At 40.2% G+C, this 72,089-nt stretch overlaps 2 protein-coding genes across 3 annotated transcripts; both read right to left on the bottom strand.

The window, feature by feature from the left end:
- Positions 1–8,983: 8,983 nt before the first annotated feature.
- On the bottom strand, positions 8,984–38,050 carry LOC138027616 (protein PALS1-like). 2 transcript variants are annotated; one of them, XM_068875168.1, is made up of 24 exons: positions 37,701–38,050; positions 37,484–37,554; positions 37,319–37,394; positions 33,441–33,538; positions 31,309–31,342; positions 30,259–30,375; positions 25,546–25,677; positions 24,778–24,904; positions 23,415–23,524; positions 23,222–23,279; positions 22,202–22,612; positions 21,361–21,494; positions 20,757–20,849; positions 19,963–20,043; positions 18,598–18,856; positions 17,636–17,925; positions 17,277–17,344; positions 16,230–16,282; positions 16,044–16,112; positions 15,171–15,257; positions 14,481–14,561; positions 13,868–14,070; positions 13,177–13,311; positions 8,984–11,698 (listed from the first exon to the last, which is right to left on the bottom strand). In XM_068875168.1, the coding sequence occupies exons 1-24, from the start codon at positions 37,821–37,823 to the stop codon at positions 11,504–11,506; spliced, it is 3,105 nt and encodes a 1,034-aa protein (XP_068731269.1). In that variant the 5' UTR covers positions 37,824–38,050; the 3' UTR covers positions 8,984–11,503. The 2 variants fall into 2 exon arrangements, with proteins under 2 accessions (XP_068731269.1, XP_068731270.1); XM_068875169.1 differs by lacking the exons at positions 30,259–30,375; positions 31,309–31,342; positions 33,441–33,538; ... (1 more) ...; positions 37,484–37,554; positions 37,701–38,050 and adding an exon at positions 27,005–27,143 and having other exon boundaries at positions 10,753–11,698.
- A 1,217-nt stretch (positions 38,051–39,267) lies between these two features.
- On the bottom strand, positions 39,268–47,730 carry LOC138027618 (radial spoke head protein 9 homolog). The gene is made up of 6 exons (XM_068875170.1): positions 47,417–47,730; positions 45,605–45,773; positions 42,542–42,671; positions 40,831–40,919; positions 40,691–40,751; positions 39,268–39,621 (listed from the first exon to the last, which is right to left on the bottom strand). Exons 1-6 carry the CDS (start codon positions 47,641–47,643, stop codon positions 39,461–39,463), a joined length of 837 nt encoding a protein of 278 aa, XP_068731271.1. The 5' UTR covers positions 47,644–47,730; the 3' UTR covers positions 39,268–39,460.
- Between the last annotated feature and the right edge of the window lie 24,359 nt (positions 47,731–72,089).

The following is a 72,089-nucleotide window of genomic DNA, read 5'->3' on the forward strand; positions in this document are numbered from 1 at the left end:
TAAAACTCGTCAAACATCCTACACAGTTCTTGGCTTAAACATCAATGATTTTCGCTGAGTTTGGATGGGAATTACGATCGAAAAGAGCTACCGAGCAATTAACGAACCTGAACTATAAATTTAAATGTGGATTAAATCTGAAGCCACGAACAAGGGATATTTGTGTATTTGGTGTGGCAAGCGAATTTTATCTGATTTTATTTTTATGGTCGCGGCTGAATTTATAACAGCTGGTAGCGTGCAAAATGAGTTGTCTTCAAGATGTGTGAAACTCAAAGACGGCCAACGGTTTTCAGGAAACACGAGAGGGCCGGACACATAAATTTGGCAGAGCATCATGGAAACGCGTTGTCAACCAAGGACCCGAGGATGTAGAAAAGTCAGTAATATTTTAAGGGAGTATATGTTTTATGAATATTAAGGCAGGCAATTAGTGCATTCACCGCCAGAAGTGTCTGTCATAAATTATTAAGACGAGCAAAATTTAAATATGGAACATTTGACGATGAAATTTGAATAGCACAAGAAAAAGAAAAGTCGTCTGAAGTGTCTGCCCTTTAAATTTAATTTTATTGAGTAAATAAGTTACGTTCAGAGAGCTCAATATAGTTTAGAAGAACTTGTAAATATAATATGTACATAATTCATTACACAACTTAACGGAAGGTAGCCAGTGTGCATCTGTAGAAACGGGCCATTTTTATTTTGTGGGGTTGGTTTGTGCAATTTCTAAGGATTTTTATTTCGACATCAGTAGTTCCAAGATGTTTTCCCAACACAACCCTCAACAAGATACTTGTAAAATATTTATAAAATATATTTCACGAGAAAGAGGTAATTGATGGAAAATTTCCCAGGTGCTTTGTAATGCGCGAAGTTTCCTGTTTACGTTAAGTAATCTGAAGTTCTTTTTCTCAGATATTCATTCCCATTGCAAGTGGTCCGTTTCTTAGTAGGCTTACTGGTAAAGCTCAAAAGGAGAAAATAAATAACCGATTGAAAACGTTTAACTTCTTTTCCACTTGAGCGAGCCTGAAACAGCTGAACGGGAGAATGGTTGGAAAAAATTGTGAAAAACATTAATGATTGTCCTTAGGTAAACTTCCATTGCTCTTCAGGTAAAACGGTGGTTACCAAGAACAGAACAGAATAGAAAAGAACACAGATTATCTAAATTGTATCCAGATTCTGAGTTTTCACCACCTCCCGAGTGATTTTCACGTGCTGACCTTTCGTCAACCAGGCGGACATTCGTGACATTCGTGACATCAGCGTGTCGTGTTTTTTCGAAAGTAGCCCGTTCCAGGCTCCCAGATAGTCGGGAAAACGAAAACAACTGGGGCTTGGGTCGAGGCTAGGCGAAGCACTCGTTTTTCACATGAAGTTGTTTTTGTTTTCTCGATTATCTGGGAGCCTGAAACAGGCTATTTCGAAAACGATGAAATGGCTAAAAAAGCTTATGCATGCCTGTGGTGGTTATTTAAAAATGTGACGGTCCTTCTTTTCGCGATGTAGTAAGTAAAAATAAAAAATTACACGTGCACCTTCATGTCCCAGGGGAAATTGCACACAATGATTACGCAAAATTTTGGGGAGTAAAAGAGGTGTATTATGGTATTTGCGCAAGAGGGGAATAGCAGTTTAAGGGGAATAAGCTAATATTAGACTACGAGATATTTAAAAAGCGTCAAGTCCCAACAATTTTTTCAACTATTTTAGGCTGTCTGCTTCAAGAGGGTGTCAATGGGGTTAACCGACTAGCCACAAAGGTCTAAAAAATATTACTGACTACCGACAAAACGAGGAAAAAATTACCGACTAGCGACAAAAAAATTAACTGGAATTTACCAACAACCGACAAAGGTCGAAAATTTTAACCGACAACCGACAAAGTAATGAAATTTCAACCGACAACCGACATGTGGACCCCCCCAATCAGACCCTTCTTCAACCACCGATCTCAGCAGCTTTTTTCATCGTTGCACCCTTTTTCTTGGCTTACTTCAGTGATACCGAGTTTACCGTACACCTCAAAAGTTTATGAAAGTAGTTGAGGCTTCAGTTTCTTTTCCTTTGCGTTCGCTTCCCGTACAACGCAAAACGAAAAGGGACCTCTGCTAGCAGGGAAAGCTTCAGTTTGCTCGCTTCGGAGTTTTTGTCCTGTATCAGGATCCTGTACCGATCCCAAGCCTTCCCTTACGGAAGATCAGGATGCAATGGTACCCTTTCTTCCTAATACCGAACTATCGTTCCGCGCTCGCGTCTAGAACTATATTTAACAATTATTCGCCGAAGGCGAAGTAATTATCGGTGAATATTCATCGAGACGAAGTCGAGGTGAATATTCACTGATAATCACTGCGCCTGAGGCGAATAATTGTTTTAGTATAAATACATAGGTGATTATTTCAAAAAGGAGAAAAAAAAAACATTTCAACGCGAAATCATCTTCACTTACAGTGGCAAAACAACTACTGGCAGCCATTTTGTCCGTCGAGGTGATTATCGGCTGATAATCCGAGATAGCGAGCCAATGAGAGCGCGCGATTTTGTATAATCACCTGTGTGTTTATACTAGACTTGGAATAACATACACCTGTAGGCAGTACGATGTGGTACGATTCAAACTTCTTCGACTTCAGATGTTTATTTTCGGCATCATCATAAACCTTTCATTGACCGATTTCAAGCTGAGAGAACATTTACATACGCATGAATCGTTTTTGCAGTCTTATGTCAAGATCTTCTGCTCGACATAATCAACTTATTAACATAATTTTCAGACCATCTAACTTTGATAATGCACCAAATTAAATTAAGATTAGTGCATTTGAAGAAATAACAAAAAGCGAGCACAGGAAAACTTGTTAGGCAACAACGCCTCTTGAGAATTCGTGGCGGTAAAGATGGGAATAGTAAATCGCTGCAAAATTCGGGCAGACTTTAGAAGGAGATAATTTGGATTCGTCACATGCCAAGAGTCAAATCGCACTGAAATCGCCGCTTAATTGACTCAGTTTAATGCATTTTCCCATTGTTTTCAATATGTTATTATTTTCAACAGTGGCTTCCTGTTGAAGTATAGACCACAATTAGGATCCTATTGTTCCAACTGGGTGACCACGAGAAAAGCAATTAGTTCAATAACAATAGAAGAAGTGCATTCAATGAAATTATTCTCTCGGCACTGGGCCTACTTTTAATGTCACACTGCAGTCGATCAACTGTTTTTAAGACAGTCCGGAGTTCTGGCATTTTTGTAGATTTATTAAAGTTTCAACCTCGGATTTTGCATTTCTAGCGTTCTGTTCCCAATGGATGGAAGTTAATGTTGGTTGCCATAGCACCAACAATAGAGAGGAGTGTTACCAAGGCGGAATAAAACTATCGATCCATTCCCGCTTGTCAGAGAGTTTTTTCTAACATCTCTTGTAGGCTCCATTTTTTCCACCGCTCACTTGAGTTCGGGCATCTTTCCAGAGGAAGATTCCCAAAACAATCGAGCCCAGACTTCAAACTCACTTGCAAATAAAGCGGCGTGGTTCCATTGCATTAAAACTTAATGTAAGACGGTCTTTGATTGGCTGATGAGTTCACAACACTGGCGATTTCTACCACCAACACGCACAAAGAAGCCGGTAAAATAATGGCAAATGCGATACACAGTGAGATAAAGCTTTTGGAATTCAAAAGCTATCTCTTCGACTGTAAAAACCTGACGAAAACACCAAGAAACGGCGGTGATTCCCAAGTTTTTTTTTGTCAACGATGGAACCTACTAATTTTTCGTGGTTCATCGAGGGAAAGATAGCTGCTCTTGGATTTCCTTCAACGCGTGCTGATGTTGAATTTTTGTGCAAAATTGGCGTAAAACAACTGATTTCTCTGACGGAAACTCCACCGTGTATGTATGGAATGAAATTAGTCCAAGCTCATATTCCTATAGTCGACATGACAGCGCCTTCAATTGCTCAAGCAAATGAGTTCCTTAGTGTTGTCGAATTGGCTCATCTGAAGGGAGAGGTAATAGGCTAACCAGTTGTGTATATTACTCAAGTCTTAGCTTAATGTATATTATAATTTAGATCTTTTTTCCCCCAATGGACTTATCATTGGCTTTCCTGAGGGTTTACCAAGAGATCAAGTTACCTCTAGGGTTACCCATGGAACAAATCACTAGCATTAATTGCTTAGTTTTGGGAACTACATTGTAGGGTAAGGCAACCCCAGATATGCACCCAACGATTTGTGATTGTTCAGGATTAGTCAATGGCAAATCATTTTCAATGTTATAATTGTGGGTGAACGTGTGGCTGAGCGAATTTGGTAGAGTTTGCTATGATTTTCATTCTTTTTGTAACATTTATTTACATGTAAAACGAAATGATACTCCAGCTGATGATGTATTACATGAATGAAACAAACAGGAATCAAACTAAAACTGAGCGATTACATTTCTGTCTGACATTTTTTAACTTGATGCATACTAATGCATTTCTCAGGCGAACCTGATGGAAGTAATTAACACTATTTTTCTCTTACGTATCACTTTTCATTAGCTGTATGTTTGTTCTTCAAAAAACACCATTTACAAAGACTAAGATATGTGGAGTAAAAAAAGAAACATTTGATTGCACAAGATTTTAATGAATTGGTAGCAAAAATGTGTGTTCATTTTGGAACACACATTCAGTGCAGAAAACCTGTGGTACAGTATCATGGACACTATTCCAAAATTACCTTGAGCGGAAAAAAAGTGTTATGTGATGGCAGTAAATGAAGGTATTGTGTCCTCTTAATGATAAATGTCCCCATTAATTAATTAACCCTCTTGACGCCTGAACCGGCCAAATCTGGCCAGACTTAATATGTTACTCTGTCTAATGCCAGACTATTTTACTCGTCACTGGGGAACCCAAAGGAGTCAATGGGTTAATCATTTGCTGAAAAACTATGTCTCGATTATTAATTAATTTAATTAATCAATTTATTTAATTAATTAACCCTTTGACACCTGAACCGGCCAAAACTGGCCAGACTTAGTATTTTACTCTGTCTAACGCCAGACTATTTATCTCGTCAATGGGTGAACCCGCAGGGGAAAGGGGATTTGGTGTGTATTTTAGGCCCTGTACCTAATCTACTAGTAGGTTTTTGTTTGATCATGTAAACAAATTGGCAGGGTGTCCTGGACGTGGATTCCTGGGAAAGGTAATGATGTGTGCACGTGCATATTTGTCATCAAGAATCAATAATTTTGTGTAGCATAAGGGTTAAAAGAATAAGCTTTGACCAAGCCAGAAAACAGTTTTATTAAACGTCATTGTAACAAAATTAATTACTTTTGATCACTTAAATCAGGCCCCAACCAATGCATATTGGAAGTTGTTCTCTGCACAAACAAAGCAAAAAAATTTAGTGTAACATTTTAATCATGTAGTGTTGGCCTTTCCAAACATAAATGCTCAAAAACAACGTAAGCAACTGAACTTTCCCACACTTTTCCGTTTTCAAAAGTTTCCTTTTGATTATGATATATGATGATAATGATGATGATGATTATTATTGCAAGCACTGAAGTGGGAAATGTTGTCCTCAAAGTTCAGTGACAATAAGTCTCCTTAAATTTTGAATACTTTTCAAAGAATTATTGCCGTCTGCAATAACACTCTTTTCTGCAGTCCAAATTTCAGCACCAAAGTCCTTTAATCTATCAGTTAACTTTTTTATATATTTGTTCCTAATGTTCCTATCACTATGGGTACAACCTTCACATGAATGTTCCACAGTTTCTTCAACTCACTGCCTTCTTCACTCCCTCGCTCCCTATTATTGTTTGTTCCTATTATTTTACAGTTATTGTTACTACTATTTATACTATTATATTTTCATTCACTTTTAGTCAGTAGCAGTACATTGCCAATTTGGTTTTGGCAGAGTTGGGACAATGTTAGCCTGTTACCTTGTGAAAACAACCCACTGCAGTGCAGCAGAGGCCATCAGCATAGTAAGGAGAAAGAGACCTGGATCTATAGAGACAAGACAACAAGAAAAGCTTGTGCAGGAGTTCAGCTTGTCACTAGGTTAATTTTAAGCAAATATCCTGGAATTAAGGACGCTGCCTACCATTGTTATTGCACATACGTTCTACGCATCTCGAGATTCTCAGGTTTCCTATGGGTGGTGCTTTTTGCATGGTTTAAAACTATGTGGAGAACTTAGCAAGTAGAAAATTGGGGTAACCACTCATTTTTCAGTGATAATAAAGTTTCAATTTGGAAAAGAATGCCATACATTGCTTTGGAAGAATATGTGGTTACCCCCAGTTTTCTTTTTGGATTTCAATAACACTTGTTAAGATCTGCTTTCCCGCATATACTGTAAACCCGGCAAAAATATCTTTGAATTAGTAGGCACCATCCTTAATAAGGACATTTTTTCAACAAAGTCAGTGGTCCTTACTTTTTCATGAACATTACAGTGAATTGCCATGTTGCTCTTTTCATCACTGGGCCTACCTCCGAACAACTTGAACAGTTTTCGCCACGCTTCTGCCCTGATGTTGATTGACTTTCCCTTGACATTCTCACTTTTTGTCACTTGCCACAGATGTTTGTGGATCTCACCCATAGATGCCTGAAAATCTCAAACTTCTACTTTCCATCAAGTATGAATTATCAAAACCAGTTATAATTATCGATGCTAAAATGAACGGTTGAATGACTAATAAATTCTTTTAGAAACATTGAAAGAGTGTAATAGAGAAACCAAGATGTCACGCTAACAGCAAACTGAAGCATTGCGTGACCGTTCACGAGCCTTTGACGTGTTATCTCATTCTCCAATCAGTCCGAAATCCAAAGTATTTGTGTAGAAAACTGTTAGTAAACGAACAGATCTGTGGATTTTTCCCATTCGTTATATATCCCAGTCATTTTCGAATTCATTTATATGTCACCATTCTTCAGGAAGACTTGATTGTTTGTATCGGTCGACTGTAATGTTTGTGCTTTCTGTTGCATTGAGTTCAAATGCTTTTGACGAAATGTTCGTTGAATTGGTCCTGTTAGGAGATTCATTTACTCTTCTTGTAGCGGAGAGGAATATTCCCACAATTAAAAGCACATTTACGATTATCAACGCAAAGCACACCCTTGCTTTTCTTGTGGACAGACAAGTCAACAGATGCGATGACGATTGGTTTGAGTCAGGAGTGGTTCGCATCGTAATTTATCCAACAGTTTCTTTGTTCAGGTCAAGGTGTTCTTCATTCTCTTCTTAGCAGCTTCTCAGGTATTTGTGGTCGGCCAAACACCACCGTCATTGATAAAAGTGAAAGTAAAAACTCTTCACCACGTCACGATCACCTCAAACGTGACGCGCAGGCACTCAGTCACAACGTTTACCCTATACCCTCAATCAGACAATAAACAACTTTTCACTGGTAAATAGGATACTGGCTGCTGCACAGGGTGGAGTTCCTCGCAGTAAGTATGTAGAATGTGTCGATATGATGTGATACCGGGTTGAAAAAGTACAAAATTAAACAAGAACCCGAAGGCTGCAGCGTTGCCAGTGTAGAATGATTCCCCTCAGCAAAATCCCGCCAGCACGTGCTTTCAACTCTGATGTTGCCAAGGCAACTGTCAAACCTTCGGTGGACCGTGAAAACGTTAATTTGCTGCTATTCTTTCGAACCGCAGCAAATAGCAACGTTTGGTCGTGCACAAACTTCACGCGGGTGAACAGCACTGATTTATAAAGGTGACATTTGTTGAGTTTTCAGTTGTATAGTTCCGTACAGGTGAAACTGCCACAACGTTTAACGTTATTTCATGGAAGTAAGTCAAGTGACTGAGTTGACTGTTCCCTGCTTTCTTTTTGCGTTCGCTGACAGGGCCGACAAGTGCGGGAAAAGAGTCCTGCCATGGGTGGGGTGGAAACTCACTTTGATCCAACGGCCATCCACAACTTCAAACCGCATGCTTATGATAGCTGGGTGTTACAGCGTTTTGTGTTACCCCGTGTTATCTCTTCCCCGGAACAGTGGGCACTTGTGCTGTGTGTTCCCCCTTTCCTACCCATAGAACATGTCAGTGCTACAGTAATGTTTTTTTACAGGTCACAGGCCATTCATTACCAATACAAAAAGTATCCTTAACATGCAAAACAGCCAACCTTAAGCCTAATTAGGCCTAAACAAAAGTTTTTAGCCCAAAGGTTAGATTTTATGAATGTTTGGGATACTTTTGCGTCGATCAACTCGAAACTTCAACACCCCCCACCCTCCCGGGCAACTTTTGAAGATTGGATCATTCAAATTACCGCCCCCTCGGGCCAAAATGGTGTTCGAATGCCCTACCCTATCGTTGGATTTGAAGGATTTGCCTGTCATACCTTATTAAAGAACAATCGTCGTCGGCTCCTGCCGTCTTTAATAAAGACCTTTTGAAGCCCTTTTTTGTAAGCCAATTGCTCACAAATGCTACATCTCTTTCTTTAAACTTTTCCATCTCGTCCAAACACGTGTTTTATAGCTGTTAGCGACTTCGGCGCCCGAAAAAAAAAAACAATTACTTGAACCCTGGCACTTCCGGTTCAATTTTCCTCACCCCACGCAGGCAAAGGTCAAAATCCCCACTCCTCGTGCACAGAAGATTGTCAAATGCCGGTGGTTTGAGTGTATCAATTTGCGGCCTTGCCACAGCAGTCACAAATGGATTTATTTTTAGATACACTTTGCGCGCGAAACAAACAAAGGGCCGCCAATTTTAAACAATCAGAAGAACCATGTCACGCGTGACTGCTTCTGCCTTGTTTTTCAGGGACATGGCAACTGATTTTCGCGGGAACGGGTAATCTATAAATAGACTCATTTATGACTGCGCTGGGGAGCCCACACTTGCTATAAGAACACTCTTATCTAATTCACTCTTGTTGCAAGCCTCTTTCCCAAAACAAGACACTGGAATCAAAAGCGAAATTACGTTGAAATTATCCTTTATTTGATCCCATAAAATAAAATGCCTACAGAATAGGGACTTAAGTGATGTTTGACGAGTTGACGATTGCCAATTAGTAGATTTTACAATTTGCCACATACTGGCGACACTTGGTGACCAATGTGCATTCCACTGCGCTCACACCACAACGCGTCCAGCACTTTTACAATAAATGCATAAATTAACAGTGCCTGCTTTGAGCGTCTTCATTTCCTTACAACAGCAGTTCCACCGCATTCTTCGTCAGCGGAAAGCACAAGGGAAGAAAATGTCGCCCATTTTTCTCAAAGTTACAGACACTGTAAGTCAGATGAATTCCAAAAGTTAAAAATAACCTGTGATAAAACGTCATTGACAGAATTAAATATTTTAAGGCCCAAGAAGAATATAAAAATATCTGCTTCCAATTATTAACAGCTTTCTAAAAATTTACATTGAGAGATTATTTTTTGTTGCTTACTAAATCTTTTCCAAGTGTTTTTCTGTTCTTTTTCTTTACTTGTGCGCAATTCCTACACCTTACTTTTATGTCTGTTTTATTTTCATAACTAATTTTTAATGAGCAAATTTTAGCGAAATGGTGAGACGTTGGCGATTAGCACAAAACTTAATCTTTAAAAAGATAGACTAGTCCCATCTACACTTTCTTAGAAAACCTCACATTACATAATTGTACTATTTACATAACCACTCTGTAAATGTCATGTAACGTATACAAAATGAGTTTGTATGTTTAAAAAATTACACAGAATTATAAGACTATCACGGTTAATATTTTTGATATCAAGAAACAACATCAATCATGCTGAACAAAGCTTAAATTGTGATTGGGTAACAGGGTCTTTGAATTTTTAACCAATCACAACCAAAGAAGCTGTTTCTGTTAGCCATAAATCACTTTCCTTGCATTGCAGATAGGTTTTAAATTTCCCGCGCCAGAATCAGTGACTAGTGACTGATCTTTTTTCCTGTAATTTCTTGGGAAGATTTTCATTGGCTTATTCCACTTCGCAAGCGCATTAAATGCAAAACTCCCCCTTAAACAGGTTGGAACTAAGAGTACAGAAATCCAGCAAAAGTATAGCGTTGTTTAAGGTATCAAAGGTCTAACTAGGTCGAGAAGACCAATAATAATCATAAATCGACTAAAATATGTGGTTCAATCAGATAAACCAATACCTTTTTCTATGTGAAAAAGCAAACCACTTAAAACAAAATTATATTCTGAGCGTAGTCCAGAGTTGAGTTGCTCGACCAGTGGGCTAACCAGTGGTGGAGTAACATAAACCCCGAAGAGTTGCATGGTTGTCGTGATACTTAACACTGAGTAAAGGCCTGGCCAAACGCTCGCAACATTTCAACGCAACATCTTGCAACATTGTTGCTTGATGTTGCGACATGCGTTGAACGGGGTGGATAAACGCACGCAACATTTCCATCATTTTCAACGCAACATGTCAATGTTCATGTGCCCCAGGCCCCTGAAGATAAAGAAGTGGACCTAACGCAAATGCCTTAGCGCACTAATGTTGCGTGAACGTGACCAAACGAGTACAACATCACGCAACATCCAAAATGTTGCACGGAAAATTTGACCGTTTTAAAATTTGATCCAACATCATCCAACCCGTTGCAACATATCGCAACAGGGTGGCCAACAATGTTGCAAGATATTGCGTTGAAATGTTGCGAGCGTTTGTCCAGGCCTTAACACCGAGCAGGCCTGAGGAAAGACAACCGTCAGCTTATGTTAATGATCAAAATAATAAATTTAATCTTACAGTTACATCAGCTTGTGACAATTTACGTTGTTAAGAAACCTATAATTCTTGCGAAGTGAATATGTCCATTTTAACAGAATATTGATTCATTTAATACTCTTTGTAACCAATGAATTTACAAAGAGGAAACAAAGATGGCACAAAAATCCAAGCCATCGGGATATTTCCATTTTAACTTCAATTTGAAATCAAATTAAACCCTTTTCACCCAATAGCTCAGGTTAATTTTGATCTGTAAGTTGCAAAGATCTCACAAAAGGTAGTCTACTTGACTATAAATTTGGTAGAAATCAGCTCAGAACGAGTAAGTTGGTTTCACGATACTCCGGTAAAAGAATATTTACATCGGGAATGGATTATTTTTAAATTCCGTTGAGGTAATTATTAAACATTTGTTAAAAAAATATTACTGTAACTTGTCCAAATATACGCAGATTCAGTTGTAATAAGGCTCATCCTCGACCTGCTTGTCTTTTCTTGAGTAAACATGTCGCTCGACTAAAAATACTTTTGTTAATAACTTTATATATGGTTTGATGAATCACGTCATGTCGGAACCACCGTAACCTCCTTTCTAACATTTCTCTTCTAACGCGTCCTTGTGTGAAAGAAATACCATCCGCTGCTTTGCCTGTTCTTGATTGTGTTTTGCGGCTGTTTCGTGCGAAATTTACGTCATATCACGCATGTACTCTCCATTTCCGCAATCGTTGTTGCGAGCTACAAAATGGCTCGGCTCTCTTGTACCCAGAAAGCTGGAACCCACTGAGCTTCGACATCAAGTTTCTCGATGGTTTGTCTTAGTTCATCGAACGTTCTCTCCAAATCCGTGTTCACGATCTTTTTATCAAAATAATGCCCGTAATTTTCCTCCATTTCTTGCGCTTTTTCGACCATTTCGTGGAGTTCGGCGTTCTGCAAATATGATCAGGAGGTTAAAAACTGTTATTAAATTCTCAACCTCGGATAATGCATTTCGCGTGCTCTGATTGGTTCACTCAATCTCGGTTATCAGCTCATATACCTTGGTTTGACCTTATATGGTAAATGATTGCGTTCAGCGTTGCTAAACTAAAATATTTTCGTCGGAATACCAAATTTCTCTTTGAATAAAGCCACAAAGGAGAAAAAGAACTTTTTTTGTGGAAAGTTTGGATCAATTCCGACGTTTAGAAGTACGCGAAAAGGCAAGAAATGTTTTTGTGATGAGCCTGCGTCTGTCTGACAACAAGGTATTACACAACATCGCATCAATTCTCATCAAGTTTTTTTCGATTTCGCACGGATTTGCTCGCTTTTTCCGCTCGTATTTCGTACTTCTAAATTTGTGGAGTTTAAGGAATTTAATAAAACAATTATTCCATTCGCGCTTGTTAGATATGAGAGTGGTTATAGCCAACTCGGTGCTACGCGCCTCGTTGGCTATTTACCAGGCTGATTTAGCAACAGAACGGGAACGTCATTGGCGACGGCGCGCGCAGAAAAAGCACCAATGAGAATTCAGAATAGAGTAGACTCCACTCTTTTCTTCTCTATTCTAAATTCTCATTGGTAGTTTTGCTGCGCGCGACGTCGCCACTGACGTTCCCGTTCTGTTGCTAAATCAGCCTACCATCTCATATCCAAAGCGCGCTCATGGAATAATTGTTAACGATTCTTTGATTGCAACTGACGTCATAGCGGCCATGTTGGTGGAAAGAATAATAGGGAAAAGTCTTTGGAAGACCTTACACAGCAATGACCAGAACCAGATTGCTGGCCAGCAGTTTTCGTTAAAACAATGGTTTGCTGGGGGTGCCCAGTCTCGCGGGCTCAGAAAACCTGGTTGTGGTCATTGTTATTTAAGGGTTTTCAAAGTCTTTTGGGAATTTGACTATTATAATGCAAACCTTGAACTACATTTTGCTATTGTTTTGGCACCAACATGACCGTCTTATCACGTGAGGGGAATCAAAGAATTGGCGAGTTGCTTGGCTCAGGCGAAAGGATAACTGGAAAATCTGAACCCGCGGCAGGATTCGAGCCTACAAGCTCCGTAACTCTGGTCGGATGCTCTACACATTGATCTACAAGAGTTCCTGGGGGGGAGGGGGGGGGCCGGGGGAGTTGCTGGGTCGTTTATCAAGGTCCCGAATGGACAACATGTCCCACTAGTCTGCGGGCTCTACAGTCCAGCCTATCATCTTTCCCGCGGGTGGTTTACTTGCTTACCGGCGAGAATTGAGCAATCAAATTCGACGCGATCGTACTTAAAGCACAAAACGGGTCTTTGTTCTAAATGACTGCGCTCTTTATATCTCAACAATTTAATGATCAATTTATTAAAGTGTCAACTATCTTGCGTATATATGCACTTTCGCCGATAAAACACTTTTTCGCCAAATAACACTTACATTCATTTGGGCATCTGGTTTAGGGTTAAAAGGATCCACTTTTCCTCTTCTAAGCTGGATAATTCTATCATAAGGAGGGGGTTGTATAAAAACCACGTAAGGTTTGACATCCGACGCCATGAGTATTTTTAGGGCCTGATAAAATAAAAACAAAGTTTATCAGTCGACGAGTCTGTAACTCAATTATCTGGCAATTAAATTAGCAGGTCAATGAGTCAGTCAGTCACTCATGCAGCCTGTTAGTCAGAGAGCCAGCCAGTTAGTCAATCAATGAATCAGTGAGTCAGTCAGACGGTCGGTTAATCAATCACTCAATCAATCACTCAATCAATCACTCAATCATCGGTATGACGGTCGGTGAGTACAGTTGTCCGTCAGCCTGTCGGTCATTGCGCCAGCCAGGAAGCTGGTCAGTGCGCCGGTGAGCGAGTCTGCCTGTTGGTCATCCAGTGAGTAAATGAGTGAGTGAGTCAGTGCGCGAGCGACCGAGTGAGTGAGTGAGTGAGTGAGTGAGTAGTCCGTCAGTCAGTCAGTGCCCCAGCCAGAAAGCTAGTCAGTCAATCAGCCAGCCAGTCAGTCAGGTACTCCGTCCTACAGTCAGTCAATCAGTCAGCCAGTGGGTAGAAATTTCTTGTGGGTGAACTTCGAACCAGTTAACATCTATATGGAAGCTGATTAGAAACTCGCATACCTCGCAATTAAGATTTAAAATACAATATTTTCCAGAGTTGGCCACTCTTCTGATTGAGTCCAGAGCTGTTCCATAACAATAACCATGGATTTCGCCGTGTTCCACGAACTTATTGGACACTATATCCAGGTCAAATGCGGATTGCGGCACAAAATAGTAATCTCGTCCGTGTACCTCTTCCGGTCTTTTCGGTCTACTGGTATCTGGGGAAAAGACAGCGCTTGATATTAAGACAGAATTAATGTGACATCAATGTGCTGATACATAATTATGAGCCTGTTAAATGAACTAGAATGATGGGGAACTTCTTGTCATTGTTACTAGTTGCACTTTTTCATTTTTAATTGTCGCAATCCTTCTTGGGGGATCTTTAAATCGACGAAGTCTATCTTCCACCTTCTCTAAGACGAGTTAATTGATTGATGCACTTTTTATCTGTGGCAGACGGGCGAGCAGAAACAGATGATTGACGTAGTTTAAGCTAGTCATACAGAAGAGTAAAATAGCTACAACCACAGAAAATTGAACGGAAGTTTTAGCCAACGAACAAAAAAGAGAAATTTTACGTTTTACTTAATGAGCAACAGTTCCTTTTATGACGAACGCTACTTACGAGGTACTACCCCAGCATATCGTTCTTGAGAAAAGAGAATCAGCCTTTGTCTTAGTTCTTTGCGACCAACTCTATCAGGACCTGGAAGAAAAGACGTAAAGTTTTGTTCCAGTAGCCATTGTTGGCATGGAAAATCGACCTGCTGCCCGTGGGAAGCACTTTCTTCTTTGGACGAAATCAAATTGTTGGGCAAGATGATGACCCGCTTTGACCAAAGAGACAGGATAGCCACGTTTTTCGAAAAAACTGGTACATCTCCTCTGATTTGCTGGAAACGCGGGCCATCATCGTGCCCAACAATTTGAACGACAGTCAGCACTACAAAGGCCACAAAAGGATAAGAATGACAGAATTCCATTCAACCTCACTTTCCATCCTCATAATCACGCGGTCAAAGGTATCATTTTTAGCAACTTTAAAATACTCCAAAATGATCCCGAGACTGGTAGAACCTCCACTAATTTCATTCAAACGCGACAAAAACGTAGTCAACTTTTGAGTTAGAAGCACTCAAAACCAACGAGCAACCCGGCACCTTCAAATGCGCGCGCTCATGATGCAAAACTTGTCCTTTCACTCTTAACACTAGCAAAATATTGGAACCTAAGCGATCTCTTAAGATCACACAAAACCAATATAAAGATAGTGAAATTATGCCAGAATTAAAAAACTTTATACAAGTATACTGACCTATAAGCACCACCGGACGTTTTTTCTGTGGGTCGGGTTCTAAGAGCGCTACTTCTTCATACGTCAGAACCTCGTCCGCGACATAATCTACGAAGTAAAAAACACATCAAACAATTGAGACGAAAATTTACAAACATGAATAGTCTATTTTACAGTTGTGTGCTTAGTTACCTGAAACCTCACTGCTTTTCTAATGTAAATTCTTACTAATTAGTATGACAACAACATCATTAACATACGAAAAGGAGGGAGGTGTGTATCATAACAAGGTCAACACCAGCCTCACTTTCATTTAAAGGACAGGTAACTAAGGCAACAACTGTAAAGAGGTCTTGTGACGACGCAGTTCGCGGGGAAAACGTGATTTTTTGGCTTGTGGACATCCCTGTGACTTTGCTCAGCATAAATATCTTTTTTAACTTTTAAAAGGCTAAGTTTACAGTTTACCGGCATAGAGCATATATTTTACGCTGACCCCTCGCTTCCAACAGGTCGAAGAAGCTAAACAGAGCTAGCGAAATTGGCAGTCCCTTGCTAGTTGAACACACTGCTTTGCTTTGCAGTTTTGAAAGACGTATTGCATTGCAAAGGAGCCTTTGAAACAAAGCAGTGAGCCAAATGACTTTTTACTTGGTTTTATTAAATGTCATAGCACATTACAACTGAAATTTTGAAGTTAAAATAACCATAGGTGATTAGGAATTATCTCAGTGGGAGGGAGGGAGGGGGGTTTTAACGATTAGAGCACTTCAACAGACTCGTTAATGGCACGTGTATCTCGCAGTGCGTGGGCAAGTGCACGTGGAAAAAGTGCATAAGAAAGCGCACGAGCACGTGATGATGAGCAATGCTCACTTGCAAATAATCGCTAACCTTCGTTATGCTGTGCATTGTAAAGAACTTTTTTTCTTCGTTTTCGTTTGAAGCAGAGGCATCCTTTGTCTAAAGAAAAGAAGGACATTGGAAAGCAAACGTTAGGATTAAATCAAACTACTTTGCATTGCCCTAGCAAAAATCTTTAACAAAATATCTACGCCATGAAGTATTTTATCTTCTTACTTTCTTTGGACGCTGTCTCTGTTTCTCGAGCTGTTTTCCTCATACTTTCTTTCCTGTCGACAAGGATACCAGCATAGAGGTTTTAAGATATTTCCCTCAAGTCACATGACACTATAAATTGTTACTAATGTTAAATATTCCCTTTTCTTGGCCGGGGGTCAGTTCCTCGAAGCCTCGTTAGCGCTAACCGGTTGTTAAGAGGTATCAAAACCCACAGGTTTCCATAGCATTTAACGCTGGTTAGCGTAAACCATGCTTCGAGCAACCCGGGCCTGGACGGTGGCGAAGAAAGAGAACTTCACAACTCAGTCAAAAAACAATAGGTTACATGAACAAAACCAATGCCTCTGCACGCTCAGCGCGTGCGTTCAATAGTTTCTAACAACGACGAGAAATCACCACATTTGCGGTAATGTGGAGGGCTTGAACACCCATCAACTGATGTTTAATTCTTAATCATGCTTCCATGCCGTTTATATCAGTTCAATAACACGATACTTGCTTTACATTTTACACGGGAACAAATTGGAACATTCTCTATTTTCGAATTCCCCATAATACACTTTGTATGCCCTCAAATTTTGCATAAACTATTGTTTTCAAATGCTCTTAGGGACACTGCATATTCCCAAGAGCATTTGAAAACAATGGTTTATGTAAAATTTGGGGGGCAGACAAAGTGTATTATGGGGAATTCGAAAATAGAGAATTAACGAAATTATTAAAATAACGCGAAATTATATTTTGATGTAGCGTGTTCCAGGTTCCCAGATAGTCGGTGAAACGAAAGCAACCGTGTGAAAAAACGAGTGGAGGCTTGGGTCGAGTGGGGCTCGCCTAACGACACAATTGGAACTGTAAGAAAAGTTGTCATGGCAACATTGTAATTTCACATGTGAAATTATAAATTGTGGAGTAATTTGTCAACCTTGTTATTAGGCGAGTAACGTGTGCCACCTTATATGGTTGCAAAACTAAAAGTCCTTTTAGTTATACATTACGGGTTGGTACCCCAACTCCAAACGAAGCAAACCAAGTTCAACTTACTGTTGTTGGAAATGTTTGGATGGAATTAGACCAGCTAAAGTTTTGCCTTCCTCACCAACTCTCCATGCCTAAAACAAAACAACAACAACAACTCTTGACTGAAACGTCTTCCCCACAAAGTATATTAAAGTCAAGTCCTTAATGTTAATAATTCAACCACAGACGCTGCTAAAAGAGGAGGAAAGAAGGATAGGGCTTAATCTCTCGTCCCTCTGACAGTGCTGCGTTTTACGAGTATTCAAAACATTTGCTTTACGGATAAGAGAAAAGATCCAATTAGTGATTGACCTGTTCCTACAAAAGCCATACCTTTACCAATTGAGCTAAACCAGAAATCATGGAATCATGACGTCACTAACCTGCCACCAATGAGGATCCTCCTGATTGACAACATGGAGTATATCACCTCGTCTGAATGCTAGACCCAGTTCCCTGCACGGTACTAATTCATCCTCGTACGGTTGATAGTTGAAATTAGCGCGCACATGCACCTCTCTGTCCGAGGGAACACGGGGCCGATTTGCTGGGTTCAGAACAAACGTCAGCGTACCGTTCATATCAGCCAGTAACTCGCAGACCTCAGCGACAGTTTTCCCTCTCATATTTACTCCATTGATTTCGAGGATCTCGTCGCCTTCTTGGAGAAGACCTAAGATATGTAAAAAATAGGTATGGCGATGAAGTCAGTTAATATGGGAAGGGTTAGCGTGGACCTTATTTTTAAAGTGGTCTGAATTTGTACCGAATCTTGACCCTGCTATGAAGATTTTGTTTTTACGCTTTTACGCTTTTGTACCCTTTCCCAATATTTATTCAGTAATGAAGGTATTACATTATAAGTATCTTGACTGTTATCTCGTTGCTAATACTTTTCTTGAAAACAATTATGGAATAGTTATACATGTGTCATTATTCAATATTAGTTTTGTGGGATATCAGTAGTCTTTCTTGCTGGTTGGCCAAACAGCGTGACTCCCCTACGTGTAGAGCACGCGGTCTTACAGAATGGTCACCCATCCCGGTGTTAATAACCCATTCCAACAGGACTTGACTTCCCTTGGGCAAGCCGTAATCCTATCACATGAGATCGTGGTTATTTGTGCCACAACAATACTGACAATATGGCGTCCAAACGCTGAAATCGTATGGCATCACGATCGATACCCAAGGGACATCCCGCGGGACTGACACGATTAGAATGCTTTCTCCTTGAATGCAAATAAGACCCAAGGGCAATCTTTTTAACTCTGAGAACTCGATCAATGCAGCTGACTGGTGATACATTCCCAGAAACTGCGGCTGGCTTTGTTGTTTTACTTACCACACTTATCTGCTGCGCCGCCTTTGACAATTCTTCCAATCAATACAGAGCCATAAGCATTCTTGACAGTTGCTCCTAAAGGTTCAGTTGCTTTGTCAATTCTCACTACCTTCATGTTGTCCTCTTCCACCAGTGAATATTCGTTTGCAACTGGCTGTGGTTCTTGCGGCTGATCTTGTTCAGACTCCAATTCTTGAACGTCTTCTTCACTTGGAAGAGCCTCTCTAAAGGCAAGTCTATCGTGCGCTAGTAACAGACCCTGGATCAGAAATAAGGGATCAATTATATTAAACGAAAGCTTTTATCACTTGACACATGCAGCCCTGCTCACCCAACCCAAAAGAAAATAAGGAGCTTACGAAGCTACGAGGAGGTTATTATTTATTATTTCCGGGTCTTCACGCCCTCCTCTAAACTTCAAATTCCGTCGTTTCACGTCGTTTAAGGAAGGACGAGGGCAACGACAAGAAACATTCACTCCTACAGTATAGCTTAGCGCTATTGCAAATTTCTCACCTTTATTCCGTCTCGTTCACCTTGTACAATACGTGAGAACTATCCTGCCGTCTGGTCCAGCTTGTTAGCAACAATATTCTTTATGACCAAGTTAGGTCGGGCCAGACGGGAAAATGTTGATCGCTATATCTGCCGATATGCGCGCTTTCGAGTTAATCGTGTTATGTCACACAATCGAGACAAACGGCGCGAGAGTACATTTGGGCTCGTGACGCAATTAAAAATGAAAATTCTTTCGTCTAAAGGCTGCCATAGTCTCGAAAATTAAAACATTATTAATATATATATACACTTAAGTGAAGCTATGATCCTCGCAGTTGTGAACGCAATTTTAGCAATTTCGTAGAGAAGCCTGAAAAACTCAGCACTTCAACGGGATTTGAACCCGTGACCTCGTGATGCCTGTGCGACGCTCTAACCAAGTGAGCTATGAGGCCACTGACGTTGGGAGCTGGTCGTTTGTGGGTTCTAATGTTCCCGTGAGGAATGGAGCCAATGATGAAATGATATATGAAATGGATCATATAGGAACTGCGGATATGAAATCAAGTGAAGCTATGATCCTCGCAGCACTTCAGCGGGGTTTGAACCCGTGACCTCATGATGCCTGTGCGACGCTCTAACCAACTGAGCTATAAAGCCACTGATGTTGTGGGGTTCATATGGTCTCGTGATGAATGAGCCAATGAACGAAATGATTTATGAAATGAAACATATATTGAACTGCGGATATGTCATCAAGTGAAGCTAAGATCCTCGTGTAACCACTTGATTACATTTGAACCGCAGTTCAATATAAGATTCATTTCACATATCATTTCGTTCGTTAATACAAAAAATACAATGTACCTGGAAGTTTGGTGATTGTAAAATTTCAATTAATTCTTGCGCATCCCTCGAGTCTCTTGTAGCTTGCAACGAATGCTTTAACTGAAACAAAAATTAGAACAATATTTATGCACTCATTTTTTTAAGATACCTAAAATGTAACTTGACAATAAAGTTGACAGTTACATGTGAAAATACATTGTTCGTGGTTAAGTCTTACGAAGCTCGTTTCATCCCGACCAAGGGACTCATCAGAGACCTTTCTGCTTGGAAAACTCTTTGGGCATCATGCCCGTTCGCTAACAAATTGATGACAGCAATCGCCTTATATCTCATAAGGATTCCAGACCACGCAAATTCACGAGTGAAAATTGACAATAAAGTTGACAGTTACTTGCGAAAATACATTGTTCGTGTCTCTGATGAGTCCCTTGGTCGGGATGAAACGAGCTTCGTAAGACTAACCACGAACAATGTATTTTCACACTTAAAAAGTAATCACGGCATATGGTCACACGAGCAAAGTTATAGAAAAGAATTGCGGGAGAGACAAATAGAGTCGTGGTATGAAAATCCTACCCACTTTGCCTCGTGATAATAGGGACGGCCACGATCGACGAAAACGTCAAAATATAACTTGACTTTACCACAAGTCTTTCGCGATTATTCAGTCTCGTTCACGTCCTAAAATATGGGCAAAGTATCCAAAAGATAAATTGGTACCGTCGTCGTTGCTTAAGTTCCCTCGTCCCTAATGTTGTAACCGAATAATCATGTGACCAGAAACAAAATTTTTGTAAAATATTCCACCTCACCTGAGTAGAAAGATGCTGTGAGTTTGTAACCACTGGTGTGACTGCACTTAGTCCTCGCCCTGACCTTTCAAGCTCGACCATTTTTGTGTATACCTACATGAAGGAAGTATAAGAATCGTCGAAGTGCGTTTCCGAGTTCATGTCTGCCTCGTCATCAAAGCGAGTAGATTCTAAGTCCGAAGTTTTTTTGATGGTAATCAGTTCTACTTTACACATGAATGAAAACCAATTTTCATAAGAAAGACTTCGCACTTAGACTCACTTTGAAGAGTCCTGAGGCAGACATGAACTCGGAAATAGCCTAAAATAGATTGGTCTTAAGTGCCCAATCCACCTACATTGTAGCCTTCAAAGAACTACAACGACATTAACAATGAAAGGCAAAAAACAAAGATGTGCTGCAGACTGTAATTTCCCTCTACCAAAAACTACATCATCGCAGAAAATGTGTGCAAACGTAGGGTACCACAAACCTTTAAAACCTCATCAAAGTAGTGGACTTGTAACTTGAACAATTCCTACGTTGTATAGGGATTTTCATTTTGGAAAGAATTCTTTTCAGATGTAAGTGATATTAAAAGTACACTGAGATCGATCTACTCACTTTGGTAGCATCCTGAAAATGTTTCTGCTCAAACAAACTGCCCACAAATGCAAGCTCCTCAGAATCCGAACCGGAGTCAAACTTTCCTTTTACTTCACTCATACAGGGGAACAGCAGTTCTTTGTCAGCTCCACCTGAAAGAAAATGACACCAGAGAAGTAAGGTCAGGTGAATTCCAAAATGGGCCAAAACAATTAGCCCAAATAACTTGCACAAACTTCAATCTCCCCAGTAGACGCATAAGCCTATTATAAAAACTAAGCATTTAAAACTCCAAACCAAACAATCCCTCTAGCACCACAGAGTTTCCGAGTTCATCTCTGGATTAGGCACAAGCTGAATTTCAGCCGCCTCTTCCGCTCGCCAATTAAGTCACTTGAGTGACTTAGTGAGCAGAAAAGGCACCTGAAATTCAGGCGACAGTGTAGATCAGGTAGGGTAGGTATCATGAGTTATCTAAGGGTAAATTGGTATTGTCTTTTGAGGAGAGTGGAGTAGGGGGAGGGTGGGGGCTTTGAAAGTACAAAGCACTACAAGTTCAGTGTCATAACTGTTCTGCTCTACATTTTAATGAGCTAGTTGACAGGATTCTAAAGCCTTGCAAACTGGTTAATCACAAAAACCATTATTTATAGCAGTATGCTCATGACATTCCATCTCAATTTAGCTTTCATTGAATAATCAGTAAAGAATTGAATATGACTTCAGAGGCACGGATACAATGCCTTGCTGAACAAAATACAGTGTACAGTACTGTTGTTTTAAATCACAACAATCATTATCAAGCCAAGAGTAACAGTTAAAGAAAGGAAAATCAATAATTGATTTTTCGAGAGCCCACCTGAGTCTTCCTCCTCATTATCGGTATCGTAAGCTTCATTTTGAAGGGCGTAAGTGCCACCATCTTCAATATCCACATCTGCCTCAATGGTATCAAGTTTTGTCAAATCAAAAAGAGGCGTAGACAGAGATTTGTGCTTTTGCAAGTTTGACTGTCCTATGTTTTTGCTTGATATCCCAAAGTTCTTATTTTCAATGTTCTTGCTCCACCCCGAACCAGGTGATATTACACCAACGTCACTGTTTCCATGAAATTCTTGGCTGTAATGGGAGCCCTCTGATTCTGCGTCTGAGTTATAGTACTCAAATTGGGGGTCATTCTCATGGTCATTGATAATTTTATGAAGTTTACTTCTTGTCTTTACGTCCACTTTTCCATTGAGATCCTTATGATTTTCTGTTCCATTAACCCCTGCGAAAGACACAATAAATGTATTGGTGTTATTACAAGTAAAGGAAAGGTAAGAAAGTTACTTGTCAAAATTGCAAAAGACTGACTGGAAGCTGTGAGGTCAAATCTACACAGAAATGGACATAATTAGATGCACACCAAATTTTGATTCAACAATGACACAAAGTGTCCCATTAACTATAAGCATTTGCTATCTATTTCAAAGAATAAGTTTAGGGATAACATTATTTTTAGGTTCAGGCAAATGCACCTGTAAATCTTTAATCAAGGAGAGGACTTTAGGGGCCACTTTTTTATGTTAATTATTGTCTAATGCTAAAGTTGGGAAAAGAAGAAAGGCTGACACTTCATGATGCTTATCAAAATTGGCATGTTTCTAATTACATGCATTCCTGGAGGTATCTGCACTAATAAGAGATAAGACGTAGGTGTACTAGCCTTCACACGAACAGGCAGATGTCATGTATTACACAAGATTCTATTATGAACCCTATGACAGCTTGCATGTTGACAAGTAGTGTATATGGTTACTGGTAAGCAGGGAGATGGCTAGAGAAAGAAGATTTGTCAGTTGGGTTCTCCTTGAAGTTAACATGTTGCAAGACTCACCTGAGAAGAACTGTCGTCCTCTTCTGACCTTCAGAGCAATAACTCTGTTTCTTAGACACTGAAATTCAAACAAAACCTTACAGTACATGCTGTAAACATGATAAAAGGTCCAGAAAATTAATGCACTAGCTCTGACCTTATTTCAATAACAAGTGATGTAACAAAAGATTAAGATAAGATAATATTAACATACTTTGTGAATACTTAAAATAACTTCAGTGTGAGAGAGATTCATTACAGGCACTCCATTAACTTCCAGAATCTCATCATCTACAAGTAGGCCAGTTTTGGCAGCAGGAGAATCTAAGACACAAAGCAAACCTTGTTAGTCACACAACTTGTGTATTACTTACATGTACTTACATGTAGGGTGTGCAAACTCTAGCCCTCTTCATTCTAAATCCACTTATTACTTTGTTCAAAGAACAAATAATAGGATTCGGCTCTGACTCTTCTTTTTTTAAAATTTCTTTTGGTGTCGCGATTTGGTTGCGCATGTGTAAAATTTCTTTGCCTCGCAGCAATGCTCTCCAGAGAAGGCAGCCCAAGTAGGATTTGAACTCTGTATCTCCTTATACACGTCAATGACCACTAGACCATGGAACTCTATGCGACAGATCACCAGGAAAATGTGTATTAAAGAATAATTATTGTGTACATGATCGGAAACAAGTTCTTGTGTTTTCACTGAACGCAATGCCATATCTGGTTATCGTATGACAAGGTAACAACTCATCTCACCTGGCTAATACTCCCCCGGTATTGTTAAGAAAAAGTACTAAATATTTTTGAATACCATTGTAGAAACTTGTAAAGCATCCGTTTACTCTTATTGATTGGAATCAATGCAGTTAAAACCACTGAAATACTGTGAACTTTAAAGGAAATTGGCTAAAAATCCTTCAAACAAAGTGTAGGCTACCTGTAGCCGCTTGTTTTATAACAAATAAGTTAAGAGGAAAAGTACATGTAATGAAGGTCATTCCAGAGGTAAGTTAGTCTATGGGGTCTGATTGAACATTACACAAACATGCATGTCATCTCATTATAAAAATCATACATCATAATGATTTTAGCTGAAGAAAAAAAGAACAGAAATTTCTGTAACCGACTGTTAAATTTCCAAACCTATACCATTAACTGTAACTCTTAAACCGCCGCATGATGTGATCCTCCGAGCTCAGAAGCCACTGCCTCTTAGCACAACTTTCACAGCAAGTTAGGGAAAATCGCGTGATTTGAGGTGGGCAAGAGTTAATGGAGACAACAATTTAGTCACATGCCAAGCATCATTTCCGTCTGACTTATCAGACCAGTTAAAGTGGACCACTGAAAGGTTGTCCCAAATATTTTGGTCCGACTGAATTGAAGGAGACCATTTCATCTGACCTACAACAGAAACTCCAGGAAATCCCTGTCTGAAAAATGACACTGTCCTTTAAAACCCTCCTTTTTGGTCATTATGCGGTTGCAAACCAAAATCTTCCAAAAGTTGGTGAGGAGCTCTACCATTTCAGTGAACCAATGGCTTGGTAATTTTAGTCTGAAATTTATACCTGGTGAGATTTCATCAATTCTTGGAGGGAATCCTTCATCCACACCACCCATCACTGAGAAGCCAAACCGCTTTTCATCTCCAAGTATCCTGACATTGACAGAAAATTCCACGGCATCATCTGAACCCTATTGAAGTACAAATGTAAAATGACAAGTTCTAATGCCATAGGCTATGAATTTCAAACCCAATAATGCAGAATGCAATCACCAGGAAGTGGGCATGGTGCAATTGTTAAGGCGCTGAATTTGCATGCGAATGATCTCGTTTCAAAATCCTGCTCCAACCAATGAATTCCTTTACCACATTCTCAAATTTAAATTTATTGCATTTTGACAATTGCCTGAAGAGGAAAATACCATAATTCTCTTTGTATGTACACACAAATTCTGAATAAGCATTGTTCCCAGTTTCTTTCGGGACTTACAATGGTTCCAAAAGAAAACAAAAAAAAATTCTTAATCAAAATTTGGGTGGACTAACAAAGAATATCATGGTATTTTCCACTTCACCCAATACCCAACTGATTCCCTCTACTTAGAGTGCAAAATGTGGCTATTTTCACTGAAGACAAGGTACTTTTTGCAACCGTAGCTGGTTAAATTTGATGAATATCTTAACATTATAAGTAATGGGGGAGTACTAATTTTTTGTATGTATATTGGTGAGTAACATATTAATCAATGATAAATAATCTTCCATTCAGGTTTCCATAATAAAAGAACAAGCCCTAGTGATAACAATGCTTGATACACAAGACAGAACATACATTGGCCATCATATTCTCAGAATAGCCGTTTGTGAGATGGGTTGGCCTTCTGTTCTGTGGAAGTGCGCCATTAATATGAGGAGCATCCATCCTAATGTAGGAATAATCACGGCCAGACGGTCTGGCATTAGGCTGTTGAAGAAACAAAAAAGAGCAAAAATTACTTACAAGAAAGAAAGAAGGAAAACCAAAAATAAACTTAAGAGTACTTTCTTTAAGGAACTTATGCTTCAAATAAACTCTTCAGGGTTGGCACTGTAGGGGAAACCTCACTCACCATCTGGTTTCATGATTCTTTGACTTAACTACATGTGTAATATACTAATCAGCTCTTGCTTTTGCTTCAAGAAGTTTTTTTCTCATGATTATTACTCTCAATTATTCCCCCAACCCAAAAACTAACAGTTTGCGCTTCAGTTCTTTACACATATTTTGTAAAATATTCCAGCCAGTCCACAGACAAGCACCTTACTGTATGTTCTGTAAAAATAATACATGTAGTTTTTGCACTTTACATGTTACATTTGTAGTTCCTTTTAGCTGGACAATATCACTGGATTTTTTTTTACAATGTACGTATGTAGTAAACCATTTTACATCATATCATAATTATTATTATTTTCCTGATTGTCTGTATAGGAAATAGATATATGTAAACAAGAAGAATTAAATACTTTGTCAAGAATACCACTAATTCATTGGAAGAAATAAGCTTTTTTGATCAGAATGACACCAGGTAAAAGCTTGCCTCACAAATGGAAAATTAAATAGCTAGTAATCCTTAACTTCCTTGTTAATTAAGAGCGATTAGCTGCACGTTCATACAACATCAAATGCATGTAATGTAATTCCACAAGTTTTTACAGTCAGACTGAGACTAGTATCTTTTCAAGCCAAACCTTGGCCCTGGCCAAGCCAATATAAATATAAATATAAATTTATGAGTTAAATGCAGTTTCCATCCAAATTCCATTCATATCCTTGGACTGCTTAATAAATGAGATAATCAATCACTTGCTATGATTAGGAATAAACCACAAGACCTGGTTAAGTTTCTTCCACCTTAATTAATCAGTACAGCATATCAGTTTAACACAATTTGAAGCACTGTATAAAAGGCAAACTATAATACTAATACGTCTACGTGACAACAATTTGGGTGGAAAAAAGCAACACGGGCTCATCTGACATCATACAGTGTAAAAACAGACTGAAGCTTCATGCATAAGCTGACACTTGTTTTCTCAATACCACATGCATTAAGCTTGAAATGCTATTAAGTCAACCTGATGATTAAATTTTATTTACACATGAAAACTGCGTCAATTTTTCACCCACACAAAGAAAGGGAAACACTGAGAAGAAACAAAAAAAAAATCCCTCGCACGTAACATTAAAGGGTTCAGCATCTTGGAAAATTCAACATATTTTCTACAAAGTAAATTAAACACTACATTACCATTTTTCTATTGAGAATGAGCTATATCACGCACCAAAATTAACCCTTTGCCATCAGCTTGGTTGTACGTTTCTTCCAAAAGGATTAATACATGCATACATGTACATGTTACGTAGTCCTATGTTCCACAACGTTAATTTGGAAAATTCCACTACCAGTAGGTTTAAACTTTTTAAAAGAGGATTGAAAATGGTTGTAAGGCCTTTGTTGAGCCAAATGCTCATAGTATGTCAATGGCAAATTAACTTAATACGGGAAAGAATGCATACAACATTATTACACAAGATGTGTCCAACATCCAGCACTTAACTAAAGTTAGCTATGGCATCTTGCAATTTGCATAATAATTAAAAAAAAGACAATAAGACAAGGACAGAGTAAAATGTTTTTTTAACTTTTGTGACCTTAAAAATAAAGATTGAAAAAGTAAATATTGACAGAACATTCCATGTCATTTTCTACGTAAATATGTACATGGCTTGCAATAATAAAAAATTTGTTTTTTGAGAACAAGGGAAAGCAGATATTGACGTCATGTCATTATCAGTTCTTCATTGATACCCATATCTATCCACAGTGCCAAGTGGCAAATATCTAAAAATTTATCACATAATTGTAAATATGCAGTAAACAATTAAACAATCTCCACGAATGACACTGATTTAAAGCAGACACTGAGTACAGTAAATTATCATGAAAACTGTAGATCAATTTTATGAAAATAATAATAATTTCCTTCAAGACCAAAAGACTGTCTTTAATGTTTTATTTTATAAATACATGTATGCAATGCCCCCATGATAACCGAAACAAAAATGTTTAGTGATAGAAAAAACTTTGCTTAACCATTCATGATTGGTTAATCAAGGGGGAACCACCCTATGAGCACTTTCACACTGTCACCATGGAAACTCTGTTTTACTACCACACCCTAAATTTCACTTTTATTATTAGTTATTTAAACAGGACCCAGGAAGCCACAACGCCATGGTGTGCGAGGAGGAACGCAGGCACACAAAATGGCTGGTCATTCGAGCCTACATAAACATGTACTTTCTATACAGGCCTTGTGACAGGGTGCACGGGTCTACTTCTCATTCTATTTTTCATTGGCGGTTTGTGCCTATTGTTTTCAAACAGCGAATCACAGGCTGGTGTTGTTAAATAAGGCCATGTGGCTTTCTAATGCAGAGTGAAAATAACAGGATGGACGGTTTGTCAGATATTATAATTTTCGTAAATCCTAGTGGAATAAGAAGACACAGCTTTCATTAACAGTAGCTTTTACAAACTCCCGCACAATTCGCCTCCAAAATAGCGCACAATTTTAATTTTTTTTCGCGCATCCTGTCAGAAGGCTAGTCTATACAATATAGTGATCATTATGATTATATTTTAAATAAATAAACTACATTTCTATCATTAGAGTAACTGATTCTATTCTTGTAGCAATTCACTTTCTTTTAGAAGTTGTTATTATCTGGAAAAGCATTTTGCTCAGGCTAACACTAGTACTATTTGGTGGGCCAAAACAAATGACCACATGCCAATGGGTTGCCTTCCTCCTATTGCTCTAAAACTTTCCTTAGGATTTGCACCGTTCCCAACAAGGCAGTTTTTTTGCACCACATGGCTATTTACATCAAACCATTTTTCAAACCTTTTTGTCACAGAGCCTAGCGCACCTATCACAACCAGGACAACATTTACCGATCTCACCTCCCAGATCGTACCATTACAGTAATTTCTCTTTTCAGGTCTTGATACAAAGTATTTCCACTTTTTCAATTTCCTTCTCACAACATCTACATGTAACTTCTGCAAGGACTGCAATATCAACAATGGAGCACTTTTTCTCCCTTCTCTCAACAAGTACAATGTCAGGTTTTCGACAATGTCAGATCTAACAACAGTTACTACATGTTCATGTAGCAATACTGAACTTTTTGAAAAGCACCTTGTAAGGGGGCACAAAATTTGACATTGATGTGAAACACTAACAGCAGTCAACGCTAATGTTTTGTGTACACAAAATTAACATGGTCAGTAGCATAAAATTAATGTGATGGGAAAGAGGAACAGTAGCAGAGGAAATGATCATTAAGTTAGCTTACATTATTATTAATGACATGACATCTGACGTGGTGATGCTGATCCGCATAATTACGATATTTTCCGCATAAAACAGAAGAAATGCCTGATATTATTTAGTGATAAAGCAGCTGCTTACCATCCTCACAAACATAAAAGCCAAAGAGATTGACTATTTTGAGATGCTTATTTTCCTGAACATTGAAGAAAACACAGCATTTCGTTTGCAAGATGAAAGTTCGTAAGCAGTTTCACGCATTCCTCGGGAATGAGCCTGGACTTTAGTCAAACCACTTTTATAACATACCCTAGGCTCGAAATTTTTAAAGATGCAACAAGATGTGAAAATTTAGGTGCAAGTTACATGTATAGTCGCAAATTAAATTGCCTCATTTGTAAAAGTAGGGACAATCATTGCGATGAAGTTGTACAAAAAAAAATAATTAGGAGCCCCTAATACTAAAAAAAACCGCTGAAAAATGGTGAACCGCTGAAAATGGTGATTGATCGAGGGCTTGGATCATGGTTCAACCACATTACAATTTTGGGCCATACATGTATCTCCAAATTGAAACAAAATATATTTTTAATCATTTTATTTATTTTAGCAAAAGTTTCAACAAAATGCCAAGTGCTAACCCTTTTACTTTACTGGTGAAAAGCTGGTCGAAAATTGGCGACTCCTACAGATCTCTTAATTGCAAAGGGAAAAAATTCAGACTGTACAGGTTGCATACAATTTCGAGTCCTAGTTTACCATACAGTGTAAGCATGTAAACATATTTGACAGGCCTAATTATGAGTTCTATAAATTGTTTAAATTTCCACATAATCCGGGGTAATTTCTGCATAATCAACGCATGTTTACACATAATATGGCTAACATTTTCCGTATAATCTTTAATTTTTTTTCCACATCCTACCAGAAGCCCAGTAATGAGAAGTCAATTTAACAAAAAATTATTCCATAATAAGCAAGCAAAGGTGACAATGATTACTGCAATCATCAAAAAAACCACAGGAACATTTAATGTATTTTTGTCTCTCTCAGTTATAGCAACATTGGCACAACAAAAGACAGTTAAAAGGTGATGAGCTGTCCCATATTCCTCTGGAGCCCTTGTTAAAAAAATAATGCTAATTGGCCTTGCAACTTTTAATACCTTGACTGTTATGGTGCCATCACTTTCACGCTGGAAGTTGCTGACATCCAGTCTTGGACCTTTGTAATAAGACATCCCTTGAACAGTACAACCAAGCCAGTAAAGAGTGCTGACAACCTGTGGCCAATAATAAAATTATGTCTGAGCCACTTACATGTATGTAGATATGAGTTATCCACATTATGAAATAAGGATTCAAGAGACTTAACTTAAAGACTAAGTATTTTTTTCTAGAGGATTAGGCTGGTCCCAATGGCTGTAGAGGCCTGCACTTCTCCCAGCATATCTTTCAAAATTTTGTTCCAGTTTTTTAACTAGTTTTCGACTCAGAATGATGGGTGAACTGAAACACGTCAGTTCAAGTTAATTTGAGAGCCCACCTCCTTGCTCTACGTTGGTCCATATATACCTGTGCAAAGTACATGGTTCATAGCAAAAAAAGTGTATACATAATCATTTATCTGAGAGGGAGTTGGCCGGTGCCTAGGGCTTATGAAATTATGGATGCTTCAAGAAGCACAAAAATTAAACCTCATTCGATAAGGTAGATATTCCAGAAATCAGTAACATTAATAGTGAACAATAATCATTGAATTAACAGAGTGGAGTTAATTTGAGTTAATTTACATGTAGGAGGACCCTTCTGTTAAGCACTTAAGGATGAAGAAGGAATCCTCAATAAATATTGTTATTAACAACAGTGAAGAAACTTACTTCAAAATGAAGCCAATTTGCTTCTCTTTAGCTGCTCAGAGGTACCAATAATTAACTTATCACCCTCCAGTTAACTACACTGAAGTCAGAACTTGCCAAAAGCACAAATCACTTGTGTGGTAAATACTTACAATGTATGTCATGTCTTCCAGAAATACAAATGTACAAGTATATAATTTGAGTGAAAACGTATTTTTTAAGGGAAAAAAAAACAATGATTGCATACCTGTATGTGATTATCATGTCATAAAAAAATAATTTATCACCACGGCACCCTACATCAACTTGATTTTCCCCAATTGAAAGATAATTTTAATTACTTGTATCTCTAATTACCTTCTGAATCACTTCATCTTCCGATTTATATTTTCTATGAAAAGAAAATCAAAAAGGGAAGATTATTTTATTATTTTTATTACTGCATGGCATCAGACAGGATGCGGCGATGTGGATCCGCATAATTCCCTAAAATCCACATCCTCCCCATAATTATGATATTTTCCGCATAAAACTGAAGAAATGCCTGATATTAGTGATAAAGCAGCTGCCGACCATCCTCACAAACAAAAAAACCAAAGAGATTGACTACTTTGAAACGCTCATTTTCCTGAACATTGAAGAAAACACGCCATTTCGTTCGCAAGAAAGTTCGTAGGAAGTTTCCACACATTTTTCGGCAAAGATCCTGGACTCTAGTTAAACCGTTTTCATAGCATATCCTAGGCTCGAAATTTTTAAAAAAGATGCAACAAGCTTTGAAAATTTGGCCGCAAGTTATAGTAGCAAAAAGTAGGGACACTCATTGCGATGAAGTTGTCATGAAGTTGTACAAAACAAAATACAAGCCCGCAATACGCAACCCGCTGAAAATGGTGAATGACTGAGGGAATGGATCGTGGTTCAACCACTTCACAATTTTGCTCCGTATCTCCAAACTGAAACAAAATTCATGACAAGAAGTTTCGGCAAAATGCCGATTACTAACACTTTTATTTTAATGGTGGAAGCTGGTCGCAAATTGCCGACTCGTCCGGATATCTTAATCGCAAAGGGAAAAATTCAGTCATAAATATTAAATGTGACCATATTGGTCGCAATTTCGACACCTGATTTACCATAAGCATGTAAATACATTGGATGGGCCTATAATTATTAGTTCTATAAATTATTTAAATTTCTGCATAATCCGGTGTCATTTCCGCATAATCAACGCATGTTTACGCATACATGTAATATGGCCAAAAATTTCTGCATAATCTTTAAATTTTTTTCGCATCCTATCAGAAGCCCTGTTACTGTTATAAAACATTCAAGAACAAACCCATTGCGGCAAGAAATATGTAGTGTAGTGCAATTATCCTCTGGACATACATGTACACTGTAACTTGTATCCTTCCTTTCAATACATTTAAATGCAATTTAAAGGAAACCTCCACTAAAACAAGAATACAACTTCAAAATATTTAACATAATGTTTACAATCAAAATTGTTCAAACGTTTTCTAATTGAATCGTTTGTATCCGAAATAAATGAATTTCAAAAACGCTTGTTTTGGTTTTCAAATTTCCTGGGTGCCGCCATCTTGAATACCGGTAATTTTGACGTGTTATGGTTGCTCTTTTGTATTTGCACAAAGAGCTTTTGTTTTAAGACAATAGGGCCACCATGACACATCACAATTGTTCAAGATGGCAGCGCCCGCGAAATTTAAAAACCAAAACAAGCATTTTTGAAATTCATTTATTTCAGATACAAACGATTCCATTGGAAAACGTTCGAACAATTTTGATTGAGAGCATTATGTTAACTATTTTAAAGATATATTCCTGTTTTAGTAGAGGTTCCCTTTAAAAGAGTTAACAACTAAGAGCGCCCTTAGTGGTTGGTTTGTAGGCATATGTGCAGTAGTTCCGTACATCGTAATAATTGTGGTATATGTTCTGGCAGTATGAGGAGTTTTTTCCTCAAGCGTGGTTCACGTGAGTTTAGTTTGGCATCCCCCCATTCCTCCCTTTTTTTTTTCCTTTTTTCCTCTGATAGTTCAGTGTGATGGGTGCCTGTTTTTTAAATTCCTGGTGTGGGGGATAATGGCTGGGTTGTGGCATTGTGCCAGCCATGCATGGGGGCGTTATTCTATCAAGGGGATAACTGCCGAAAGTGGAAGCCCCTGGATATCCCAGCCATCCAACCTCCACTAAGCGAGTTGTTAACCAGAATTACATGTATCTAAGCCACCTGTCCAATGTGACCTGAGTTTGATCTCAGTGTGGACCCAAGGTTATACACAAATATAGACTATGTTTTTTAAATTCTTTACTGTGAGGGGTCATTCTCCTGATGCTCTGCTTTTCGCCTCTAGTTGTCATCATCATCATCATCTCAGTCTTTGTTGTCAATGTCATCATCATCATTATTAGCCTTAACATCCTCTAGAAAACCCTAAAAACCAAGTTTTGATAAAACTTACATTACATTATCTTGTTCTTGTAGATCTTGTGGATCAAAAAGTTGCCAGGCACTTAGACCAAGATCTTCACAAACGTGTAAAAATGTCCTCAAGTTTATCTGAAACAATAAAGGAGGTGCTGTAAAGAATATCGTAATGTCTATTATTATTATTATTATTATTATTATCATCATTATCATTATCATTATTTCCATCTTCACAGGCTGATCTTTGCCAGTACAAAAACCTGACGAAACGGGTCATAAACTATGACCAAGGGTTCCACACGATCTCTTCTCCTTAGATTATATATCAAGCTCTATTCTCAGAATCCTTGCTGTTCCTAATAGTGCAGTCCTTTGTAGGAATGCTGTTTGGAGTGTAATGCCCAGTTTCCCAACCCAGTCGCCTAACTTTCTTTTTACTCCACCTGGGTGCCAACAATTATAGGCCTTACACATTCTCATAATTTCTCTCTTCAGGTCTTGGTATTTTTCAACCTTTTCACCCTCTTTTTCACTGAGTCTTGAATCTCCAGGAATAGCGATGTCAACAATAAAGCAGTTCTTGTCTTCCATATTGATGATAACAATGTCAGGCTTGGTGTGACATGGTCACGTTGGATACTGACATCCAACAAGATCTTGATTCTTTCATTCTCCACTGCACTCTCAGGTGTATGTATACTCATACCACTTTTCGCTCAACTCTAATCCATTATTTCTCACACAGTTTCCACTGGACCACCTTCGCAACATCGTCACGTCTTTGTTTGTATTTCTTCTGAGTTAACTTCTTACACCCCCTCAAACTATGATAGACATTCTCAACCTTCTCACCACACAATCTACACAATGATTCTCCTTATTCCCACCAAGAAAACTCCTAACATGGACAATAAACAGTTTGATTGCCCAATCACATTACTGCATTTCAAATGACGTCAAAGTGAAATGCCAATCGCTTTCCAGAAAGTTCCATGGAGAGATGACATTGTTTGCAACTGCATTCGCTAAGCCAATGAAAATTTGTGCTAGTTTGTTTTTATTCAATAAGCCAATTACATGTAAATGTTTTGCATTTTTGCTGACGTTCTGTTTTTACGTTTATTTTTCAAGGTCATATGAAAGTTGCTCTAAAACACGAAAATGCTATACATCTCAGTGTGGTGAAAACTCTTTCAAGGGAAGAGACTTGACTTCACACTTAAAAAAAAAACGAGATTCAGTTCAAAAGAGCTTAAACTATTCTACAAAGTAAGTATTCACAATGGAGAAAACCTTTTATCTCAGCCTGCTGATCACTTTCCAGTCAGGACACATCAACACATTTATTTTTTAGATACAACAAGCCTTTGCATGAAAATATAGGTTGTTCTGTTGCCATGGTAACCCACTATGCTACAATAATAAATGCATGTTGTTAACCAAAAAATGGTGTTTCAAATGGTACAACAACATTGTCATTATGTAAAAATGTATTGTTGAGTGAAGACAGTCTCATTAATTATTACTGTTGAAACTAGTTTGAGCCACCTTATTAACATTTGTTACTTATTAACATGAAACAATAAAGAGTATTTTTCTGTCAGCAGCAGGATTGTTTAAAAAAGTCAAACACTTTCACATTTTTGCCTAAAGGCCACTGGAAAGATCTTTGTGAAATTATGTAGCTTAACACTGTACCCATAGACTTGGGGTATAGTGCTAATAAATGTTAGAGATAAAATAAGCAATGTCAAAGGTGGCTTAATACAGGAAACCAATTCAAAACTTTACCAAGGGAGTATTTCCTGCATGACCTTAACCTAATATTCTAATGCAGCTTTGCAGTTCATTTAAGCCTAAACACTTCAGGTAAAGCTGGAACATGTTTCTTTGTATCAATATTGTTCTGGAGTCAACTGTTAAAGTTGTTAAGAAATGTACACAGCCTTGACTGAGTGGCACAAGCTAAAAAAGGGCATGTTGAGCTGTGAATCCCCAAGAGTAGGTATACATGGAAAATCAAGGTCACTTAATTAGTGCATACTTTAAGACAAAATACAACCCAACTTCAAATAATGCTGCCAGTTTTTGTGCGCATCTGTAATTGTTCACACGTTGAATGTACCTTTTTGTAAACTTCATTATTTAGACCAATGTTGCAGCCTCATTTCTCTCAAAATAAAAAATGATTGCTCAAGGGATTCTCCATATGCTCTGATAAAGAATGCAGTGTGCTTTCTCAAAGGATTCCATTAAAAAGACATGTAATAAATATTTTATGAGTTACAAGTTTTTTGACCAAGCACTACCATGTCTCTTCAACCACAGTGACACATGTATGTTATTCAAAAGAATTAAAGTGGAAAGTGGAAGCAACATACAATGTAGGCCATTACAGTATCGTTTACAAACTTGGTTGGTTGGAGGTTTCATTTATATTTCATACAACACAAAATTTTGTAGTATTAATGTAACAACAATTGACAAAAAACAGAAATAAGGAAATTATATCCAACAACTGTCTGCACAAGTTCCATGTGCACAAAAAGCTACCGAATGATAAAAGAGAAGCCTTAAATTAATTGCACTCTAATTTTTCCAAGCAATTCAATCATTACAGAGAATAACAACTGTTAATTGTCTCTAAGAGACAATTGGGTCTGATGTGAATTGAATATTTTAAATACGAAAAAGATTACACAATAATAATAACATTATTATATATAAAAACTAAGAATTAGTTTGGATTAACTTTTAAATGTAAGGAATTTAAGATCGAACAGCGTTGCATATTTTTTTAGAACACGCTTATTACACCAGATTATTTCGCAAGGTCAAGTGAATGCAACATGAAGATCGCCAAAATAATGATCGATTTAGGAAACAATTTAACTTTCAATATTTCGTGTTCCAAGTTCAAACAACGCAGGCGACATGACATACTTTGGAATTTTTAAACCGATTACGTGAATGCTGGTCAAGCACAACTCTTAATATATATCCCAATGAGATAAGTTTCAGAAGATCAGTGCATTTGGCGACACGCTACATGGAAAAGGTAACGAAAAGTTCAACTGAAAAAAAAAGATGAAGAATATAGCTTGGGAACACATTTTGATAAATATGGCAAGCATTACAGTTGATAAAAAGAGCTATAAAAAATCTTGCGGGGTCTATGTCAGTTGTTAACTAAAGACAAGTAATTTGAACGAAATAACGCGTTCAGACGACATCGGGTTTGTCAACAATCACGAATAAATGCTCTCCCCAAGACCATGCAGAGAATCGCAGTTGAATATTCCATGGAGCTCTTAAAGAAACAATTATCCAATAGCCATATGGAAACGAATTAAGAATTTAGCAATCTCTGGAATATTCTGGGTTTAAAATGACAGTTACATCCTCCTTTGCGATATAACAAGTTTCCGGTCTCAATCACAACACGTTAAGTTCATGCCAACAAGGTTATCGTTGGAAGGGTAGTTGCAACAAGATACACTGCACCTCGTTGCACCAAAACATAATTATTCCGACATAGAACATGAGATAAGCTAAATACATTGTTCAGGGTACAAATTACGCCTAATGTCCCTTAAAATTTAAGTTGCAATAATATCCTCAAGTCTAAGATTTGATAACACTGGGTCACGCATAAACCATCACATTCACTTCAAGAAAACAACAACAACCAGAAGAAATAAAAATAGAGCTATCGATCTCTAAATATTGCGTGAAATTTATAAACCTTAAGAAATATTACGCTTAAAAATCACACGCTTCGCTCAACAAAACACCCAGAAACCACACAATTAATAATGCTTTATACAGAGACATGCAACATGTGAAATGGACTTCGACGGAAATCAACAAAACGCAAATCACACGATCATAAATAGAAGTGCTTTTCAATACCTGGCATTCTTGAGGATTTGGGTCTTCGATAACATCCTGAATTATCTTTGAGTCTGGTTGTATTCGCTTCACGAGACTGTAAAAATACAGAACAAATATGCAAGCAGAGCTTGGTATGTGGGACGAGAACTAATCCACAAAGTGAGGCGATGGTTATAAACTTACTTGCACAAGAGAACCCCGTCTTGGAGAGATTCGATGAATCGTGACGAACGAAAGAGTCGTCCAGTTGCCTCCTAGATAAAGTTAAACACTTTGTTAGTAAATTTTAACCGTCGTTTGGAGGCGATAAGCCCTTGTTCGCCGCGCCGAAAAACCGTGCACTTTCGAAGGTGATGTTGGTAAACCGAGACCCAAAACGTCCAGTTTAGACCGTACATACCTCAATCCATTGTTGAATGATCTGTTGAGCCGTATCCGATTTCAACGAATTATCGAAAGGGTCTAGTTCATAGTCCACTAAATTTTCCCTGCTTGTCGTTTCGTAAGCTTTTTGGCGGACCATATCGCCGTATCAGAGAAGGCTCACATAATCTTGAAAGGAATATAACCTAACAAATAGGCAAGGACCTGGATTTTTTTGTTTTCAGGTGACATTCAAGATAATAGTGAATTTGTCGACATTTCCGACCGACATCAGTATAATCTGTCCACAATCGTAAAGCTGTGACATAGATCGAATACCTCACATATACTCTGCATCAGTTGTCTACTGTGGCAGCCATTGAGGAATTTGCAAGATGAACTCTCATTGGTCAAAAGACAATAGGCAGAGCGTAAACTGTTTATAGAATACTCCCACAATATTTGCATAATTATTGCATGACGATTCACGGCACCGCTAAACAACTCCTGTAAAGGCTGCTTTCCATTTGCAAATACGAAACTCTGCGTGAAAACAAATGATATTTGAAATCTGCTATGTGGTTGTAGCGTTCTTTTGCTAAAAACCGTAATTAGGTACGTAACAACTTAATATCCCTGTTGTCCCCGTTGCGAACTTATTCAACTGACGTTCTTTTTTGTATCCTGGCAAAAAATTATTATAATAATGTCGGAAGTATGGGGAGACATGAATCCTAAAGGAGGCACTGTATATTTGCCGACTGATCGAGGTCCGATATCTATTTTTGTTTACTATAACACCGAAAACTGGCAATACTGCAGGCTAAACCGCGATTTAAAAAATATTTTCTGCATTTGGTTGCATCGAAACTTAAGTGTGTTTCGTCGCTGATCACAAAACAAAACGTATACCCCAGGTTTCTGCCCGTAAACTAGCAGTCATAACGGAGAGATTGAGGGGCATGGGTCCGTAAACGAGATGATGTCATAAACTAATTTCTGATGTCATGTCAAAAGATAGAAACCCTCCTGCTCTTATTGCCCTAGTGGTGAGACAAAATGACGCATGTCACAACTTAAATGTTGAATGCAAAATGTGTGTGTACGTGGGGAGGAGGGAGGCTATATCATCCCCTTGATACATAGGTTTGTAACACATAGACAAAACAGAATCTGTCCTGATTGTAGATAGCTGGTAAACACCCTCATGGCAGTTCAAAAGTTGGAGAAATTGAAATTGTCACTTTCTTGATCCACAATTTCACAATTTCTATGTGATCCCGATCCCTATCCAGGAGGGGGGGGGGGGGGGCAGGGGTGTGGGCAACAACAAAATGACATGGTTCACAGGAATTTGGTAGTAAATATTACTATTTCATAACGATAATTATTATTTATATTTCAGGGTTATATTGTTTTATATATTAAGGTCATATTTGATAAAGATGGCTGATGGGTTTGAGCAAGATTTCATTTTCGCTATGTGTCATGAACCCATACATTAATTTTTGATTCCTCTAGCTTAATGACTTTCTTTTAAAATGAGATCGTCCCCTGGTTTGAAAATGGAAAGTGTCAATAAGTCCAACAATAGATCCAAAATGTTTTTGTTTACTTCAAGATTTCCACTATTTATTTTTTGCTTAAAAACAAAGAAACAAGTATTTAAACAATGCTCGTTGCAACTATAATTAAATTTATGAAAAAATCAAGAAATATCTGTCAAGTTTGAATATCATAAATACACTGTATGTTACAACAAAGTTTCAAAAGAAACTATTTTATTTTGAAAGGGACTCAAAGCATGAAAGGCAAATCCAGATTTTTGGTCCCAAGACCAAAATAAATGGAGCCATATTTTCTAGAATGTGGCACGTGATAAAACGTGAAGCCCAGCCAGTGAAGGCTTCGGAGCGTTACGAGGCCACTTCCTCTCTCGAACTGGATGCTCCATGAACCTGAAAGAAAGAGGAAAGGAAAGACACTTTTTAAAGTGTCTACAAAGTAGTCGTTCTGGCACTGGAGTGCTAATTGGGGGCACTGTAAACTGAAATTAGGCAAAATGTAAAATTTCCTTCTAATCGCCTTTGACACAAGGCATTGTTTGCGGAAAAGTTTTTGGGCCAGTTTGTTAAATGAAGTCTTACTTGACTGCAATTTTTGAAACACTCATTTTATCCCCAGAAGTTTCTAGGAGTTGCTTTAATTAGATGAACACTCTTCTTCTCTCCCCTGCCTTCTTGACACTGTTTTCCAAACTAAATAGCTTTTTGCGTAACAGAAATTGGCCAAAGTGAAATGTTTGGGAACATGGTTTTGTTGAGCACCTGAGCTGAATTATTTTTCAATAATCAACTGTTGAAGTTTCCTAGAACATGTGATCTTATGTAAAGCTATGTTCTTCATAATAATAAATTATCATCAAGTGAAGCTATGATCCTCGCAGTTATGAACACAATTTCCATTTCCATCTCATATATCATTTCATCGTTGATTCATTCCTCACGGGAACATTAGAACCCACATATGACCAGCTCCCAAGGTCAGTGGCTTCACAGCTCAGTTGGTTAGAGCGTCAAACCAGCATCGCGAGGTCATGGGTTCAAACACGGTTGAAGTCCTGAATTTTTCAGGCTTCTTTATGCAATAATATTGCAAAAATTGCATTTATAACTGCAAGGATCATAGCTTCACTTGATTTCATATCCGCAGTTCATATGTGATCCATTTCATATATCATTTCATCGTTAACAAATTATCATTAGGTTAAACCTCCCCACACTGTATGCCAAAAATGAAGTATGCACTCAGACATCCCTCAATCTGTTTTTGCCTGGAAGCCCTCATTTACTCACGATTTGTCCAAAAGATTGAAGGAAAGGGAGAAATACATGGCAAAGAGATGGTAATGGCCAGGCAGGGCCTTCTCCCCAAATTTTTGTTTAGGGAAATCTTTCTATTGTATATAAAACTAGAGTGTTAGGCCTTTAAAATAATGCCAGTCATTAACAACTCGGAGGTCCTTACCTCCCTTTGGAACATCAGTATCAATCGGATCAAGAAAATCAATAGCTTTATCCAGCTCAGCCTATTGAAAGATAAAAATATTACACAACTGTCCATAACATAGAAAGAATTGAAAGCAACTGCTGTAGAATGAATGTTACCTTTTGAAGAAGAGTCTTCTGTGTTAAAAGGAATGGTTCTCTGAAATGGAAATAGCTTGACAGTTTTCCTGAATCAGCCACAGAAAGACCTGGTAAAGTAATAAGAGACAGGACATTGTAAGAAGTCGATAATTTAAGGATTTAGATAAAGATGAAGAATTTTGTTATTCTTGATCTAGGAAATACTTCATCAGCTAACAGTAAATTGTCATCGGACCAGAAATTATTTTGTTACGTGATACTGATAAAACCTGTGAATGAAAGTGGGTTACTATTAACCATGATAGTAGAATGAAGGCCTCCTGGGAAGAAGGGAAAGACTTTACCTTACTCCTTCCTCACATGTGGCCTTTGCGTTACTCACAAATAGCCTGAATACAGCTCGGTGAAAAACTTTCCAATGTTGCTTGATGATTCAATGAACACCTCGAGAGGTGTAAGGCTATTACTGAATGTGGCATGCATCAAAGATACCTTATTCTAGACCCTATGCAAAAATGGCTGCCTTTAAATTATTCTTTTGTTCATATTCAAAATAGCCCAACTAACCTCGTTCGGGATAACAAATTCTTTAGAATTTTCGTCTCAAAAACAAGGTTAGTTGGGCTATTTTGAATATGAACAAAAGAATAATTTAAAGGCAGCCATTTTTGCAAAGGGTCTATTGGAAATTAACACTCCATGAAATAAATGCAAATCATTAACATTTGCGTTAGGTACCGGTAATTTAACTAATTATGTTGAGTGTTATTTTCTGTGATGTTAATTAATAAGTGCAGCATTAATTTTGCACTCTTAATTTCCATTATTTTAACTGAGGTGGCTAGGCCACGAGCATCGAATGGAAGATGGGCGAATCCCCAAGGACATACTGTATGGTGAGCTGGAATCTGGGTCGAGGCCTGTTGGCAGACCTAATCTGCGCTTCAAGGAATGTCTGTAAGAGAGACATGCTTGCCACTGGTCTGCCATCAGGCAACTGGGAGACATATGCTGCAGATCGTGGCGAATGGAAGTATGTGTGCAGTGGGGTACTCCAGGTAGGAGAAACATTAGGCTGAAAGCTGAAGCCAACGAAAGAAGAGCAAAGAGAAAAGTAGCAGCGAAGAAAACAGCATCAGCACCAGCAGCATCTGACTATATCTGTGGTAGATGCAGCCGTGTCTGCTGTTCTAGAATTGGACTTTCAAGTCATGAAAGGAAATGTTGGTCACAAGTGTGCTAAGTCATGGACATAATCCAACAACTGCCTACTACCTACTACTAATTTCCATTATTTTAACCCTAATTTTGAAACCTTTCCACACCTGAAAAACAATAAATTAAGATACAAATTTTCTTTCTTTCTGTTAACCCCTGCATTAATTACAATTTTGAGGACTGTTTTGTTGACCAGGACTCAGTTTTGGTTAAGTAGTTTTTTTTTTTTTGCATCCAGTGTTGAATAAATCTGTTCCAGTGGTCACTACTAACTGTCTTACATTTAATCGCAATAATTTCCTTTATCATGAAATTAACCTCCTCCTTCGTGTTAACTTTCTTTATTCGAAAGTTGTTTTATATTAAATTCATGTTTAACTTAATTTCCAATACCTTCATTTCACAGAGAATAATTTCCTATAATAAGGTACTGGTAGTTCTTTATGAAGGAACCAGGTCTAAAGCAGCTTAAAAAGTATTGACTAAATAAGTATTACTTAGGTAATTTTACCTTCAAAACTTCTGTTCACTTCTACAGTACCAAGAGCTGTCCGAAAGTATGCACCTCTGGGAACTATTCTGACATCATAATCTATGGCTTCAATGGTTGTTGCCAACCTGTCCTCTTCTTTTACAATAACCTACCATTAAAATGAAATGTCAAAATATTGTAGAAGACTAATTTAACAAAGCAGCAAGGGCCTAGGGCCGGTTGCTCGAAGTCTGGTTAGCGCTAACCATTGGTTAAGAGGTATCGAAACCTATAAGTTTCCATGTTATTTAACGCTGGTTAGCGCTAACCATGCCTCGAGCAACCCGGGCCTGGAGTGGAACTTCTAAAATCACATTATATTTTGTCCCCTTTAACCCACTGACTACTTGGAGTGAGACTATACATTTTACTATGTCTAACTCCAAACAATTTTACTTGTCAATTGGAGGACTAATTCAGGAGTCAATGGGTTAAAATAATAATATGCTCAAGAATATAACATTTATTACTGGGTTGCCTTATAAGGCAAACCCAGTCGAGGTCTTCGTTTAGTTTGTTTGTTTTCTTTTTTTTTTTTTTTTTTTTTTTTTCCGTGTCGGTAAAAGTCTTGCCGGTCACTCCCCTGGTAAGTGGTGTCTTTGTGTATAGAGCCTTCTGCGCGTATTTTCTTAGGATCGAGAGGGTGGTGGAACTGCGTAGATTTCTCTGGTGGACACAGTAGAATCATTAACTTAGCCTGTAATGGCGTCGAAAGTCATGCAACGCGAATGGCGTTTTAGTGGATCCTTAAACAAAATATACCCTTATGGAGCTCAATAATGGAAAGTCAGTTGGATAAACTAGGCATGAATCTCAAAAGCGACGAGTACTGGACTTCGACAACAATCTATCGCCCGTCGAGACGAAATCAAAGTGAGCAGTATTTACCTGAAGTACATGGTAATTTGACACAATTGAGTTTCTTGTCTTCACGCACGCAATCAAATAGGAAGAGGTTTTCGCCTCTAAGAGCAAATATGTTGTTTGTTTCAATAAACTTTTCGCTGGAAACGGATTCTGTGGTATTTTCTGCCTTTGTGAATTATAATATCATGTTTTGTATTGAATTTTCGAGCTTAAGGTTCAAATGTGATATGGGAGAAGTTTTTTAGTATTGCTCTGTAAGCAGGAAGGGTTCACAGGCCTGTCGGAAGCGTGCTTGAGTTACAACAAAATGACGCCCAAAATCAGTGAAAACTTGTGACGCAGATGAATAATTAAGTAGCTGCTATTTCCAGAATGTTGGAATTACCTGGTGATAAATAACGTCGTACGCGTCTTGGAGAGTAAAATTAATTTTGACTTTGCATAAACAAGAGTTGGGCGATTGTGATCTTTGTTTTGACTTCGCTCCTTTCATTGTCAAACTTTATAACACTTGACAGAAAAAGAAACTTACAAAAACCCGGTATCTTGCCATCATTTGACACAGATGCTTCACTGTTTGGCGAGTAAACATGCCGCGGAAACTTAATCACGGCGCCCGCTGAATTCCGGCCATGTCACTTTCGATTTTGCAATTTACTTGAACGTAGCAAAAATCTCCCAAAATGTTTGTCGTTGATCGTAACTTTGTATATTCTATAGATCGTTTTCACGTGACGTCATCACCTTCCAAAATCTAAAACTAAAGATCCACCAAAGTTTTTATCCTCATCAGGCATAAGAGGCGGCATATCTACATCTGTTGACAATTTCACAGCTCAATAGCGTGCTTCGTTTGGAAACCAGAGCATTTTGAATTTCAGGATTATGTAGGTGCGTGACACAAAGCTACGATCAAGTTTGTTGAAAAATATATACTTATCTCATGATTTTGAGCCCTTTTAGAAGTTAGAGCATTAGGAAAAGTGCTTATGTAAATGCTTGTTTTTTCAGTAGTGATAATCAGTCGCCTAGATAGCCAAAGTCAGTTCCAGATGTTTACACTATTTTCCGGCCTGCGAAACATTTCGACGAATATCTGAAGTTTGGGGAAACGCAGAGGCCTAAAACTTGGACAAGTGTCTTATTTCTTTATCTGCTATAAGATAACAATTTCTTAGCGTTTTGCACTGGATAGTTTTTGATTTATTTTTTTATTGCGTGACAGTGAAAACGATCTATATTCAAGGTTCAAAATTAATGTTGTTTTCATGTCGTAAATATTTATTCTCGATCGACCGTCCGGGAAACTTCCTTCTGCTCTTTCTGAAAACTGTGTATCAATATTTAGTTGCTTTTTCATCAATATTTGTTTTGCATAAAGCACGCTAACAGAATCTGTACCTTGCTGAGTTCGCATTTGTTAGCGTTAATAGTATTTTCGGTCAGATGTTTCTGTTTTTTTTGAGGGGTTTATTGTTTTGGTCTCCCATCCCAACACTAACCCCGCGAAACAGGGCTTGACTTCAGTGAAGTTTAGTATTACAAAGTTTTCGGATGCTCATAGGGCACATTTGTGGTGAAAAGAAGTTGTGAGGGAACTTGAAAATTATCAACATGTCAGCCCAGAAGCCAATGTTTCTCGCTTCTCTTTTATTTGTTATTCTTCAGAGACTGGAATGCTGTATTTCAATACCACACAATTCAGTGCCTTCTGATTTTCTGTAGCACGTACCACAGGCAAGCCAGTGTATGCTTCACAGAAGCATCTAGTTATACAGCAGGCTCTGTAACAGAGAGGCACATTATACATGTACTTTGAGGTTCCATGGCAAGATTAATACACATTGGGGCCTGTCAATGCAAGTCTTTAGGCTCTATGACTATGAATACATGCATTTCCTATGCAAAGCTCAAACATGCCTTAGCTACCACCAGCATCACTACTTTAGAGAATAACAAAATTTCCCAAGATCATTCTTTTGCACCGGGCAGGTTTGTGACAAATCTTTGCAAAGTGCTTTTAGCTTCTGAAAACCTAACCAGATTTGAAGAACTCATTGAATTACAGAAATGTGAGATAAATTATTACGAGGTTCATACATACAGCCCTTCAATCATATTACCTATGATAACCTAGATTTAATATTATTCATATTAATTAGAAACAAAACTTACAATGTTTTCTTCCTCTCCACCATCTCCATCTTGGTTCTCCCCTTTCTTCATCTCTGTGTGTTCATATTCATACGAAGGATCCCCAGTAAACCGCCCCTTCACAAATGAGCAGTTGTGCCGCATACTCTCTGTCACTACTGGCAATAATCCCCAGTGTACACAATCTTGACTATACAAAAACAAAAAGGAAATGACTGTGGGAACTGTTGCTCACAACAGTAGAAGGTTCTCCCTGCCGCTACACCTAGGAAGCCCTTGAGGAAGGGTATTCACAATAAAAATGAGGCAGACAACACTTTTCTTTCCTAGAGTGCACATCAGAGATTTTGGTCTCCCTTCGGAAGTTTGAATAATGAGCTAAAAGCTATTTATTACTAATACTAACTATAATTTTGAACAAATAGACTTACAGTGGAAACTGTGAAAAATAACCTACTGGTAAAATAACTATCCTTAAAATCATCACAGGTTTCACTTGTCAGCTATAAGGGAAAAGGCAAGGAACTTTATTTAAGCGTCTAGTCATTCCAGTGCTGGAGCGCTAATTGGGGACACTGTAAACTGAAATTAACAATTAACACAAAGTCAAATGTTAGTTTTTGAGGAGAGGGGAAACCGGAGTACCTGGAGAAAACCTCTCAGTGCAGAGTAGAGAACCAACAAACTCAACCCACAATGTCACCAAGTCTGGGAATCAAACCCGGGCCACATTGGTGGGTGGTGAGTGCTCTCACCACTGCGTCATCCCAATTTAGATGGTAAGAGTTTTGGTCATAACGTTTGGGCATGCGCCCACAATGCTTTAACACTATACCTTACGAAATGACGTACTGCTAGTTGCAAGCATTTTTAAAGTGCCCCTGTGACCAAAAAATCAATTCATATTTTTCTTTGGATTTCAAAACTATGTTAACAAAACACTAAATGACCCACGTTTTAAGCCTTGATTTCAAAAAGACACCTCTTTATTTTAACTGTAATTTTCCTATTTAATGATCCGCCATTACTAACCATGTTCTTGAGAGAGCTGGATCGAGGAGAAAATGACGTCAAAGGCTCACTAGTTTAAGAATGCAATACGTGTGTACGCCGCAGAATTAATATGCAGCATGGGGGTTTTGGGCTTTCAGACTTTTAAACTCACGCTTTGCATATATAATAAGCTGCGTTCACACGCTGAAATTTTAAGCTAGTGAGCCTCTGACGTCACTTTTCCCTGGATCCAACCGTCTGAGGTCCAATCGGTCAGTTTTGAACGTGAGTAATGGCGGACCGTCAAATCCAAAAATTACACTCAAAAGTAAACGGCCTTTGGATAAAAATCAAAGCTCAAAAATTTGCCAGTCAGGTGTTAAGCAAACACTTTCAAAATCTGAAGGAAAAAAGGAAGTGGTTTTTTTTTATCACAGGGGCACTTTAAAGTCCTGGGAAACGATCATTCAGTCTTAATTTCTCTTTTGGGATCAAAAGCCCTTAATTAAGCCAATTCCAGACTGGACTCTCGTAATTTAATAATTTGTAGTCTGGCATGATGCACTGAGGATGTACGTGTAAATTATTGTGGAAATTGCACGTGCTCAAAATAGAAAACTCGTGCACTGTAATCATTTTAACTGAAGGTCTCTCCTGAGGATCCCTATCAATTAAAATATTGCACTGCACAGTTATCTGTTTAGTATAAGTGCAAGTTTAATAATTAAAATTAAGCTTAATAATTTAATATTCAGTTAACAAACTGGCCATGCAAGAAAGTAGTAACGTGAATCCTAGCTGGCCAAGCGCCAAGATGTCACAAGCTACCTTGCAGTTTACCTGTAGAGTGTTTTTCTGTCCTTCAACTCGTCTTTCCCTACTCCCTGTGCAATGAAGTAGTTGCTCTTTACTCCAAGAATCTTGCCCCAAAATTTTACTCCTCGAAACTTGTAATTGCTTTTCAAAATCACCAACGAAGACTGCAAAGCTGCCTTCTGTTCCGTACTCAAAACAACACCACTACTGCCCACATAGTCGATTGCCATGTTAAGACCTTCTGCTTCCATATTTTCAATGGAAAATAATCGATTGACAAGACAGAGGCCTTCACAGATCTTCGTTTTCTTCCTCTACTGTATGTGATTTTGTTACCAGTGCGATGTTGTCATGGCAATTTTGATTGAATCCGCTGGCCTATAGCCTATGCCCGCACAACTCTAGGCGCCAGTCAAGTCGAGGGAGAGTCGGTCTTGAATGGAACGAAAACAAATGCCTCTGCAGTGGTTCATCTGAGGAGAGGGATATTGAACGCACAGTCAGAGAATGGAGGAGTTAGTGAGAATTAGACTAAGGTTAGAAAATTTGGCTTTTCACGGCTAATGGCTATTTTTTCCCGTCACGGTTAACTTACATGAAAAACAAAGAAACGTCCCTCGTTGAAAATGAAAGTCTTATTTTTTTTCTTTTTGGGGTTCTCTGTGTTAGTTAGTAGGGTGTTAGTACACCTTGAAAAGAATAAGTCATTGGTCATCAGAATGCGACTTACATTTTTGTCAAGATCTCCAACTGGGGGCAAGAGAGGATGAGGTAAGAGAACGGATCCCTCATACACGTGCCAATGATAGTTTTTTTTTTTAAATCTAATCTTAGGTACGCAGCTATTTTTAGAGAGGCACCTGATTGACCAGTTGTAATGACGTAATGACATTTTAAATATCCATGGCGTTGGGAACGAGAAATCAAAATAGCTTGGCGAAACCAAACACTCTGATGGGCATGGGGGTCCGTTCTCTTACCTCATCCTCTCTTGCTGGGGGTTATTTGGGACTTGTTTTGTCTTGTCAGAGAAGCTTAGCGAGATGGAATGTCCACGAGAATAGCAAAGGAGGTAAAACGGTGTCGAGTTCTCTGAAGTCTCTAAATAGTTCGAAACACTCCCTATTCCACTTTTAAAAGTAAAAAAAAAAATCACGCTAAATGCTTTTAATTTTTTTCACCGCTAACGGTTCTTTTGTTGTTGTCATTTTCACGCCTAAAGATTAACCCCATTGAGACGGAGGTTGCACCAACATGGCGGCCCCATACAAAACTCTACAAAGTTGCGGGAAAAGATCCGACAAATAACTCAGAAACGATGCACCGCACAGATCTGAGAATTGGAGAGGAGATTTCTAAATTAGTCTCCAACAACATTCCAAGTTTTTGGCTTTTTTCACTGATTCGTGTGATAGACATGAAGGTGATGTTCCAGAATTTGTCATGAATGTTACAGGAACTTTTCAGATCACAGATCACAGAGGCGGTCATGATTTTAAATCCCCAGTCATTGAATCACTTACTTGTTAAACTATTAAGTGCTAAGTGCTTGTTTGATTGTTTTTTTTTTTTTTTGTACTTTTTTGGCGATAAACGGTCTGCAGAACTTGGCTCCGCCCTGTAAGGGTCCGTACAAGAAGTACTCATTAAAATATCAGCTGTTTTGGGTCAATGTGGGCTCAGATATAAACATCACGTGACAGATGTCCAGTCCATATCACGAGAACGAGCGAGTTCGATTTAATCTAGTAGGTTTATCATTATATAAGTGGTTTCTGGAGCCATCTTCGTCCACAGAAGCCCACGGGCTGGCATCATTAAGCCGGAATGTGGGTACAGGCAACCCTTTGAAAGAAAACAGAGCTGAGAGATGGTTTCATGCAGACTGGGACGCCTAACATGCTCTGTTGTAAACATGGCGGTTCACGAGTGAAGTCTCTGGCCTTTCTGTGGACGAATTCCAGGACCTACCGATACAACTTGCGCAAGTTCTGAAAGCTAAAAACTTCAATTGATGCGGTATTTTGCTGGTAGGACTGGGTGGCCCGACACTTATGAAAAAAAAAAATTAATATATAACATGAGCATCGGGAGTCTTCCCTTGTCATGGAATGGCAGAATTACCCAGAATTCTTTTTGGGCATGAGCGAGGCAACTTAAGAAGCAGGAGACTGGCCCTCATCGAATGGCTGAAGCGCGGCCAGAGGAAAATATTTCTAGCCAGATACTATGGTCTTAGTTTTATTTTTTCTTACGTATCAGCTAAGTTGTAAAATGCGCTACCTGATTTTATCCGTACCTATGAGTTTACTGGTTTTAAAAGAGAATCCAGGGCCGCATTTGGTACAGCGGCTTTTCTTTTTAATGAATATATCTTTAAATATTCTGTATTTAGAGTGTATCTGTATATGCTATGTATTTTAGCTGCAAATGTAATGTCTTGAAGGCATTAGCTGCTGTAGTTATTCTGAAATTCGAGATGAAATAAAGTTTATGCACATATGTATGTTACCTTTTACAGGGCGCATGCGCACACTTTGTAATCTGCGACTCCAGTGCTTACCATATGACAGATAAAACGATTTTCCCTTGAATATATAAGCCATCAAATTCTTACGTTAAATTGACAAGGGCGGTTTGGAGCTGTGAGTAGGCGTGGGATTTGTCACATATGGTTTAGGGGCCGACATATCTCTCCCTCGATGCCGTACCGGGAGGCAAGGTCGGTAGCAGAAAGCAGCGAAGGGCCAACTGCGTCCAAAAGCGATCGCACGGGCCGAAATCCCGGGATGACTCGTTTGGTACGACGCTCCAGCGCCGGATGTCTGGAGGTACTGCGTTTTTTTCTCTTGTTCAAACATTCCCTCAGCGCATGCGTAAATGTTCTGTGGCTCTCCCAAAGAAATTAACATGCTGGTCTTTACCAGCAATTGACATTTCACTTCACGATTCTACAGGCATGAACGTAACGTAAGAACCGTGCGTGTCTGGTCTTCTCGAGACAGAGCTGAGAGATGGTTTCATGCAGACTGGGACGCCTAACATGCTCTGTTGTAAACATGGCGGTTCACGAGTGAAGTTGTCTCTCTGGCCTTTCTGTGGACGAATTCCAGGACCTACCGATACAACTTGCGCAAGTTCTGAAAGCTAAAAACTTCAATTGATGCGGTATTTTGCTGGTAGGACTGGGTGGCCCGACACTTATGAAAAAAAAAAAAATATATAACATGAGCATCGGGAGTCTTCCCTTGTCATGGAATGGCAGAATTACCCAGAATTCTTTTTGGGCATGAGCGAGGCAACTTAAGAAGCAGGAGACTGGCCCTCATCGAATGGCTGAAGCGCGGCCAGAGGAAAATATTTCTAGCCAGATACTATGGTCTTAGTTTTATTTTTTCTTACGTATCAGCTAAGTTGTAAAATGCGCTACCTGATTTTATCCGTACCTATGAGTTTACTGGTTTTAAAAGAGAATCCAGGGCCGCATTTGGTACAGCGGCTTTTCTTTTTAATGAATATATCTTTAAATATTCTGTATTTAGAGTGTATCTGTATATGCTATGTATTTTAGCTGCAAATGTAATGTCTTGAAGGCATTAGCTGCTGTAGTTATTCTGAAATTCGAGATGAAATAAAGTTTATGCACATATGTATGTTACCTTTTACAGGGCGCATGCGCACACTTTGTAATCTGCGACTCCAGTGCTTACCATATGACAGATAAAACGATTTTCCCTTGAATATATAAGCCATCAAGTTCTTACGTTAAATTGACAAGGGCGGTTTGGAGCTGTGAGTAGGCGTGGGATTTGTCACATATGGTTTAGGGGCCGACATATCTCTCCCTCGATGCCGTACCGGGAGGCAAGGTCGGTAGCAGAAAGCAGCGAAGGGCCAACTGCGTCCAAAAGCGATCGCACGGGCCGAAATCCCGGGATGACTCGTTTGGTACGACGCTCCAGCGCCGGATGTCTGGAGGTACTGCGTTTTTTTCTCTTGTTCAAACATTCCCTCAGCGCATGCGTAAATGTTCTGTGGCTCTCCCAAAGAAATTAACATGCTGGTCTTTACCAGCAATTGACATTTCACTTCACGATTCTACAGGCATGAACGTAACGTAAGAACCGTGCGTGTCTGGTCTTCTCGAGACAGAGCTGAGAGATGGTTTCATGCAGACTGGGACGCCTAACATGCTCTGTTGTAAACATGGCGGTTCACGAGTGAAGTTGTCTCTCTGGCCTTTCTGTGGACGAATTCCAGGACCTACCGATACAACTTGCGCAAGTTCTGAAAGCTAAAAACTTCAATTGATGCGGTATTTTGCTGGTAGGACTGGGTGGCCCGACACTTATGAAAAAAAAAATTAATATATAACATGAGCATCGGGAGTCTTCCCTTGTCATGGAATGGCAGAATTACCCAGAATTCTTTTTGGGCATGAGCGAGGCAACTTAAGAAGCAGGAGACTGGCCCTCATCGAATGGCTGAAGCGCGGCCAGAGGAAAATATTTCTAGCCAGATACTATGGTCTTAGTTTTTTTTTTCTTACGTATCAGCTAAGTTGTAAAATGCGCTACCTGATTTTATCCGTACCTATGAGTTTACTGGTTTTAAAAGAGAATCCAGGGCCGCATTTGGTACAGCGGCTTTTCTTTTTAATGAATATATCTTTAAATATTCTGTATTTAGAGTGTATCTGTATATGCTATGTATTTTAGCTGCAAATGTAATGTCTTGAAGGCATTAGCTGCTGTAGTTATTCTGAAATTCGAGATGAAATAAAGTTTATGCACATATGTATGTTACCTTTTACAGGGCGCATGCGCACACTTTGTAATCTGCGACTCCAGTGCTTACCATATGACAGATAAAACGATTTTCCCTTGAATATATAAGCCATCAAGTTCTTACGTTAAATTGACAAGGGCGGTTTGGAGCTGTGAGTAGGCGTGGGATTTGTCACATATGGTTTAGGGGCCGACATATCTCTCCCTCGATGCCGTACCGGGAGGCAAGGTCGGTAGCAGAAAGCAGCGAAGGGCCAACTGCGTCCAAAAGCGATCGCACGGGCCGAAATCCCGGGATGACTCGTTTGGTACGACGCTCCAGCGCCGGATGTCTGGAGGTACTGCGTTTTTTTCTCTTGTTCAAACATTCCCTCAGCGCATGCGTAAATGTTCTGTGGCTCTCCCAAAGAAATTAACATGCTGGTCTTTACCAGCAATTGACATTTCACTTCACGATTCTACAGGCATGAACGTAACGTAAGAACCGTGCGTGTCTGGTCTTCTCGAGACAGAGCTGAGAGATGGTTTCATGCAGACTGGGACGCCTAACATGCTCTGTTGTAAACATGGCGGTTCACGAGTGAAGTTGTCTCTCTGGCCTTTCTGTGGACGAATTCCAGGACCTACCGATACAACTTGCGCAAGTTCTGAAAGCTAAAAACTTCAATTGATGCGGTATTTTGCTGGTAGGACTGGGTGGCCCGACACTTATGAAAAAAAAAATTAATATATAACATGAGCATCGGGAGTCTTCCCTTGTCATGGAATGGCAGAATTACCCAGAATTCTTTTTGGGCATGAGCGAGGCAACTTAAGAAGCAGGAGACTGGCCCTCATCGAATGGCTGAAGCGCGGCCAGAGGAAAATATTTCTAGCCAGATACTATGGTCTTAGTTTTATTTTTTCTTACGTATCAGCTAAGTTGTAAAATGCGCTACCTGATTTTATCCGTACCTATGAGTTTACTGGTTTTAAAAGAGAATCCAGGGCCGCATTTGGTACAGCGGCTTTTCTTTTTAATGAATATATCTTTAAATATTCTGTATTTAGAGTGTATCTGTATATGCTATGTATTTTAGCTGCAAATGTAATGTCTTGAAGGCATTAGCTGCTGTAGTTATTCTGAAATTCGAGATGAAATAAAGTTTATGCACATATGTATGTTACCTTTTACAGGGCGCATGCGCACACTTTGTAATCTGCGACTCCAGTGCTTACCATATGACAGATAAAACGATTTTCCCTTGAATATATAAGCCATCAAATTCTTACGTTAAATTGACAAGGGCGGTTTGGAGCTGTGAGTAGGCGTGGGATTTGTCACATATGGTTTAGGGGCCGACATATCTCTCCCTCGATGCCGTACCGGGAGGCAAGGTCGGTAGCAGAAAGCAGCGAAGGGCCAACTGCGTCCAAAAGCGATCGCACGGGCCGAAATCCCGGGATGACTCGTTTGGTACGACGCTCCAGCGCCGGATGTCTGGAGGTACTGCGTTTTTTTCTCTTGTTCAAACATTCCCTCAGCGCATGCGTAAATGTTCTGTGGCTCTCCCAAAGAAATTAACATGCTGGTCTTTACCAGCAATTGACATTTCACTTCACGATTCTACAGGCATGAACGTAACGTAAGAACCGTGCGTGTCTGGTCTTCTCGAGACAGAGCTGAGAGATGGTTTCATGCAGACTGGGACGCCTAACATGCTCTGTTGTAAACATGGCGGTTCACGAGTGAAGTTGTCTCTCTGGCCTTTCTGTGGACGAATTCCAGGACCTACCGATACAACTTGCGCAAGTTCTGAAAGCTAAAAACTTCAATTGATGCGGTATTTTGCTGGTAGGACTGGGTGGCCCGACACTTATGAAAAAAAAAATTAATATATAACATGAGCATCGGGAGTCTTCCCTTGTCATGGAATGGCAGAATTACCCAGAATTCTTTTTGGGCATGAGCGAGGCAACTTAAGAAGCAGGAGACTGGCCCTCATCGAATGGCTGAAGCGCGGCCAGAGGAAAATATTTCTAGCCAGATACTATGGTCTTAGTTTTATTTTTTCTTACGTATCAGCTAAGTTGTAAAATGCGCTACCTGATTTTATCCGTACCTATGAGTTTACTGGTTTTAAAAGAGAATCCAGGGCCGCATTTGGTACAGCGGCTTTTCTTTTTAATGAATATATCTTTAAATATTCTGTATTTAGAGTGTATCTGTATATGCTATGTATTTTAGCTGCAAATGTAATGTCTTGAAGGCATTAGCTGCTGTAGTTATTCTGAAATTCGAGATGAAATAAAGTTTATGCACATATGTATGTTACCTTTTACAGGGCGCATGCGCACACTTTGTAATCTGCGACTCCAGTGCTTACCATATGACAGATAAAACGATTTTCCCTTGAATATATAAGCCATCAAGTTCTTACGTTAAATTGACAAGGGCGGTTTGGAGCTGTGAGTAGGCGTGGGATTTGTCACATATGGTTTAGGGGCCGACATATCTCTCCCTCGATGCCGTACCGGGAGGCAAGGTCGGTAGCAGAAAGCAGCGAAGGGCCAACTGCGTCCAAAAGCGATCGCACGGGCCGAAATCCCGGGATGACTCGTTTGGTACGACGCTCCAGCGCCGGATGTCTGGAGGTACTGCGTTTTTTTCTCTTGTTCAAACATTCCCTCAGCGCATGCGTAAATGTTCTGTGGCTCTCCCAAAGAAATTAACATGCTGGTCTTTACCAGCAATTGACATTTCACTTCACGATTCTACAGGCATGAACGTAACGTAAGAACCGTGCGTGTCTGGTCTTCTCGAGACAGAGCTGAGAGATGGTTTCATGCAGACTGGGACGCCTAACATGCTCTGTTGTAAACATGGCGGTTCACGAGTGAAGTTGTCTCTCTGGCCTTTCTGTGGACGAATTCCAGGACCTACCGATACAACTTGCGCAAGTTCTGAAAGCTAAAAACTTCAATTGATGCGGTATTTTGCTGGTAGGACTGGGTGGCCCGACACTTATGAAAAAAAAAATTAATATATAACATGAGCATCGGGAGTCTTCCCTTGTCATGGAATGGCAGAATTACCCAGAATTCTTTTTGGGCATGAGCGAGGCAACTTAAGAAGCAGGAGACTGGCCCTCATCGAATGGCTGAAGCGCGGCCAGAGGAAAATATTTCTAGCCAGATACTATGGTCTTAGTTTTATTTTTTCTTACGTATCAGCTAAGTTGTAAAATGCGCTACCTGATTTTATCCGTACCTATGAGTTTACTGGTTTTAAAAGAGAATCCAGGGCCGCATTTGGTACAGCGGCTTTTCTTTTTAATGAATATATCTTTAAATATTCTGTATTTAGAGTGTATCTGTATATGCTATGTATTTTAGCTGCAAATGTAATGTCTTGAAGGCATTAGCTGCTGTAGTTATTCTGAAATTCGAGATGAAATAAAGTTTATGCACATATGTATGTTACCTTTTACAGGGCGCATGCGCACACTTTGTAATCTGCGACTCCAGTGCTTACCATATGACAGATAAAACGATTTTCCCTTGAATATATAAGCCATCAAGTTCTTACGTTAAATTGACAAGGGCGGTTTGGAGCTGTGAGTAGGCGTGGGATTTGTCACATATGGTTTAGGGGCCGACATATCTCTCCCTCGATGCCGTACCGGGAGGCAAGGTCGGTAGCAGAAAGCAGCGAAGGGCCAACTGCGTCCAAAAGCGATCGCACGGGCCGAAATCCCGGGATGACTCGTTTGGTACGACGCTCCAGCGCCGGATGTCTGGAGGTACTGCGTTTTTTTCTCTTGTTCAAACATTCCCTCAGCGCATGCGTAAATGTTCTGTGGCTCTCCCAAAGAAATTAACATGCTGGTCTTTACCAGCAATTGACATTTCACTTCACGATTCTACAGGCATGAACGTAACGTAAGAACCGTGCGTGTCTGGTCTTCTCGAGACAGAGCTGAGAGATGGTTTCATGCAGACTGGGACGCCTAACATGCTCTGTTGTAAACATGGCGGTTCACGAGTGAAGTTGTCTCTCTGGCCTTTCTGTGGACGAATTCCAGGACCTACCGATACAACTTGCGCAAGTTCTGAAAGCTAAAAACTTCAATTGATGCGGTATTTTGCTGGTAGGACTGGGTGGCCCGACACTTATGAAAAAAAAAAATAATATATAACATGAGCATCGGGAGTCTTCCCCTGTCATGGAATGGCAGAATTACCCAGAATTCTTTTTGGGCATGAGCGAGGCAACTTAAGAAGCAGGAGACTGGCCCTCATCGAATGGCTGAAGCGCGGCCAGAGGAAAATATTTCTAGCCAGATACTATGGTCTTAGTTTTATTTTTTCTTACGTATCAGCTAAGTTGTAAAATGCGCTACCTGATTTTATCCGTACCTATGAGTTTACTGGTTTTAAAAGAGAATCCAGGGCCGCATTTGGTACAGCGGCTTTTCTTTTTAATGAATATATCTTTAAATATTCTGTATTTAGAGTGTATCTGTATATGCTATGTATTTTAGCTGCAAATGTAATGTCTTGAAGGCATTAGCTGCTGTAGTTATTCTGAAATTCGAGATGAAATAAAGTTTATGCACATATGTATGTTACCTTTTACAGGGCGCATGCGCACACTTTGTAATCTGCGACTCCAGTGCTTACCATATGACAGATAAAACGATTTTCCCTTGAATATATAAGCCATCAAGTTCTTACGTTAAATTGACAAGGGCGGTTTGGAGCTGTGAGTAGGCGTGGGATTTGTCACATATGGTTTAGGGGCCGACATATCTCTCCCTCGATGCCGTACCGGGAGGCAAGGTCGGTAGCAGAAAGCAGCGAAGGGCCAACTGCGTCCAAAAGCGATCGCACGGGCCGAAATCCCGGGATGACTCGTTTGGTACGACGCTCCAGCGCCGGATGTCTGGAGGTACTGCGTTTTTTTCTCTTGTTCAAACATTCCCTCAGCGCATGCGTAAATGTTCTGTGGCTCTCCCAAAGAAATTAACATGCTGGTCTTTACCAGCAATTGACATTTCACTTCACGATTCTACAGGCATGAACGTAACGTAAGAACCGTGCGTGTCTGGTCTTCTCGAGACAGAGCTGAGAGATGGTTTCATGCAGACTGGGACGCCTAACATGCTCTGTTGTAAACATGGCGGTTCACGAGTGAAGTTGTCTCTCTGGCCTTTCTGTGGACGAATTCCAGGACCTACCGATACAACTTGCGCAAGTTCTGAAAGCTAAAAACTTCAATTGATGCGGTATTTTGCTGGTAGGACTGGGTGGCCCGACACTTATGAAAAAAAAAATTAATATATAACATGAGCATCGGGAGTCTTCCCTTGTCATGGAATGGCAGAATTACCCAGAATTCTTTTTGGGCATGAGCGAGGCAACTTAAGAAGCAGGAGACTGGCCCTCATCGAATGGCTGAAGCGCGGCCAGAGGAAAATATTTCTAGCCAGATACTATGGTCTTAGTTTTATTTTTTCTTACGTATCAGCTAAGTTGTAAAATGCGCTACCTGATTTTATCCGTACCTATGAGTTTACTGGTTTTAAAAGAGAATCCAGGGCCGCATTTGGTACAGCGGCTTTTCTTTTTAATGAATATATCTTTAAATATTCTGTATTTAGAGTGTATCTGTATATGCTATGTATTTTAGCTGCAAATGTAATGTCTTGAAGGCATTAGCTGCTGTAGTTATTCTGAAATTCGAGATGAAATAAAGTTTATGCACATATGTATGTTACCTTTTACAGGGCGCATGCGCACACTTTGTAATCTGCGACTCCAGTGCTTACCATATGACAGATAAAACGATTTTCCCTTGAATATATAAGCCATCAAGTTCTTACGTTAAATTGACAAGGGCGGTTTGGAGCTGTGAGTAGGCGTGGGATTTGTCACATATGGTTTAGGGGCCGACATATCTCTCCCTCGATGCCGTACCGGGAGGCAAGGTCGGTAGCAGAAAGCAGCGAAGGGCCAACTGCGTCCAAAAGCGATCGCACGGGCCGAAATCCCGGGATGACTCGTTTGGTACGACGCTCCAGCGCCGGATGTCTGGAGGTACTGCGTTTTTTTCTCTTGTTCAAACATTCCCTCAGCGCATGCGTAAATGTTCTGTGGCTCTCCCAAAGAAATTAACATGCTGGTCTTTACCAGCAATTGACATTTCACTTCACGATTCTACAGGCATGAACGTAACGTAAGAACCGTGCGTGTCTGGTCTTCTCGAGACAGAGCTGAGAGATGGTTTCATGCAGACTGGGACGCCTAACATGCTCTGTTGTAAACATGGCGGTTCACGAGTGAAGTTGTCTCTCTGGCCTTTCTGTGGACGAATTCCAGGACCTACCGATACAACTTGCGCAAGTTCTGAAAGCTAAAAACTTCAATTGATGCGGTATTTTGCTGGTAGGACTGGGTGGCCCGACACTTATGAAAAAAAAAAATTAATATATAACATGAGCATCGGGAGTCTTCCCTTGTCATGGAATGGCAGAATTACCCAGAATTCTTTTTGGGCATGAGCGAGGCAACTTAAGAAGCAGGAGACTGGCCCTCATCGAATGGCTGAAGCGCGGCCAGAGGAAAATATTTCTAGCCAGATACTATGGTCTTAGTTTTATTTTTTCTTACGTATCAGCTAAGTTGTAAAATGCGCTACCTGATTTTATCCGTACCTATGAGTTTACTGGTTTTAAAAGAGAATCCAGGGCCGCATTTGGTACAGCGGCTTTTCTTTTTAATGAATATATCTTTAAATATTCTGTATTTAGAGTGTATCTGTATATGCTATGTATTTTAGCTGCAAATGTAATGTCTTGAAGGCATTAGCTGCTGTAGTTATTCTGAAATTCGAGATGAAATAAAGTTTATGCACATATGTATGTTACCTTTTACAGGGCGCATGCGCACACTTTGTAATCTGCGACTCCAGTGCTTACCATATGACAGATAAAACGATTTTCCCTTGAATATATAAGCCATCAAGTTCTTACGTTAAATTGACAAGGGCGGTTTGGAGCTGTGAGTAGGCGTGGGATTTGTCACATATGGTTTAGGGGCCGACATATCTCTCCCTCGATGCCGTACCGGGAGGCAAGGTCGGTAGCAGAAAGCAGCGAAGGGCCAACTGCGTCCAAAAGCGATCGCACGGGCCGAAATCCCGGGATGACTCGTTTGGTACGACGCTCCAGCGCCGGATGTCTGGAGGTACTGCGTTTTTTTCTCTTGTTCAAACATTCCCTCAGCGCATGCGTAAATGTTCTGTGGCTCTCCCAAAGAAATTAACATGCTGGTCTTTACCAGCAATTGACATTTCACTTCACGATTCTACAGGCATGAACGTAACGTAAGAACCGTGCGTGTCTGGTCTTCTCGAGACAGAGCTGAGAGATGGTTTCATGCAGACTGGGACGCCTAACATGCTCTGTTGTAAACATGGCGGTTCACGAGTGAAGTTGTCTCTCTGGCCTTTCTGTGGACGAATTCCAGGACCTACCGATACAACTTGCGCAAGTTCTGAAAGCTAAAAACTTCAATTGATGCGGTATTTTGCTGGTAGGACTGGGTGGCCCGACACTTATGAAAAAAAAAAATAATATATAACATGAGCATCGGGAGTCTTCCCCTGTCATGGAATGGCAGAATTACCCAGAATTCTTTTTGGGCATGAGCGAGGCAACTTAAGAAGCAGGAGACTGGCCCTCATCGAATGGCTGAAGCGCGGCCAGAGGAAAATATTTCTAGCCAGATACTATGGTCTTAGTTTTATTTTTTCTTACGTATCAGCTAAGTTGTAAAATGCGCTACCTGATTTTATCCGTACCTATGAGTTTACTGGTTTTAAAAGAGAATCCAGGGCCGCATTTGGTACAGCGGCTTTTCTTTTTAATGAATATATCTTTAAATATTCTGTATTTAGAGTGTATCTGTATATGCTATGTATTTTAGCTGCAAATGTAATGTCTTGAAGGCATTAGCTGCTGTAGTTATTCTGAAATTCGAGATGAAATAAAGTTTATGCACATATGTATGTTACCTTTTACAGGGCGCATGCGCACACTTTGTAATCTGCGACTCCAGTGCTTACCATATGACAGATAAAACGATTTTCCCTTGAATATATAAGCCATCAAGTTCTTACGTTAAATTGACAAGGGCGGTTTGGAGCTGTGAGTAGGCGTGGGATTTGTCACATATGGTTTAGGGGCCGACATATCTCTCCCTCGATGCCGTACCGGGAGGCAAGGTCGGTAGCAGAAAGCAGCGAAGGGCCAACTGCGTCCAAAAGCGATCGCACGGGCCGAAATCCCGGGATGACTCGTTTGGTACGACGCTCCAGCGCCGGATGTCTGGAGGTACTGCGTTTTTTTCTCTTGTTCAAACATTCCCTCAGCGCATGCGTAAATGTTCTGTGGCTCTCCCAAAGAAATTAACATGCTGGTCTTTACCAGCAATTGACATTTCACTTCACGATTCTACAGGCATGAACGTAACGTAAGAACCGTGCGTGTCTGGTCTTCTCGAGACAGAGCTGAGAGATGGTTTCATGCAGACTGGGACGCCTAACATGCTCTGTTGTAAACATGGCGGTTCACGAGTGAAGTTGTCTCTCTGGCCTTTCTGTGGACGAATTCCAGGACCTACCGATACAACTTGCGCAAGTTCTGAAAGCTAAAAACTTCAATTGATGCGGTATTTTGCTGGTAGGACTGGGTGGCCCGACACTTATGAAAAAAAAAATTAATATATAACATGAGCATCGGGAGTCTTCCCTTGTCATGGAATGGCAGAATTACCCAGAATTCTTTTTGGGCATGAGCGAGGCAACTTAAGAAGCAGGAGACTGGCCCTCATCGAATGGCTGAAGCGCGGCCAGAGGAAAATATTTCTAGCCAGATACTATGGTCTTAGTTTTATTTTTTCTTACGTATCAGCTAAGTTGTAAAATGCGCTACCTGATTTTATCCGTACCTATGAGTTTACTGGTTTTAAAAGAGAATCCAGGGCCGCATTTGGTACAGCGGCTTTTCTTTTTAATGAATATATCTTTAAATATTCTGTATTTAGAGTGTATCTGTATATGCTATGTATTTTAGCTGCAAATGTAATGTCTTGAAGGCATTAGCTGCTGTAGTTATTCTGAAATTCGAGATGAAATAAAGTTTATGCACATATGTATGTTACCTTTTACAGGGCGCATGCGCACACTTTGTAATCTGCGACTCCAGTGCTTACCATATGACAGATAAAACGATTTTCCCTTGAATATATAAGCCATCAAGTTCTTACGTTAAATTGACAAGGGCGGTTTGGAGCTGTGAGTAGGCGTGGGATTTGTCACATATGGTTTAGGGGCCGACATATCTCTCCCTCGATGCCGTACCGGGAGGCAAGGTCGGTAGCAGAAAGCAGCGAAGGGCCAACTGCGTCCAAAAGCGATCGCACGGGCCGAAATCCCGGGATGACTCGTTTGGTACGACGCTCCAGCGCCGGATGTCTGGAGGTACTGCGTTTTTTTCTCTTGTTCAAACATTCCCTCAGCGCATGCGTAAATGTTCTGTGGCTCTCCCAAAGAAATTAACATGCTGGTCTTTACCAGCAATTGACATTTCACTTCACGATTCTACAGGCATGAACGTAACGTAAGAACCGTGCGTGTCTGGTCTTCTCGAGACAGAGCTGAGAGATGGTTTCATGCAGACTGGGACGCCTAACATGCTCTGTTGTAAACATGGCGGTTCACGAGTGAAGTTGTCTCTCTGGCCTTTCTGTGGACGAATTCCAGGACCTACCGATACAACTTGCGCAAGTTCTGAAAGCTAAAAACTTCAATTGATGCGGTATTTTGCTGGTAGGACTGGGTGGCCCGACACTTATGAAAAAAAAAATTAATATATAACATGAGCATCGGGAGTCTTCCCTTGTCATGGAATGGCAGAATTACCCAGAATTCTTTTTGGGCATGAGCGAGGCAACTTAAGAAGCAGGAGACTGGCCCTCATCGAATGGCTGAAGCGCGGCCAGAGGAAAATATTTCTAGCCAGATACTATGGTCTTAGTTTTATTTTTTCTTACGTATCAGCTAAGTTGTAAAATGCGCTACCTGATTTTATCCGTACCTATGAGTTTACTGGTTTTAAAAGAGAATCCAGGGCCGCATTTGGTACAGCGGCTTTTCTTTTTAATGAATATATCTTTAAATATTCTGTATTTAGAGTGTATCTGTATATGCTATGTATTTTAGCTGCAAATGTAATGTCTTGAAGGCATTAGCTGCTGTAGTTATTCTGAAATTCGAGATGAAATAAAGTTTATGCACATATGTATGTTACCTTTTACAGGGCGCATGCGCACACTTTGTAATCTGCGACTCCAGTGCTTACCATATGACAGATAAAACGATTTTCCCTTGAATATATAAGCCATCAAGTTCTTACGTTAAATTGACAAGGGCGGTTTGGAGCTGTGAGTAGGCGTGGGATTTGTCACATATGGTTTAGGGGCCGACATATCTCTCCCTCGATGCCGTACCGGGAGGCAAGGTCGGTAGCAGAAAGCAGCGAAGGGCCAACTGCGTCCAAAAGCGATCGCACGGGCCGAAATCCCGGGATGACTCGTTTGGTACGACGCTCCAGCGCCGGATGTCTGGAGGTACTGCGTTTTTTTCTCTTGTTCAAACATTCCCTCAGCGCATGCGTAAATGTTCTGTGGCTCTCCCAAAGAAATTAACATGCTGGTCTTTACCAGCAATTGACATTTCACTTCACGATTCTACAGGCATGAACGTAACGTAAGAACCGTGCGTGTCTGGTCTTCTCGAGACAGAGCTGAGAGATGGTTTCATGCAGACTGGGACGCCTAACATGCTCTGTTGTAAACATGGCGGTTCACGAGTGAAGTTGTCTCTCTGGCCTTTCTGTGGACGAATTCCAGGACCTACCGATACAACTTGCGCAAGTTCTGAAAGCTAAAAACTTCAATTGATGCGGTATTTTGCTGGTAGGACTGGGTGGCCCGACACTTATGAAAAAAAAAAATTAATATATAACATGAGCATCGGGAGTCTTCCCTTGTCATGGAATGGCAGAATTACCCAGAATTCTTTTTGGGCATGAGCGAGGCAACTTAAGAAGCAGGAGACTGGCCCTCATCGAATGGCTGAAGCGCGGCCAGAGGAAAATATTTCTAGCCAGATACTATGGTCTTAGTTTTATTTTTTCTTACGTATCAGCTAAGTTGTAAAATGCGCTACCTGATTTTATCCGTACCTATGAGTTTACTGGTTTTAAAAGAGAATCCAGGGCCGCATTTGGTACAGCGGCTTTTCTTTTTAATGAATATATCTTTAAATATTCTGTATTTAGAGTGTATCTGTATATGCTATGTATTTTAGCTGCAAATGTAATGTCTTGAAGGCATTAGCTGCTGTAGTTATTCTGAAATTCGAGATGAAATAAAGTTTATGCACATATGTATGTTACCTTTTACAGGGCGCATGCGCACACTTTGTAATCTGCGACTCCAGTGCTTACCATATGACAGATAAAACGATTTTCCCTTGAATATATAAGCCATCAAGTTCTTACGTTAAATTGACAAGGGCGGTTTGGAGCTGTGAGTAGGCGTGGGATTTGTCACATATGGTTTAGGGGCCGACATATCTCTCCCTCGATGCCGTACCGGGAGGCAAGGTCGGTAGCAGAAAGCAGCGAAGGGCCAACTGCGTCCAAAAGCGATCGCACGGGCCGAAATCCCGGGATGACTCGTTTGGTACGACGCTCCAGCGCCGGATGTCTGGAGGTACTGCGTTTTTTTCTCTTGTTCAAACATTCCCTCAGCGCATGCGTAAATGTTCTGTGGCTCTCCCAAAGAAATTAACATGCTGGTCTTTACCAGCAATTGACATTTCACTTCACGATTCTACAGGCATGAACGTAACGTAAGAACCGTGCGTGTCTGGTCTTCTCGAGACAGAGCTGAGAGATGGTTTCATGCAGACTGGGACGCCTAACATGCTCTGTTGTAAACATGGCGGTTCACGAGTGAAGTTGTCTCTCTGGCCTTTCTGTGGACGAATTCCAGGACCTACCGATACAACTTGCGCAAGTTCTGAAAGCTAAAAACTTCAATTGATGCGGTATTTTGCTGGTAGGACTGGGTGGCCCGACACTTATGAAAAAAAAAATTAATATATAACATGAGCATCGGGAGTCTTCCCTTGTCATGGAATGGCAGAATTACCCAGAATTCTTTTTGGGCATGAGCGAGGCAACTTAAGAAGCAGGAGACTGGCCCTCATCGAATGGCTGAAGCGCGGCCAGAGGAAAATATTTCTAGCCAGATACTATGGTCTTAGTTTTATTTTTTCTTACGTATCAGCTAAGTTGTAAAATGCGCTACCTGATTTTATCCGTACCTATGAGTTTACTGGTTTTAAAAGAGAATCCAGGGCCGCATTTGGTACAGCGGCTTTTCTTTTTAATGAATATATCTTTAAATATTCTGTATTTAGAGTGTATCTGTATATGCTATGTATTTTAGCTGCAAATGTAATGTCTTGAAGGCATTAGCTGCTGTAGTTATTCTGAAATTCGAGATGAAATAAAGTTTATGCACATATGTATGTTACCTTTTACAGGGCGCATGCGCACACTTTGTAATCTGCGACTCCAGTGCTTACCATATGACAGATAAAACGATTTTCCCTTGAATATATAAGCCATCAAGTTCTTACGTTAAATTGACAAGGGCGGTTTGGAGCTGTGAGTAGGCGTGGGATTTGTCACATATGGTTTAGGGGCCGACATATCTCTCCCTCGATGCCGTACCGGGAGGCAAGGTCGGTAGCAGAAAGCAGCGAAGGGCCAACTGCGTCCAAAAGCGATCGCACGGGCCGAAATCCCGGGATGACTCGTTTGGTACGACGCTCCAGCGCCGGATGTCTGGAGGTACTGCGTTTTTTTCTCTTGTTCAAACATTCCCTCAGCGCATGCGTAAATGTTCTGTGGCTCTCCCAAAGAAATTAACATGCTGGTCTTTACCAGCAATTGACATTTCACTTCACGATTCTACAGGCATGAACGTAACGTAAGAACCGTGCGTGTCTGGTCTTCTCGAGACAGAGCTGAGAGATGGTTTCATGCAGACTGGGACGCCTAACATGCTCTGTTGTAAACATGGCGGTTCACGAGTGAAGTTGTCTCTCTGGCCTTTCTGTGGACGAATTCCAGGACCTACCGATACAACTTGCGCAAGTTCTGAAAGCTAAAAACTTCAATTGATGCGGTATTTTGCTGGTAGGACTGGGTGGCCCGACACTTATGAAAAAAAAAATTAATATATAACATGAGCATCGGGAGTCTTCCCTTGTCATGGAATGGCAGAATTACCCAGAATTCTTTTTGGGCATGAGCGAGGCAACTTAAGAAGCAGGAGACTGGCCCTCATCGAATGGCTGAAGCGCGGCCAGAGGAAAATATTTCTAGCCAGATACTATGGTCTTAGTTTTATTTTTTCTTACGTATCAGCTAAGTTGTAAAATGCGCTACCTGATTTTATCCGTACCTATGAGTTTACTGGTTTTAAAAGAGAATCCAGGGCCGCATTTGGTACAGCGGCTTTTCTTTTTAATGAATATATCTTTAAATATTCTGTATTTAGAGTGTATCTGTATATGCTATGTATTTTAGCTGCAAATGTAATGTCTTGAAGGCATTAGCTGCTGTAGTTATTCTGAAATTCGAGATGAAATAAAGTTTATGCACATATGTATGTTACCTTTTACAGGGCGCATGCGCACACTTTGTAATCTGCGACTCCAGTGCTTACCATATGACAGATAAAACGATTTTCCCTTGAATATATAAGCCATCAAATTCTTACGTTAAATTGACAAGGGCGGTTTGGAGCTGTGAGTAGGCGTGGGATTTGTCACATATGGTTTAGGGGCCGACATATCTCTCCCTCGATGCCGTACCGGGAGGCAAGGTCGGTAGCAGAAAGCAGCGAAGGGCCAACTGCGTCCAAAAGCGATCGCACGGGCCGAAATCCCGGGATGACTCGTTTGGTACGACGCTCCAGCGCCGGATGTCTGGAGGTACTGCGTTTTTTTCTCTTGTTCAAACATTCCCTCAGCGCATGCGTAAATGTTCTGTGGCTCTCCCAAAGAAATTAACATGCTGGTCTTTACCAGCAATTGACATTTCACTTCACGATTCTACAGGCATGAACGTAACGTAAGAACCGTGCGTGTCTGGTCTTCTCGAGACAGAGCTGAGAGATGGTTTCATGCAGACTGGGACGCCTAACATGCTCTGTTGTAAACATGGCGGTTCACGAGTGAAGTTGTCTCTCTGGCCTTTCTGTGGACGAATTCCAGGACCTACCGATACAACTTGCGCAAGTTCTGAAAGCTAAAAACTTCAATTGATGCGGTATTTTGCTGGTAGGACTGGGTGGCCCGACACTTATGAAAAAAAAAAATTAATATATAACATGAGCATCGGGAGTCTTCCCTTGTCATGGAATGGCAGAATTACCCAGAATTCTTTTTGGGCATGAGCGAGGCAACTTAAGAAGCAGGAGACTGGCCCTCATCGAATGGCTGAAGCGCGGCCAGAGGAAAATATTTCTAGCCAGATACTATGGTCTTAGTTTTATTTTTTCTTACGTATCAGCTAAGTTGTAAAATGCGCTACCTGATTTTATCCGTACCTATGAGTTTACTGGTTTTAAAAGAGAATCCAGGGCCGCATTTGGTACAGCGGCTTTTCTTTTTAATGAATATATCTTTAAATATTCTGTATTTAGAGTGTATCTGTATATGCTATGTATTTTAGCTGCAAATGTAATGTCTTGAAGGCATTAGCTGCTGTAGTTATTCTGAAATTCGAGATGAAATAAAGTTTATGCACATATGTATGTTACCTTTTACAGGGCGCATGCGCACACTTTGTAATCTGCGACTCCAGTGCTTACCATATGACAGATAAAACGATTTTCCCTTGAATATATAAGCCATCAAGTTCTTACGTTAAATTGACAAGGGCGGTTTGGAGCTGTGAGTAGGCGTGGGATTTGTCACATATGGTTTAGGGGCCGACATATCTCTCCCTCGATGCCGTACCGGGAGGCAAGGTCGGTAGCAGAAAGCAGCGAAGGGCCAACTGCGTCCAAAAGCGATCGCACGGGCCGAAATCCCGGGATGACTCGTTTGGTACGACGCTCCAGCGCCGGATGTCTGGAGGTACTGCGTTTTTTTCTCTTGTTCAAACATTCCCTCAGCGCATGCGTAAATGTTCTGTGGCTCTCCCAAAGAAATTAACATGCTGGTCTTTACCAGCAATTGACATTTCACTTCACGATTCTACAGGCATGAACGTAACGTAAGAACCGTGCGTGTCTGGTCTTCTCGAGACAGAGCTGAGAGATGGTTTCATGCAGACTGGGACGCCTAACATGCTCTGTTGTAAACATGGCGGTTCACGAGTGAAGTTGTCTCTCTGGCCTTTCTGTGGACGAATTCCAGGACCTACCGATACAACTTGCGCAAGTTCTGAAAGCTAAAAACTTCAATTGATGCGGTATTTTGCTGGTAGGACTGGGTGGCCCGACACTTATGAAAAAAAAAATTAATATATAACATGAGCATCGGGAGTCTTCCCTTGTCATGGAATGGCAGAATTACCCAGAATTCTTTTTGGGCATGAGCGAGGCAACTTAAGAAGCAGGAGACTGGCCCTCATCGAATGGCTGAAGCGCGGCCAGAGGAAAATATTTCTAGCCAGATACTATGGTCTTAGTTTTATTTTTTCTTACGTATCAGCTAAGTTGTAAAATGCGCTACCTGATTTTATCCGTACCTATGAGTTTACTGGTTTTAAAAGAGAATCCAGGGCCGCATTTGGTACAGCGGCTTTTCTTTTTAATGAATATATCTTTAAATATTCTGTATTTAGAGTGTATCTGTATATGCTATGTATTTTAGCTGCAAATGTAATGTCTTGAAGGCATTAGCTGCTGTAGTTATTCTGAAATTCGAGATGAAATAAAGTTTATGCACATATGTATGTTACCTTTTACAGGGCGCATGCGCACACTTTGTAATCTGCGACTCCAGTGCTTACCATATGACAGATAAAACGATTTTCCCTTGAATATATAAGCCATCAAGTTCTTACGTTAAATTGACAAGGGCGGTTTGGAGCTGTGAGTAGGCGTGGGATTTGTCACATATGGTTTAGGGGCCGACATATCTCTCCCTCGATGCCGTACCGGGAGGCAAGGTCGGTAGCAGAAAGCAGCGAAGGGCCAACTGCGTCCAAAAGCGATCGCACGGGCCGAAATCCCGGGATGACTCGTTTGGTACGACGCTCCAGCGCCGGATGTCTGGAGGTACTGCGTTTTTTTCTCTTGTTCAAACATTCCCTCAGCGCATGCGTAAATGTTCTGTGGCTCTCCCAAAGAAATTAACATGCTGGTCTTTACCAGCAATTGACATTTCACTTCACGATTCTACAGGCATGAACGTAACGTAAGAACCGTGCGTGTCTGGTCTTCTCGAGACAGAGCTGAGAGATGGTTTCATGCAGACTGGGACGCCTAACATGCTCTGTTGTAAACATGGCGGTTCACGAGTGAAGTTGTCTCTCTGGCCTTTCTGTGGACGAATTCCAGGACCTACCGATACAACTTGCGCAAGTTCTGAAAGCTAAAAACTTCAATTGATGCGGTATTTTGCTGGTAGGACTGGGTGGCCCGACACTTATGAAAAAAAAAATTAATATATAACATGAGCATCGGGAGTCTTCCCTTGTCATGGAATGGCAGAATTACCCAGAATTCTTTTTGGGCATGAGCGAGGCAACTTAAGAAGCAGGAGACTGGCCCTCATCGAATGGCTGAAGCGCGGCCAGAGGAAAATATTTCTAGCCAGATACTATGGTCTTAGTTTTATTTTTTCTTACGTATCAGCTAAGTTGTAAAATGCGCTACCTGATTTTATCCGTACCTATGAGTTTACTGGTTTTAAAAGAGAATCCAGGGCCGCATTTGGTACAGCGGCTTTTCTTTTTAATGAATATATCTTTAAATATTCTGTATTTAGAGTGTATCTGTATATGCTATGTATTTTAGCTGCAAATGTAATGTCTTGAAGGCATTAGCTGCTGTAGTTATTCTGAAATTCGAGATGAAATAAAGTTTATGCACATATGTATGTTACCTTTTACAGGGCGCATGCGCACACTTTGTAATCTGCGACTCCAGTGCTTACCATATGACAGATAAAACGATTTTCCCTTGAATATATAAGCCATCAAGTTCTTACGTTAAATTGACAAGGGCGGTTTGGAGCTGTGAGTAGGCGTGGGATTTGTCACATATGGTTTAGGGGCCGACATATCTCTCCCTCGATGCCGTACCGGGAGGCAAGGTCGGTAGCAGAAAGCAGCGAAGGGCCAACTGCGTCCAAAAGCGATCGCACGGGCCGAAATCCCGGGATGACTCGTTTGGTACGACGCTCCAGCGCCGGATGTCTGGAGGTACTGCGTTTTTTTCTCTTGTTCAAACATTCCCTCAGCGCATGCGTAAATGTTCTGTGGCTCTCCCAAAGAAATTAACATGCTGGTCTTTACCAGCAATTGACATTTCACTTCACGATTCTACAGGCATGAACGTAACGTAAGAACCGTGCGTGTCTGGTCTTCTCGAGACAGAGCTGAGAGATGGTTTCATGCAGACTGGGACGCCTAACATGCTCTGTTGTAAACATGGCGGTTCACGAGTGAAGTTGTCTCTCTGGCCTTTCTGTGGACGAATTCCAGGACCTACCGATACAACTTGCGCAAGTTCTGAAAGCTAAAAACTTCAATTGATGCGGTATTTTGCTGGTAGGACTGGGTGGCCCGACACTTATGAAAAAAAAAATTAATATATAACATGAGCATCGGGAGTCTTCCCTTGTCATGGAATGGCAGAATTACCCAGAATTCTTTTTGGGCATGAGCGAGGCAACTTAAGAAGCAGGAGACTGGCCCTCATCGAATGGCTGAAGCGCGGCCAGAGGAAAATATTTCTAGCCAGATACTATGGTCTTAGTTTTTTTTTTCTTACGTATCAGCTAAGTTGTAAAATGCGCTACCTGATTTTATCCGTACCTATGAGTTTACTGGTTTTAAAAGAGAATCCAGGGCCGCATTTGGTACAGCGGCTTTTCTTTTTAATGAATATATCTTTAAATATTCTGTATTTAGAGTGTATCTGTATATGCTATGTATTTTAGCTGCAAATGTAATGTCTTGAAGGCATTAGCTGCTGTAGTTATTCTGAAATTCGAGATGAAATAAAGTTTATGCACATATGTATGTTACCTTTTACAGGGCGCATGCGCACACTTTGTAATCTGCGACTCCAGTGCTTACCATATGACAGATAAAACGATTTTCCCTTGAATATATAAGCCATCAAGTTCTTACGTTAAATTGACAAGGGCGGTTTGGAGCTGTGAGTAGGCGTGGGATTTGTCACATATGGTTTAGGGGCCGACATATCTCTCCCTCGATGCCGTACCGGGAGGCAAGGTCGGTAGCAGAAAGCAGCGAAGGGCCAACTGCGTCCAAAAGCGATCGCACGGGCCGAAATCCCGGGATGACTCGTTTGGTACGACGCTCCAGCGCCGGATGTCTGGAGGTACTGCGTTTTTTTCTCTTGTTCAAACATTCCCTCAGCGCATGCGTAAATGTTCTGTGGCTCTCCCAAAGAAATTAACATGCTGGTCTTTACCAGCAATTGACATTTCACTTCACGATTCTACAGGCATGAACGTAACGTAAGAACCGTGCGTGTCTGGTCTTCTCGAGACAGAGCTGAGAGATGGTTTCATGCAGACTGGGACGCCTAACATGCTCTGTTGTAAACATGGCGGTTCACGAGTGAAGTTGTCTCTCTGGCCTTTCTGTGGACGAATTCCAGGACCTACCGATACAACTTGCGCAAGTTCTGAAAGCTAAAAACTTCAATTGATGCGGTATTTTGCTGGTAGGACTGGGTGGCCCGACACTTATGAAAAAAAAAATTAATATATAACATGAGCATCGGGAGTCTTCCCTTGTCATGGAATGGCAGAATTACCCAGAATTCTTTTTGGGCATGAGCGAGGCAACTTAAGAAGCAGGAGACTGGCCCTCATCGAATGGCTGAAGCGCGGCCAGAGGAAAATATTTCTAGCCAGATACTATGGTCTTAGTTTTATTTTTTCTTACGTATCAGCTAAGTTGTAAAATGCGCTACCTGATTTTATCCGTACCTATGAGTTTACTGGTTTTAAAAGAGAATCCAGGGCCGCATTTGGTACAGCGGCTTTTCTTTTTAATGAATATATCTTTAAATATTCTGTATTTAGAGTGTATCTGTATATGCTATGTATTTTAGCTGCAAATGTAATGTCTTGAAGGCATTAGCTGCTGTAGTTATTCTGAAATTCGAGATGAAATAAAGTTTATGCACATATGTATGTTACCTTTTACAGGGCGCATGCGCACACTTTGTAATCTGCGACTCCAGTGCTTACCATATGACAGATAAAACGATTTTCCCTTGAATATATAAGCCATCAAGTTCTTACGTTAAATTGACAAGGGCGGTTTGGAGCTGTGAGTAGGCGTGGGATTTGTCACATATGGTTTAGGGGCCGACATATCTCTCCCTCGATGCCGTACCGGGAGGCAAGGTCGGTAGCAGAAAGCAGCGAAGGGCCAACTGCGTCCAAAAGCGATCGCACGGGCCGAAATCCCGGGATGACTCGTTTGGTACGACGCTCCAGCGCCGGATGTCTGGAGGTACTGCGTTTTTTTCTCTTGTTCAAACATTCCGTCAGCGCATGCGTAAATGTT

Source organism: Montipora capricornis, chromosome 12 (assembly GCF_036669925.1).
Source record: "Montipora capricornis isolate CH-2021 chromosome 12, ASM3666992v2, whole genome shotgun sequence".
Lineage (NCBI taxonomy): Eukaryota > Metazoa > Cnidaria > Anthozoa > Scleractinia > Acroporidae > Montipora > Montipora capricornis.

What these genes read in the sequence shown, in the direction of transcription:
- LOC138027618 (XM_068875170.1), bottom strand. Translation starts at nt 47,643, where the DNA reads ATGGAAGCAGAAGGTCTTAACATGGCAATCGACTATGTGGGCAGTAGT. An exon ending in GACAGAAAAACACTCTACAG is followed by an intron (nt 45,774 to 47,416) that starts GTAAACTGCAAG and finishes GTTTTTGTATAG; the next exon opens with TCAAGATTGTGTACACTGGG. An exon ending in GTGGAGAGGAAGAAAACATT is followed by an intron (nt 42,672 to 45,604) that starts GTAAGTTTTGTT and finishes TTTTAATGGTAG; the next exon opens with GTTATTGTAAAAGAAGAGGA.
- LOC138027616 (XM_068875168.1), bottom strand. Translation starts at nt 37,823, where the DNA reads ATGGTCCGCCAAAAAGCTTACGAAACGACAAGCAGGGAAAATTTAGTG. An exon ending in TCATTCAACAATGGATTGAG is followed by an intron (nt 37,555 to 37,700) that starts GTATGTACGGTC and finishes AACTTTATCTAG; the next exon opens with GAGGCAACTGGACGACTCTT. An exon ending in TACAATCACCAAACTTCCAG is followed by an intron (nt 18,857 to 19,962) that starts GTACATTGTATT and finishes TTTCTGATCCAG; the next exon opens with GGTCTGTTACTAGCGCACGA.